Raw genomic sequence first — 72,089 nt, forward strand, 5'->3', positions numbered from 1 at the left:
CCTTATTCAAAGCCATCAACTGAATATCTATTTGGCGCCATGCACTGCATATATTTAAAAAATATTTGCATGCATTTTATTCAAGAGTTTAAGTCCCAGCCAAAGCAAGAATTTTAGACTTTTATTTATTAATGTGCCTGGTTTTGTTACAACCTAATAATCTGCCTCCTGGGAGCCTTTAAGTCCTGTGGTCTTATGGGGGTGTTGTAGGATGATTGGGGGATTGTCCTTTAATTAAATAAAAAGGCATGAATTTTTTGACACAGCGGTCATGTGAAAAAGGCAAGTTGTTCTCTAGTGCACAACAAAAAGATCGGAGCCCCTATTTCCAAGAAGTGTATTTTGTGGGGATGCAGGATTGGGGACCTACACTGTGCCTCCGCAGTCACTTGGTTTCCATGGTCGCTCTTACCTCTGGAGGCCGTTCTTGTTTTGGCATTGCCTTCTCCTATGCAGGGTGTTGCCTCTTGTCCTTTATTACCCCAGAATACTGCTGGTATGAGATTATTGTGTGAAGCTGACTTTTCAGAGGGCTGAGGCTACCCTTACTCTGATACCAGCTACAAGTTCAGAGGGTTTGCCAAACAACCCTCCAGTTTGATAATTTACCAGAAAGAGCCACAGAATTCACTGAAAGCCATACTTATGATTCATTACAGGAACAGGATATTGGTTAACATTAGCCAAGGAAGAGATGCCTTGGACAAAGCCCAGGAGGGGTCGAAATGTGGAGCTCCCATTCATCCTCTCTCGCTGGCATCATAGAGAGTATTACCTCCTCCTGACCACTGTTTGTGTCAGTATGCAGGGCATTGCTGGGCAGGGAAGCTCATTGAGCTTTTGGTGTCCAGAATTTTTATTGAGGCCTAATCACATACTATCTGCAAGGCTGATCTTCAGTCTCCAGACCTTCCCACAAGTTTTGGCTAGCATCTTTCATCCTCAGTTCCTCTGCAAGTGTGAAGTGATACAACATGGCTTAAAGCCTCCATCACAAATCACGTAATTAGACTCTCTGATTGCCAAAGTCCCCAGGCAAACAAAGATACTCCCCTTAGACTGGACACTCCAGGGGCCTAGCATCACCTTCTTGTACCTGAGGGCAAAAGCCAGAGCTTTTGTGTGTGTGTGTAAAGTTAATTCTTCACTAAACAATTATATTAACAAAAATTTTCTAGAAATTTATAGATCATTCTTAATCTCACTGACTAGGTCTTCTCTCCACCTCGTGGACCCTGAAAAACCTGAGACAGGTCTCAGTTAATTTAGAAAGTTTATTTTGCTAAGGTTGAGGACACGTACCTGTGACACAGCCTCAGGAGGTCCTGATGACATGTACCAAAGGTGGTAGGAGCACAGCTTGGTTTTATACATTTTAGGAAGTCATGAGACATCAATCACTATGTTTAAGATGTACATTGGTTCAGTTCAGAAAGGTGGGACAATTCAAGGCAAAGGCGGGGCAACTTGAAGTTGGGAGGGGGTTTCCAGGTCATAGGTAGATAAGAGACAAATTGTTGCTTTCTTTTGAGTTTCTAGTTAGCCTCTCCAAATGAGCCAGTCAGATATGCATTTATCTCAGTGAGCAGAGGGGTGACCTTGAATAGAATGGGAGGCAGGTTTGCCCTAAGCAGTTCCCAGCTTGACTTTTCCCTTCAACTTAGGGATTTTGGGGTCCCAAGATTTATTTTCCTTTCACAACCTCTTCATTTTCCATTATATTTTTTGAAGTTCCTTCTTTATCTAGACCCTCTGAATATCATCCTTTTACCTCATTCATGGATGCATATTCTTTCTTTTTTAGGCTGCCTTAGAAATGCAAAATTCCCCTCACTTTGCTATGCAGAGCAATCCATCTCTCTTGGATTTGCCCTAGTATAACCAGGAGCCCAGGAGGCCTCCCATTCCTTGTCTGCAAAAGCCTATCCATACCCATGAGGTATTTTCCTCAACAAAACAAAACAAAACAGGAAGCTATTCCTGACTCCACCTCTCCTTTAGAAGGCCAATCCTGAACAAAAGTAATCATCAACCATAAATTTATATACCCAGTGAAACTATCTTCACAAATGAAGGTAAAATAAAGACAATTTCAAGCACACAAAAAATGAGAGTTTTATTATCCAAAGTCTCTCACTAAAGGAAGTTCCAAAGGACATATTTTAGGAAGAAGGGAAATGGTTCCAGAAGAAACATCTGAGTTACAGGAGGAAAGTTGAATAGACAAACAAATAACAAACAGAAAGGTAAACATGGGTAATTAAAAAAAAATGCAACTGCAATTGGTTTTTGTTTAAAATAAGAACAATTTATTTTCCCCTTACAGGTACATTTATGATTATATTGCAGGTGTTAAAAGAAAAACCTTAGAATAATTAAATTTAGTAGAGTTTAATTGAGCAAAGAATGATTCACAAATCAGGCAGTGTCCCGAGCCAGAATAGGTTTAGTGTCACCTTGTGCTGGCTTGTGGTTGAAAAAGATTTATGGACAGAAAAAGGAAAGTGATATACAGAAGACAGAATGAGATACAGAAACAGCTGGCTTAGTTACAGCTCCACGTTTGCCTTATTTGTACACAGTCTGAACAGTTAGCTGCCTTTGATTGGTCCAAACTTGGTGATTGGCACAAGCATAGGTGACAGTCTGTGTACGCATCCAGTTAGATTACAGTTCACTATGTATGGAGAAACCTTTAGGCTGAACTTAAAATATGTAAGAAACCAGCTTTAGGCTAAACCTAATTTAACACAGGTAAATCTCAATTTAAATACTATTGGTAACCTTTTCTCATTATTGCCTGACAAATGATGTCCCTTTTCCTTTAGAAACATTTTCAAAGAACCCAATCCTTTTCTTTTAGTCGTCAAATCAAGTGTTTCTTAGTTTTCAACTGAGTAAGAAAACTTTTTCATTTATTATTTACTAGGGTCAGGAGCATTTAGTAGCAATGATAAAAGTGCGGATCAGAGACTACTTATATTGAACGGACGTGCTTTATAAGGTCTCTGTTCAACTGGGCATTCTGTTAAGTATTTCTAGTCAATGGATTCCTACGCGGACTGCTGAAACTTTAAGCTCTGGATGTGCAGTGCAGTTTAGTAAATGAACTAGAGCTCGGGTTCTATTTGGAACCCAGTTTTTTGGAGCTGAAGGGGCCCTTGGAACTCTTTAATCCCAGGTAGAAAAATGGAGACTCAGGAAAGCAGCACAGAGCATTTGTTATCTGAGATAAGAGAGATGGGGCCATTTGAGGGCTCTGACCAGGCCCCTGGCAGGCAAAGGGCTGCAGAGCGTTTCAAATTGGCAAAATTGACCTGTACTTCTCCATGTTGTGCTTCTCCTCAGAACTTTTGGGAAGCCGTGTGACTGTCATCATTCCAGCTAGAACACTTTCTTCCTCCAGAAAGTTTTGTGATCTGTTAACAATCATGTCTGGACCAAAGAATTTGGGGAAACTTGAAGCCAAAATAAATTTATCTAAGATTGTTGTTGTTTTTAAACAAGTGGCCAGCTTTGCAAATTTATGGATTAGTCCCCAAAGCTTGTGCTCTATAATTGACCCTTAACAGGTTAGCAGTAGAGGAGAAGAGAGACAAAGGCCACACTCTAGGGACTAAGAGCTATGAGAGTGTCGAGAGGTTGGGAGGGCTGTGTGTGTGTGTGTGTGTGTGTGTGTGTGTGTGTGTTTGTGTTGTTGGAGAAGGATGATCAGGTGTAGGAGAGAAGGGAGTAACTGCCACACTTGTGAATTTGGAAGCAATTTCAAAATCTCTATGTGGAGATTTTCTTTTGTTATATGGACAAACCTGGGGAAAGCCTCAAAAAGTTGAATGTCTTAGATCTCCACATTCTATTTTTTTTTTTTTTTCCAAGAGAATGCTTACTTAGTTGCGGGAAGCAGCCTCTAGGTGTGCAGGAGTGCAGATGCATGTCTTCCTTCTCTTCTAGTGGCTGGGACTCTTCCTGGGCTGGCATGGCAGCAACTGTGGGTGGGTGGTGCAAAATTTGTGCTGGTGTGGGAGGCTCTCATAAGTGACCCAGCCTCTGTCATTTCTGAGATGTTCATGTGGTGATGTGTCCTTTGCTCTAAAACAGTTGCTGTCATTTGTGATAGGTACACAGAAGTGTATGGACACAGGTGCAAATTCCCAGACCCTTACCTGTCACCAGGAGGCTGGTGGACTTTTCCAGGGTATTTGCCCCCTTTTCGTCTCCTGAATGACAATGTTGTGAATTGCGTGGGGGTTCAATGGAAGTGTTTTACTGACTGGGGATTTTTATTCTTGCTCATTATAATATTATCTTCTCTTTATTTCCTCATAAATACTTTAGGTTTCCTGTTGTAACTTTTGCTTTTCAATATCCATTTTATGTGGTGGTGATGATGATGATGACAATCATAGAAAACAGTTACATAGCCATCAAAATGTACCAGGCACTGCTCTAAACACTCACCTTATGTTAATACATGTAGGCCTATTATTATCCCCCTTTTATAAATATACATGTTCTTAGAACTTTTCCTTTTATTAAATTAGATTTTCATTCTTATGTTATCCAGTTTTATACCCAAAGTTTTAGTTCCTTTTAAATTTATCATTCTGAAATTTTTATTGCTAAAAATCATTTCTAAGTTCTATTGTCCAATATTTTCAATTCTTTTTCTTATTTTTGTATTCTACTTGCTTAATTACATTTAATAATTATTTTCTTTAATGCTGCCTTAGGGTTAACATTTTTCATTTTTTTTAATCCACTTTTAAAAAGTTCTTTTTTTCCTATATACAGGGGCTAGAGAAAAAGTTACACAATAGCATAGGGACGCATTCAGACAAATCCAAAGAGAGCCAATGGTATGGGGGGAGCAAAAGATAGGGTGAGGCCATCCTAGAGTAAAAGGGAACAAGAATTAACCACAAGCAACTTCGGAACCTGGATTAGATGCTGGTACAAAAACAAAACAAAACAAAACAAAACAAAACAAAACAAAACACAGCAAGCAAAGATATTCTTAGGACAATTGTGGGGATTTGAATATGAACTGGAATAATGGTTCACTTTCTTAGGTGTGGTAATGGTATCAGGGTTATGTAGGAGAATATCCTTATCCTTAGGCCATTCATGAGAGAGATGGAGAAAGTAAATGAGGTAAAATATTAACGATTATTGAATTGAAAGATATATAGGCATTGATTTCACTATTCAACTTTTTTGTTGGTTTGAACATTTTCATGGTAAAAGTTAGAAAATACAAAAAAAAAACACAAAAAGAAAACAATTTTTATCTTTATTATCTGTTTTTCAATTTTTGGTCTTAACTTGAGTATTATTTATATTATTATCTGTTTTTCTGTATTTTTGTTGTAACTTTTTAGTTCTTATTTTATATTTTTATTGTTTACTGCTTTATAAAATTTATGCGTTTACTATTTTATAAAACCAGGTAATGCCTCTGGTCCTGGATGCTGGCTGGGGAAAGGAACAGCCTGTATATATTGGCCAAGATGATGAGATTGAAGTTGCAGAGCTTGTGTTCTCTCTGGTCACCTGCCTAGCCCCCTTATCAGATACCTCACACCTTCACTGTTGGTTCCCAAATAACTCATATTAACATTAAACTCATAGTCCTCTCATAAATTACGTGATAATCTAAAATGGAGAGATTTGCCCTTTTCCATCTTGCCATTGAAATTCTCATGAAAAGAACAACAATAACAGAAATACCAAGTGCAATGGCAGGAGATCTGCAGGAGAAATTTCTAATGGCCCAGGACAGGTGTGGCTCTGAGGCAGGAAGACAACAGGAGATCCCCTCTCTCCACCCCTGCTGCAGAGAGGGGAATGGGGCTTAGTGGTTACCCCTAGGCCTAGATATGGTTTGTCAAAAAGAAGACAAAGCCACAAGCAGAACATAGTGCAATTTCCTAAAGTGTGAGTAGACTTGAGGGAAGTTACTTTTATATTAAAATAAACATGGGTATATTTTGGAATAGCCTGCAAAAGAGAGATGCCAAAGGAATTTTATGCTTATTGAAGGCTGTTTTGAGACATCCTCTAAGACTCCCAGGAGTATAAGTGGAAGAGTTTGTGAATCTCTGTATTATGATTAATTATGGGTTGGTTTGGCTAATGAAGGTTTTGTAGGGGGAATGTTTTTGTGGGCCAATATTGATTATATATATATATATATAGAGAGAGAGAGAGAGAGAGAGAGTATAGACAACTTTTTCTTCTTTGAATAGTAACCTACCGACCATTTGTATGTTGAAGTCCTATCCCCCAATACCTCAAAATGTGACTATATTTAGAGATAGGGCCTTTAAAAAGGTAATGAAGGGAAAAGGAGGTCATATGGGTGGGCCCTAATCCAATATGACTGAAGTCCTTACAGGAAGAGGAGATTAGGACACAGATATGCATGCATAAAGGAAAGACCACGTGAAGACATGCAGAGAAGTCAATCATCTGTAAGTCAAGGAGACAGGCTCAGAGGAAACCAACCCTGCCAGTCAACACCTTGATCTTGGACTTCCAGCCTCCAGAATTGCAAGAAAATACATTTCTGTTGTTTAAGTCACCCAGTTGTGATACTTTGTTAAGGGCAGCCCCAACAAACTGATATACTGCTAGAATGGTGCTTATCAATTTTGTTATTCTGTTAATTTGTTTCATTTACTTTCCAACACAGTTTTCTCCTTTCTCACTCACTGATATCCTGACGTTTGACTTCCTGATCAGAAATGGAAGTGATGGGGTTGGACGGCAGGTGTTGGAAACTCAAATGCCTTAGGGACCATGCATGTGGATGTGCAAATCCAGGATGTAGAATAAAGACGTGTGGTGGTTGCTGTCACAATGAAGGGTGCATTCCCACTTAAAGACATTCAGATTCCAATGCTTTAAAGCCCGGTGCCAGCCCAAATGAATAAGTAAGTCCTTACCTGGACTGTCTGGCAATTGCAATCCCTGCTCTAGTACAGCCTGGGCCTCATCCCCATGTTCCCTTGATTTATTACAAGAGGTCCATAAACACAGGTGCCAACCAAACCTTGTCTGTAGACTCTGTAATGCCACTCATATGCTCACCTCTTAGTAAATTAAATTGCAAACTCACTTGTTAAATTCAAATTAATTTCAGAACCTTCTTTATCGGATACTTTCTTCATCATGATGATATATGGGGTTTATCCAGATTTTTAAAAAAATTCACTTTTTGAATTATAAAAGTCATGCATACGTATATGTTTATTGTGAAAAGATACATTTCTTTTCCTCCTGTGGATCTTCCCCTCGGAATTCCAGTTCTAATTCTACTCGTTGTGTGAACCCCTGAACATGCACCCATGCCCATTCATTTTTCTGGGCCCCTCACAGCAGCTCTAGCACCTCCACCTAAAAGGATTGAAAGGGAAGATGAGACCCCATTGCAGAATATTTGAAGTGGTTACTCATCAGCCCTGTATATACATATGAAAATTCTCTGAGTTGTTACAGCAGCTGTTGCAACTGAAAATAATTCAGCAAACAGGATCATTTTCTGTGTAGTTTATGGGCTCGGGAACAGTCCAGAAGCTTTGGAATTTGAGTTACCGTCAGCCCGCTGCTCAGCCAATCTCCACATGTCACAGGCTGGTAATTTGATCTACAGCTCCCTTGAAGTGAGTTTGTACTGAACACAGAAAGCTCTTTTTTCCCCCTTTTTGCCAAACGCTAAATAGCCTTTTATGTGTGTCTTTTTTCCCCTTACACAATCACGATTTGATTCAACAAAAATATTACACACCTTCTTCCTGAGGATTTTGTGTCCTTTTCTTGGACTCGCAGCTACACATTTTGGGCAGCAAGTTCCCTTGTTCCCTCGGCAGCTGCCTGCGCGCAGTCCTCCGGAGAGCCTAGGCCTGGGAGAGACCGCCTTGGATTTAGCTGGGCCTAAGAAAACACAGGCACAGCAGTGAGAAAAATATTATCTTCCAATGCCCCTTCCTTTCAAGACTCAGGAAATCTGCTTCTTTTCAGTGCTCTTATCACTGCTGTGAAGTTTTGATTTTTCCAATCTCCAGTGGTGGTTTAAAAGGAGCTTAGAGCAGAAGCTGAAAGGGCCTCCTGTATTTAGAGAGCAGAAGCCCCACCTGCTGTCTCTGGGGCACCTCCCAGTGGCCAGGGCCAGGGGGTGTGTCTGATGATGGAGACAGTTGGAGCCACTTCAGCACTGGCACCGAGTTTATTCCATCTGCTTATATTTAGATTGTGGTGGGGAGGGCAGAATGCCTGATGATGCCGTCAGTTCACCACCATGCAACAGGTAGCCTGCTTTCCAGCTACTTTGCATGATATCCAGACTTTCTGGCATCAAGGCTTGGTGGCTTACAGGGCTTGAGGCAACACTACTCTGTAGCTTCCATTTTTTTTAGTGATTCCCTCACCCGTGGTGGATCTACCTAAGATCACAGTGGCCACGGTGGTATGCTATTTTGGGTTACTGAAAACTGAAACCTGTTTTTCGCTGAAGACAGTTTGCCTAACAGTTTAATAACCTTTATACTTAGAATATCAGGAGTCCTGTCTGTCTGATCAGCCAGTGGTACCATTAAGGAAAAATGAAAGATTGGTTTTCAGAGTCACTGAAGTTCTGGTGATATTTTAAATAAAAATTGAATACTTGGACATCTAAACTTATTTGATTGAAGCCTTGGGGTGCCTAAAGTCATTGTGGTTGAGATTATATCTGTTTATGGCTGAAAAAAATTATCAGAAGTGAAGTGTATAGAGTCTTATGTTGGGGACCTTGCTGTCCATCTCGGAGACCATCTGCAGAAAATCCCAACAGCTGCAGTTTACTTCTCATTTTTCAGAATAGAGATTGATTATGAAGGAGGCACAAAACAAACCAATAAACAAAAAAACCCAAATATTTGATTATGGCATTAACTTTATGGTCATTTCTAGAGGAGTGTGTGAGAGCCATTAACTAGGTTCTGATTCTTGGAGTAGATTAGACGTTGGCCTTGCACCCAGCTCCACGGAATGATGTCCCCAGAAGGCCTTGCTTGTGCCTGGACACTGATGTCTGAGGAGTACGCTTCCCTGAGCTTTCCATGGGTCAATCTTAGAGGGCAGGGCTCCATGATCCTGGCCTTGACTGAAGGGGGAAGGATAGATTGGAGGTTTTTCCAAAGACTCACTGGAATTTGGAGATAAAATATTTAATAGGTTGAAAGCCTTTACAAGGGAGAACTCTGGTCTCCCTGTGGACGATGACCAAATATGGTAAAAATGTTCCCATTTCTGGTGGATCAATCAGTCCTTAAATATTTCTAGAATAACTTCCATGGTTAAAATCTGGATCCAGATTTTCTAATGAGCAATTTGCAGAAAGAACCCACCTGCATCAAATGGCAAAGTCAGAACCACGTGCAAGAGTGAACTGCACAGCCCTTGCTTAGCAACATGCCGCTTGTAGCCCACTGGGGGTGGAGTGCCCTCCAATCTAGACTCTATACTAAGAAATTAGGTAATTCAATGGCAATAGTAATTTTAGCTGCAGTTTAAGGAACGTTTACAGCTTTGAAACAGGAAATGGAAAACAATAAGTAAGAAACTATAAAATAAATTGAGCACATAGCTTTCTGTTACATTTTATACCCAGTGGTACGGAAAGTTTACGTAAGGAAATGACAAGGCTTATTTAGGGGACCAGCAACTTCTGGAGTCTTTTATTGAAATGGAAATGGGAGCAATGTTGGATACTCTTAAGGCTATTTCTTTGTAAATTCCCAATTGGGAAGCTTTAATATGTGTCTAAAAGGATTTAAAGACATTTTTCTTTTAATATTTATATGCCATATTATAATAAGATGAATCTTTGCTGTGAATTTGAATCTGAATATTAATGTTGGCTGTATTTTATTGAGTGATTATAGTGAGCCAGGCTCTGTATTAAGCACTTGAAATGCCTGAGCTTATTTAATTTATTTAACATTATGATGTAGGTATTATTATTATCTCCATTTTACAGATGAGAAAACTGAAGATAAGAAAAATTATGCAGCTTGCCTAGAATATGGCTGCTAGCAAATGTTGTAAAGGAACTCAGATCTGCCCATTCCCAGAGCCTGAGGTCTTAATCTATTCTGCTGACTTAAATTCTGTATCATGAGTTTCACAACCTGAAGCTTGGGAACTCCTGTGGAGCCCTGGAGTGATGTTTAAGGAATACTTCAGTGAGCTGTACACACTACAACTCCCATATTGCATTTTAGTTTTTAAAAATAGTTTCTTTAAAATAAATGCAAGAGGGGTCTCTGAACAATATGCTCAGGTCTCCAAACTGGCTGAATTTACCATGGACTATTTTTCTAGCATTTGGATTTTAACAGAAGCAGAGCAAAGTTGGGATGACCACACCCTTCCTGGGCTTCAAGGACTTTAAAAATGTCCTGGCTGCACCAGAAGTTGGAGAGCTCTACATTTCAGCATTGGTGGTGTGTGTTGTCTGAATGAAATGGGTTAGGGGTAGTGGGGAGATAAGAGGATTTATAGCCTAAAGAAGGTCAGGGAATCCCGGTGGCCCACCTGCTTTAGAGTCTCAATTTTCTCAACTTTAAATGGAAATGATATCATTACCTATGTAATCTGAGTGTTGTTAAATGCATTAAATTAGGCAATACATGTGAATAAAGCTTATGAGTTATTATTTTGGAGGTATTTAATGTGTTCTCCCCTCCTTGACAGTGGGCTGATATTTTACCATCCTGTTTCTAAGGCCCTGTTAAAGTTGTTTTTCTGAGCGTGCTCTATCCATCAGGATCCTGGCAGGAAACAGATGGTGCACTCATGCTGGGAAGAGTTTAATAAAGGAACTGTTTACAAAAGTGTGCGCAGGATTTAGGAAAAGCAACAAGGGATGTTGCAGCGCCCCAGTAGAGGGCCATTACCAACACTAAGCCAGAAGGGTGGAAGGAAAGGAGTGTTTACCAGCACCTAGAGAGGTTTTTTGAGAGGGCTGCCTGATAGTAAATGTGGCCTTTGGTGGAGGAATGCAATCAACTCACAGAAACCTACCAGGGAGAGATCTTGGGGGAAAAATATCCTGACCTCACTTTCCTCCCTCCCTTTAATCTCCTGCGGGTATTCTCCACTGGTTGAATGCAAATGCAAGCCAGAGGAAAAGGGAACCCTTGACACAGTTTTCATATAGATTGGCCTCCAGGGCAGACAGCAGGTGAGAGTGGAGAGTGGGGCTGGGGGACAAAGAGCAGGTATGGAGCACAGCATGTGGCTCTCCACATGTTTACCAGTAACCTTCATCACTCTTGCCAGGTTGGACCGAGAATCAACTCAGCCCATAATTATGCTGTCGTGGTGCCTCTTCCTCCTTTTCTGTGTTTTTTCAATTTCCAGAAACTCATTCTTCACTTCCAAGCTGTCTTGTGTTCTTTTGCTCCTCTAAGTCTTCTTATTGTGGAAAAATGAACACAAAAAGTTAACTCACACACTTAAATGTCTTATGCCTAATTGTTACTTTAAAATGTGCATACTTATTTTCACTTCTGGGATGGCTAAATTGCTACCAGACTGACCACAGATAAACAATACAAACAACAACTATCTGAAGGTGAGTAACTGTAAGCAGATTATGGGGATTAGTTGGCACATGTGTGAAAGGATAAGACAAGGTGTGTCTTCCCCTATTTATGGTTTTTAGCTTAAAAGCAGGCCTTAGACAATGCCCATAGTCTTTCTGGCCTGACGAACTAGAAGAAAAAGTTGAGAGCAGCCAGAGCCAGAAGAAAGTGAGAGGAAACCTCTAAAAGAAGAGTGCCAGAGAGGGGAGCCCCAAATTCCATGCATCAGGTGCCCAGCTTTCTGGCTGAGTCCCAAACTTTGTGTGCATGTGGCACACTGCAAGCAGCTCAGTAAAGGGTCAATGACCTAACTGAGATAAGAGCTACTGCCCAAAAGACAGAGTTTGCAGTTTTGCCAAAACAAAAACATCACACTCGTTGGGAGAAGTCTAACAGAAATGCAGAATCTCCCTAACAAAACATTCCCAGTGTCCAGGAAAGCATCCAGAATTACCCAACATACAAAGAGCAGGAACCAGATTCCTGACCTATTCTGAAGAGAAAATATAATCAATGAGGATCAATCTTGAGATGACCTAGATATTGGAATTAATAGATGTAGATTTTAAAGCAACTGTTACTACAGTAATTAAAGGAACATTTATATTTTTATGTGCTTGTAGTAGAAAAGAAGAAAAGTCTAAATTAATGACCTAAGGCTACCTTAAAAAGCCAAAAGATTAGAATAAGTTAAATCCCAATGCAGTAGAAGAGTAGAACTAATTAAGGTAGGAAAAGATATCAACAAAATATAAAACAACATTAGAGGAACTATATTGGTTATAAGAAATGCAGTTTAAGTATAAAGACACAGGTAGGAGTAAAATTGATTCTTGAAAAGATCAAGAAAATTGATAGAACCATAGCTAGACTGATCAAGAGAAAAAGAACACAAATGATCAATATCAGGAATGAAAAAGGGGATATAACTACAGATCCTGCAGACATATAATAAGATGATATGTTGACTACCCTTTTTGCCTGCTGATTCCTGGACACTAGGAGTCCAACGTGCCTTGTGAACAATCATAAATTATAGTTCAGTGGGACACTTGCTGTGTCCTCTGGCAAAAATGTGCCCTTCTAGGGTCAAAGCCTACAGAACCCAGAATTATGGGGGCAGGAAGGACAGAAATCCCCTAGTGTGTCACTGGGAGTGATGACAAGTGTGATCCTTCCTATTTCCACCCCTTGGTTACATGTTCAGTACATTGGAACATATTCAGAGCTTTTTGGGTGTAAAGATTTGGGTACAGGAATACTGTCATTGAGAGCAGTGCTCCAAAATTCCTTCCATAAATACTGAGCTGTCTCCATCACCGTGGCCAGATTTTCATATTTTTTTCACCCCTGGCCATGTAACACACCTCACAGCAGACCCTTTGCTTGAACAGCTTATCTGTTTGCTTCCTACCACTTCTGCAGGAGAAAAATGGAGTGGAATGGGGGAAAGAACCTAGTTCTTTCTGCAGGAGAGATAGTTAATGCTTATGGTGTGCATTTTTATATGCCCCAATCTCCCTAGCAGTTAGTTCAGGGCCATGTGATTTGTTCTGGCCAATGGGTGTGAGCAGATCTTCTGAGTTGAGGCAGTGAAGAGCCAATGTGGTTCCTCTGTGGCTCTCTTTTTTGGGTATGGCAACCTTGGAGGCCGTGTGTTCCAGATGGTGTAGCTGTGAGTTTCAGGAGCACTGCCCAACAAACAGCAACTTTATGTCCTGTCAAAGCAACCTTTATCCTGCTAAGCCTCTGAGATTCCTGGTTTGCTTGTTGTGGTAGCAAGTGCTAATTACCTTGATTAATAAATCTATTCTCTCCACACCCATCAATCAATAAAAAATTCAGAACCCTGATAATAATGTTTTCACAGTTGGTCAGCTAAGAGTTTCTTGTAGATTGCTATGCACTTAGCATTTTGCTGGGTGTTTTGTTATCAGTGCCCACTCTGAGTGGGTGGAGCCCCCTTTCCTGGTGGGTTATGGACTCCCTTGTATCAGCAGATGAATAGAGGTTAAGAAGCATCACGAGTCAGCTTTATTTAGTTCTTATCTGGACATGGACAAGGTTACAGTCTACCCAGATATGCAGAGAGTATTCAGTGCTACATATTCAAGCTCCTTTCCTGGATAAATTTCTGTTGGTTGCTCCCATTCCTATAACTGGAACATCACCTGTTAATTTCTTAATGTATGTGCACACAACAGATTCTTACTATGTATTCTCTGTCTAGCCAGGAGCATTACAACTGCTTCCACCACACCACCTCATTTGGCTATCATCTGAGTCTTGGGGTTAATTTCTGAGCAATTAGTGCTGCTGTGGTCATTGGGGTTTTTTTTGTTTTGTTTTGTTTTTTTTAGGCTCAATCTTATCAGATTGGATGCCTCTTGCTTTCAACCCACACTTTGTTGCCTCACCCTTATGACTCCTCTATTTCCCTCTTCATCCTTTTATTAAACAAAACTTATTAACTCTGTAATCAGACCAGCAGCATTGTGCAATAGGCACAAATGTTAGGTGCCTTACACATGCAGTTTTGTGCCCAACTTTGGCAGCAGTTGTTTTTATTCTGTCTTCACAGATGAGGAAATGGAGGCCCAGTGAAGACACAGGAGAAGTATTAGTGACCTGCTACTTTTAGATATAATCTGTATAGAGAAATAATATGGATATAAAAGAAGTTGCTAAAAATAATCGTAATATCTGTATATTGTAAACCAGCAGTCCCCAATGTTTTTGGCACCGAGGACAGGTTTTGTGGAAGACAATTCTTCCACAGACCAGAGGCAGTCGGGAGATGGTTTCAGGATGATTCAAGCACATTATATTAATTTTGCAATTTATTTCTATTATTATTACATTGTAATATGTAATGAAATAATTTTACAACTCACCATAATGTAGAATCAGTGGAAGCCCTGAGCTTGTTTTCCTACAAGCTCATACGGGACTCCATATGAGGTTGATGGGAGACAGTGACAGATCATCAGGCAGGCATTAGATTCTAATAAGGAGCATGCAACCTAGATTCCTCCCATGTGCAGTTCACAATAGGGTTTGCGTTCTTGTGAGGCTCCAATGCCGCCGCTGATCTGACAGGAGGCGGAGCTCAGGCAGTAATGTGAGCAGTGGGGAGCAGCTGTAAATATGATGAAGCTTCCCTTGCTCACCCACCGCTCACCTCCTGCTGTGTGGCTTGGTTCCTAACAGGCCATGAACCAGTTTTGGTCCACATGGCCCAGGGGCTGGGGATCCCTGTTGTAAACTACTTAACATTGCTAAGAAAAACTAAAGAAGATATAAATAAATGGAACAATATGCTGAATTCTTGGAATGAAAGAATCAATATTGTTAGTTGTCTCCAAATTGATGTATAAATTCAAAGCATTCCCAGTGAAAATCCCAGAAGGCTTTTTTTTTCTTTTATCTTTTTTTTTTTTTTTGGTAGAAGTTGATAAGATGATTCTAAAATTTATATAGAAATGCAAAGGACTTAGAATAGCCAAGATAATTTTGAAAAACAACAGAGTTGGGGGACTCATACTACCTAATTTTGAGACATAAAACTATTGAAATCAAGGTAGTGTGGTAATGGTATCAAGATGGACAATATATAAGTAGATATAATGGAAACACACATCTCATGTATCTGGTGAATTGACTTTTATAAAGGTTTAAAGGCACTTCAACAAAGAAAGCATAGCCTTCTTAACAATTGATCATCCATTCATAAAAACAGGAAAAAAAAAAGCAGAAAACTCCTTTGATTCAAACCTTGCAACATATCCAAATCCAAAAGAGATCATAGGCCTACTTTCAAGATCTAAAAATATAAAATTTCTAGAAGGAAACAGAAGAGAACATCTTTGTGACAAGGTATTAGGAAAAATGTTTATAAATCCCATACCAAAAGAATAAACCATAAAAGAAAAAAATATAAATAGGGCTTCATTCAAATTAAGAACCTCTACTCTTTGCAAGAAACTTAAGAAAATGAAGAATATCTACCTATTGGAAGAAAATATTTTCAAATCACATATCTAATAAGACTTGCATACAGAATATATAAAGAATTCCCTTAACACAGTAATAAGAGAACAAATAAACCAGTAAAATAGGGCAAAATATTAGAACAGGTACTTTACCAGAAAGGACATATAGATGGCAGATAAATGCATTAAAAATGTTCAATATCATTATTCCTTAGGGGCAGATTAAAACCACACTGAGATAGCACTACACATCTGTTAGAATAAAGACTGACCATGGCAAGTCGAGGGCAGGAAGCAACTGGAACTCTCATGTACTGCTGATGGATGTGTAAAATGGTACAATCATTCTAGAAAATAGCTAGTTTCTATTATATGTCAGCTTAAAAGCTAAACATATAGATAGCAAATAACCCAGTCATTTTACAGGTATTTACTGAAGAGCAATCAAAGTATGTGTCTATACAAGGATTGAACATGATTATTCATAGAAGCTTTATGGTAATAGTCAAAAACTAGAAACAACCCATATGTCCATCAGTGTCCATCAATAGATGAATGGATAAATAGACTGTGGTATAGCTATACAATGGGATACTTATCAATAAAATAAATGAACTATTAGCACATGCAACACGAGTGAAATTCAATGTAATTATACTGATAGAAGCAGATAAAAATGACATACTGTATGATTTTATTTATACACGAATCTAGAAAATTCAGACATTTATAGTGACAGAAAGCAGATAAGTAGTTGCCTGGGGATAGGGGGAGTGGAGAGTAGTTGAAGAAAAGGATTTCAAAGGGGCTAGAAAAACGTCTTGGGATGATGGATATGTTCATAATCTTGATTGTGGTGACAGTTTTACAGGTATATGTATGATGTCAAATTTATCAGATTGTACTTATATAAAATAAGTAAATTATTTTATATCATTTACACCTCAATAAAGGTGCTAATAGCAAGTAAATAGGGGATATTTATTGAAAGGCAGGTGATGATAGGGTAAAACAATTTAGCTCTGAAGCCAGGATGCCTGGGTTACTAATTTTTTCTTCTCCTCACTGGTTGTATCACTTTGGACTGGTTGACTCTTCTGGGCCTCTTTTTCTATGTCTAAAATGGAGAAAACTATTCCAACTTCTGTGGGTTCTTGTGAGCATTAAGTTGGTTTATTAATATAAAGCACTTATGGTACTCCCTGGTATGTAAGAAGTATTTAACAAATGTTAAGAAATTATTATGCACTGGGCACCATGTGAAGTGTTTTATGAGAATTATCTCATTTAAACTTCACAGTCTCTGAAACAAGTAACAATCCTTATCCTTTGTACCAATATCTAAGTGAAAAGGAGAAAACCAAGCTGCAAAGAGGAGGTTTAACTTATCCCAGATTGGTTACACAGGAGGCAAGAAGCAGAAGCCAGATTTGAGTAAAGGCAGTCAAACTTCAGAACCCACACTTTTAATCCTGTGAATAAGTGCTAACAGGTGGGGCACTGACTCAAGTGCTAATAAGAAAGTTGTCTAGACAGTGCCCGTGTTTTCAGAGCATTTCATTCTCTGAGCCTTGTGAAACTATTGAAGACCAACATGTTTGGGCAGCTTTCTGAGAGTGCCTCTTATGATTACTCCTGGCAATCATCTTAGTGCTCATCAAACCTATTTCTTCTTCCTGGGCACAGGGTCAAACTATTTCACAGCCTTCTTGTATCTGGTGAGGTCATGTTGAGAGGTGACAGCGTGCTGGCAGTCCTCACAACCCTCGCTCGCTCTTGGCGTCTCCTCTGCCTGGGCTCCCACTTTGGCGGCACTTGAGGAGCCCTTCAGCCCACCGCTGCACTGTGAGAGCCCCTTTCTGGGCTGGCCAAGGCCAGATCCGGCTCCCTCAGCTTGCAGGGAGGTGTGGAGAGAGAGGCGCGAGCGGGAACTGGGGCTGCGCGCGGCGCTTGCGGGCCAGCTGGAGTTCCGGGTGGGCGTGGGCTTGGCGGGCCCCGCACTGGGAGCAGCCGGCTGGCCCTGCCGGTCCCGGGCAATGAGGGGCTTAGCTCCCGGGCCAGCGGCTGCGGAGGGTGTACTGGGTCCCCCAGCAGTGCCAGCCCACCGGCGCTGCTCTCGATTTCTCACCGGGCCTTAGCTGCCTTCCCGCGGGGCAGGGCTGGGGACCTGCAGCCCGTCATGCCTGAGCCTCCCACCCACTCCATGGGCTCCTGTGCGGCCTCCCCGATGAGCACCGCCCCCTGCTCCAGGGCGGCCAGTCCCATCGACCACCCAAGGGCTGAGGAGTGCGGGTGCACGGCGCGGGACTGGCAGGCAGCTTCACCTGCAGCCCCAGTGCAGGATCCACTGGGTGAAGCCAGCTGGGCGCCTGAGTCTGGTGGGGACGTGGAGAACCTTTATGTCTAGCTCAGGGATTGTAAATACACCAGTTGGCACTCTGTATCTAGCTCAAGGTTTGTAAACACACCAGTCAGCACTCTGTGTCTAGCTCAGGGTTTGTGAATGCACCAATCTACACTCTGTATCTAGCTAATCTGGTGGGGACTGGAGAACCTTTGTGTCTAGCTCAGGGATTGTAAACGCACCAATCAGCACCCTGTCAAAACAGACCACTCGGCTCTACCAATCAGCAGGATGTGGGTGGGGCCAGATAAGAGAATAAAAGCAGGCTGCCCGAGCTAGCAGTGGCAACCCGCTCGGGTCCCGTTCCACACTATGGAAGCTTTGTTCTTTCGCTCTTTGCGATAAATCTTGCTACTGCTCACTATTTGGGCCCAAGCTGCTTTTACGAGCTGTAACTTACCATGAAGGTCTGCAGCTTCACTCCTGAAGCCAGCAAGACCACAAGCCCACGGGGAGGAAAGAACAACTCTAGATGCGCGGCCCTAAGAGCCGTAACACTCACCTCGAAGGTCCGCAGCTTCACTCCTGAGCCAGCGAGACCACGAACCCACCAGAAGGAAGAAACTCCAAACACATCCGAACATCAGAAGGAACAAACTCCAGACGCGCCATCTTAAGAGCTGTAACACTCACCGTGAGGGTTCACGGCTTCATTCTTGAAGTCAGTGAGACCAAGAACCCACCAATTCCGGACACTGTGTGACTAGTTCTTGCCAATGCAATGTGAGCAAAGCAGTGTGTCATTTCTAGGCCAAGGCAGGTAAGAATGGATGGGCTTTCTCCTTTCTCTGCTTTCCCTACCCATTTCTGCTGGTTTGTGTTTAAGATGGAGGAGCCACAGCATGGGAGAAGCCTGCTTCCTGAAAGACCACCTGGAGAAGAGCCCCTATTGCTGACCTGTGCAGAACCATACTTTAGGTGTTAAGTCACTGAGATTCTGAGATTATTTATTAAAACAAGTAACATGACATTGCCAATGTGCTACTCTTATGCCAGTATGTCACTCTTATGCCAATACGTTACTCTTATGAAATATTACCTTTGCTGAAACATTCCATCTCTAAGAATTTCTAAAATATGGGTCAAATACGTAGACGGACTCTTTTGCTAGGAGATGGACCACAGAGTTTTGTAGTAGAAGTTTAAGTAATAGGAAATAATATATAATTAGTAGGAGATAACATATGAATGACACATGGAATAAGAGTTTCAATATTTATTTATCTGAGATGGAGTCTTGCTCTGTCGCAAGTTGGAGTGCAGTGGTGTGATCTCAACTCACTGCAACCTCTGCCTCCCGGGTTCAAGTGCTTCCCTTGCCTCAGCCTCCTGAGTAGCTGAGATTACTACATGTGTGCGCCACCATGCCTGGCTAATTTTTGTATTTTTAGTAGAGACGGAGTTTCACCATGTTGATCAGGCCGGTCTCAAATTCCTGACCTTGTGATCCGCCTGCCTCGGCCTCCCAAAGTGTTTCAATATTTAAATTCCTTCCAAGTTACAATATTTAAATATCCTTCATCTCACTCATGGAGCCTGAGCGGTGACCAGTGTTCTTCATTCCAGCCTTTGCTCTGTGTGCATCCTGTTTCTTGGGGCTTTAGTTGTGGGCATCAGCTCTTGGCTTTCCAAGATCCACAAGAAATTGAATAATCTCTGGCCATCTCAGATGTATAATTATCTCCTTGGGTTGTTTTAAAACCTACCCCTCACATCTCAAAAACCTATTCAATGGGACAGGTTGCCACCATCTGTTTTTCAACTGCCATTTTTTTTTCTTTCTTGCTCGTTGGAAGGTTTGTCTTCTAATTATTTTATCAGCTTCCCCATATGTGATGTGTCTTCTTTCATACTGTGCCCTGTCTGTACTATGACAATTCATGGTCTGCAGACAGCGCTCTGGTTCCTGGCCCACGGCTGGGTTGCAGCTCCGTCAGTCTCCCGGCACCAGAGTCTTCTCTTGGGTTTCTGGGGTTCCAAGTGAGAGACAGAAAAAGAACACTCAGCACCCTGGTTTGGGGACCATCTGTGACAGCCTGAACACATAGCATTATTTTTATGTTTTCCCTCTTTTCTAGTTCTGTATTGGAAAAAAAAAAAAAAGAAAAGGCCAGAGACAGTAGCCTTTGTATTACTGGAGTTCAAGAGGTTTAGGGAGAGGACAGCTGTTCACAATGCTGGATAGTGAGGACCTCATGTCATCGTCATGGAAGGGGGCTTGATTCTAGTCATCTGGTTCTGAGCACCTGCTGTTTTGGCAGAAGGTGATTGATCACTTAGCACAGCACTTCAGAGGCTATCCAGAGGCTATCCAGAGGGGAATATGATCCTATAGCCCTATGCTCCCATTTTACTGATGAGGAAACTGAACCCTAGAGTCAAATTGAGAGTTCCTCAAAGATAGTCAACAGACCGAAGCCAGTCTGAGAACCACTTACTCCTGGTGGTTGGAATATAGAAAGTGACAGTAAGTTTTAAAAAACTTTTATGGTAATTTGACAGAGAAATTTTAAGTCATCTAGGCCTATATTTCATATGTCTTTAAAAGTCCAGGTGTGTTGTCATTTGTTTTATTTTCTATAATAAACTTTATTTTGGGAACAGTTTTAGATTTACAGAAACATTGAGAAGATAGTACAGAGAGTTTGCACATACTCTGCAGTATCTTATAGATAGTGTAAGACAGTAAAATTAATATATTACATTAGCTACAATTAGTGAACCAATACTGATACGTTATGATTCATTGAAATTCATACTTTATTCAGATATTCTTAGTTTTTAACCTAATGTCCTTTTTCTCTTTCAGAATCCTATCCAGCGATACCGTATTACCACTAATCATCATGTCTCTTCTTGATTGTGACAATTTCTCAGACTTTTCTTGGTTTCCATGACTTTGAAAGATTTGAAAATTATCGGGCAGGTGTTTTGTAGGATGTCCTTCAATTGGGATTTGCCTTTCTCATGATTAAACTGGGCTTATGGGTTTGGGGGAGGAAGACCAAAGAGCTGAAGTGCCATTTTCACCACATCATATCAAGGCTACATACTTTGCACAGGACTTATCACTGTTGTTGATGTTGACCTTGGTCGTCTGGCAGAGGCAGTCTTTGCCAGTTTTCTTTACTGTAAAGTTATCTTCTTCCCTGCCCCTACTTTCATACTATGCTCTTTTGAAGGCAGTTACTATGTGTAGGCCACACTTAGGGAGTGTGGAGTTGTAGTTTATTTTAGTGTACTTGACAAGAAATTGGTTTGTGATATATTGAAAGTGAAAATGGTCCTCCAACACTGCTCATTTGAGAAGCACTGCTCTAAAAACCCTGTGTAAGGGCACACAGAAGAAATGCTGGGACAGAGCCCAAGGCATCTTGGCTTCAGTCCCAGGTCCTGTCATTCCCCAGAGCCTAACTTGTGCATCCATCTAACTGTGGGGCCAATTTGGCTGGCTCTGTAACACCACAGACTACCCCCTAACTTTCCATGAATCTTAAGGAGTGCTTCAAGTCTTGGTGGACGTTTCTGGAATACTAGTTTCCTCAAACCTTGATGCATTCATTTGTCAGAGTTACTGTTTTAGGTCAGGTTCAATGGCAAATAGGTTCTGAGATGGAGATTTGTACACAGAAAATTCTTTTGGTGGGTGATAGGAGAAGGACAGGTCAGAAGGAGAAGTCAAACGTCAATGCAGTCCAAATAAAAGCCCCTGCCAATCTTACGGGGAACTTTGGACCTGGGATGGCCGTTCAGAGTTGCTCTGAAATTAAGCAGAAAGATCAGCTTTGACTGCCCCCACCCCACCCCACCAAACCCACCCAACACATACACATTGACCAGGTACTGGATTGGATACTGTCTGTCTTTGGGAGGGAGGTGTCACTGGGAAACGTGGCTCCCTTAGCCCATGAACATAACTTAAAAAGGAACTCAGCTAAGCCACCAGAAGTCAACACTCCTGGCAGCTGGGGGATGAATACTTAGGACCTGATGAGAGATCCGGATGGCACCCTGCAGCACTTGCCACAGATACGATTACTGTTTTTAATTCGTTTGCCTTTGTGTTGTGTCTAGATTCCAAGAACCAGGAGGTTGTTTGCTGTACTCTCCCTTGTACAGTTAGCTGTCTCTAGTGCCTGAATGCACTAATTGTCCTTTGGGTATGGATGAGGTAATGAAGGAAAGGGATGCTGGGAAGAGAGGCCACATGAGAAGGTTAGTGTGGGTGTAAGACATAATGCAGAGGATCTGTATTTGTGCCATCTGCCTGCTTCTATGATTCATCTGGGTCTGTGCACCCTTGTAATCAGCAGGCTGCAGCAAACTAAGTGTTGCTTGCTAAAGAAAAATGAAAGCTGGAACTTCAGCAGGGAAGAAAGTATATGCCCCACCGTGATGAGTACAAACACACAGCATCAGGGAAGCCACACAGAATGAAGCTCTGAGAAGACTGTTAGCGTTTTCCCTCCACGCCCCAGGGGAAAAGGTGCAAGTAACAGAATTATTCCAATTGGTCAAGAATTCATCTTTCCTGTCACTTGTCTCTTGTGGGAGTTCAAACTTGCTGAGTCCCACCCATTTTGATTGAGAGTGAAAAGAAAGACATTTTAATTTAAGAGCAGAAGATGGAACTTGAGGGCAGAACGAATTTGGCAAATGTAAATTCTTATCCAAAAAGCATGCTTCCTGTACTTGGCACCTTGTTTCCCCGATTCTGCCTGATGTCCATCTCTTTTTCTCATTGCAGTTTGAATTCAGGCATGTGTCTTTCCTCTCAGCTTCACCATGCATAAGGGGATACTTGGCACGAATGAGCTCATCCTGGCTGATAGGAAAATCTTATAATTAGGCAAAGAAACTCGAACTGAAGCCCTTTTCCCTCCATGAGCATCTTTCACTAACTGGCCTAGGAGTTGGTGCCTACCATTTGGATTGTATGTAGCTATGGGGCAGGAAAGGGTTAAAGGATTTAGAAAGAATTGAAATAAAAACGAAAATTTTTTCCCTATTAAGATAGCAGAAGTTCGAATGTGAATCACTGTTTTGCATAATAAGCATGGCCATATAATAATAGCTAACATTGTTGAGTTCTTTCTTAGTGCTGGGCACTGTGCTAAGCACTTTATAGGGGTTATCTCATTTTATGTTCATCATGACTCAGTAATGTGGATATTATTACAACCCCTCAAGACAGATGATGAAACTAAGACTTGGAGAGGTTAGGCAAGTTGCCTAAGTGTGGAGATAAAATTCAAATCTAGGTACCAATGTTTTTGAACCACTCCTGTACTGCTTCAGTAGCTATGGGATGGGGATGGGAGAGTAGTTTGAATGGGAAAATCGGAAGTGTCCTCACATAGGCCTCTTACGGAAAAGCCCTTCTGAAAAGCATCCTACTGTAAGTTTCCTTCTTGTAGCTTAGACCATTTTCTTTTGTGCTAACAAGAGAGACCAAAGGGACGGTTGAGATCTGAAACTTAAGTCAGAACCTTAAGATTGAATTTGGGACCTCTGATATTGACTCGGAGTCTGTGGCATGAAGATGATGACCAAGGCCGTAGATTTGGATAAGATTGTTCCAAGAGGAAACGTGCAAAAAGGAGGTCAAAGAGTTCAGGCTGGATTTTTGGGAAGCCAACATTTAAATTAGGACATGTAGAGGAAAATAAGCCAACAGGAAGGTCCAGAAAGAAGAGTTAATCGTTCTGTGGTAATCCAGGAGAGGGAGGTGTGTCGCTATCCAGAGGCAATGAGGCAAAACTGTCAGCTTGGATGACATCTTGTCTTCTAAGACAGGGGAGGTGGAAAGAAAGATCAGAAGAAAGGTGACTACATTAGAAGGTGGAGAGGAAGCAGAGTTAAGGAAGTCCACGCCAGGGCCTCTATAATCTTAAGGAAGTAGAATGTTCATTTCTTTGGGGTTTTCACACTCAATTCCTTCCTTCCCCAAGTATGCCCCAGGTGGCACTCAAGCAGGAGTACCTCAACCCAAGAGTAATCCAGCTGTTGACCTTGACAAAATCGTGTTGGCTTGACAGAGAGAAAGATGTGTCTGTGCCTTTGCTGGGAAGCTGGTAATAGAGACCATGGCTGCACGACTGCCAGCTCTCATGTGGCTCGGTTGACAGGGGTTTCACCCTCTGATGAACTTCTCCAAACTTTCTTGGAAAACCAGCTGGGCAGGTTTACCTTTTGTCTACTGCCTTGGATGGATCTCATTTCTATCCTAGTTTGGGGTTAAGTATTTTCTGGCTGCCTCCTGCCTTTGGAGCATCCAGAGACAGGTGACATGTGGACACTGCTCACTCCTTTTTCTACTGGGAACTTTGGGCTGAGGCCAACTCTTGTGAGTGCTAAAGTGCTTGGGGGTTGGCAAATTCAAGGTAAACACTGCCTGACGTCAGACTCCTGTGAGATATCCTACATCCAGACTCCCAGAGTGGGAGCTTGCAGCCTGGCAGGTCTTCCTTTCCTTCAGTGCTTTGGTGCCTGCCTCATTTATGTGACTGTTAGTTGAATATTTTGTACTTTGAAAATATATGAAACCCATTAGTCAGTGGAGTAGGATTTTAGCACTCCAATTTCTCATTTTATGGACAGAGACTGAGGTTCAGAAAGGATTGACTTGTCCAAAGTCACATGGCTGGTTTGAATCCAGGTCTTCTGGTTCCTAGTCCATAGCTCTTCTCATTTTTATCATGCAATAAAAGGTAGCTCATCACAGAAATGTAAAGAGAAAGAATGGCGACCTCTCTGCTTTCCCACAATTCTTACCAGTTTTGTATCTCTTGCTCCCAGTTAGACAGGTTGTAATTGACTTTGTCTCTTCATGGAAGGGTACCCGTAGCTCACACCCATAGCTAAAACCAACTCAATCCCCTGAATCATTTCTATTTACAATCTATTTCCTAGATTTAAAAAATTAGTGAACAAATCTCTTCTTTCTGCAGATAGGAATATACCCTTAGGGCAACAATCCTGGAGAAATTTGACTTAAATTTAAACCAGATTACAAAACACTGGGGACAGGCATTGGTGGAGGTGGGATGAGATTATCATAGCAGCTCAGCGATGAGTGTTTAGCATAGTCTATTCTAAGTTTATAACAACGCTGGGCATTGTTCTATTTTACTGTACAGGAAACTGGGTCACAAAGAAGTTAAGTAATTAACCCAGGTCCCTAGGGTTAATTATGTTAATTAAGTGTCAGTGCTGGATTTCAAATGTTCATTTAACTGGCTCTGATGGCTGTGCTCTTTCTACTACCCAGTGGTTCTCTAACTTGATGTATAAAAATTTTCTGAGAAGATTATTTAAAAAGTAGTTTCCACCCAATCCAAGGATTCCGATTCAGCAGGGCTGAGGTAGATTGGAGAATCTATATTTTAAAAAATGCCCTCAGTGGTTCTGGCATAAAGTGTTGGGAATTCCTGGAGGAAAAAAACAGAGAGGTGGGGGGCAGTGGGTGCAGATGGCAGCTTCCCCTCTTTGACAGCTTGGGGCTAGGCCAGACACTCTCCAAGTCTCACAGCCTCCCTAGACCTGGTCAGGTGTCCTCTGATTGCAAAGGGTGGGAGGCCTCGGCAAGCTGTGCTGGAGGAACTCGCATTAAGACAAGGCTCCCCAGCGTGGAAATCCCAAGTTCACCCAGCAGTTTCAAAGTTAGGGATGTAGTTCCTTCTCTGTTGTTTTCCTTTCCAAAGAAAGACTCATTTCCAACCATACTCTAAGCCCAGAGGTGGACTTTTCCTTGTCTCTATTCTTAGTGTTGGCACAAGTGGCTGGCCCAGGGAAGTGCCCAGTGTTCATTGAATCATGAATGGTGGAGGGCATACTCAGGCGTTCAGTCCTGGTGAGTTAGGTTCAAGGGCTTCCCTTTCTAAGTGTCTCCTGTTTGAGAGTTACACTCTGTGTGGGGGCTACCCTCTGGAATGTAGCTCTAAGGAACACATAGCTGAGGGTCCCAAAGTAGGCAGTTTTCTAAGGGGCATAGAGATGAGTGTGTGTGATAGTTTTTATCCTCCCTGATATTTTACAAATTGAATCTCATTTACTTGTGGGAAAATACTATAGAGATTAAATTTCTAATCTAGCCGGCCTGTAATTATTTCTTCTCTTTAGCCAATCACTGATACTTCAGGCGGCTCCTTCCCAATCCAGAGTCAGCAGCAAGTATCATCAACTCGCCTTCTAATATTTCTCCTGGATAATAAGGCAAACAATCAGGAGATTCCAAGAGCCTGAACCCTAATCAAAGAATCTGGTCTTTTGGTTCCTCGATATCATCACATGCCCTAGGGCTCTAATTTTCCATGCCTACAAACCTCAAAACTCAAGTAAAGGCCTCTGATGATTTTCCATAATGTGATTCCATGTGTTACAGTATTCCCTGCTCAGCTCCCACCTCCAAATGTACACTACGTTTAAAGTAAGCCAACATGCACAGAGAGACAAGATAACTCACCATCTTGATAGTCGAAACTTTATCATTTACCTGAGTTTCCTCCTTCTCACCCATGTCATCCAGAAAACTGAAAATGGTCCAGGCACAAATTAATGAAACAGGTGGATGGGAGGCATGAGGTGGTCATGGTGGCTGTGGTGACCTGGCGGGGGTATGCGCTCCCCAAAGGAGGCAGGTTCCATTTAGACACATCCAGTTTATTCCAGGTGATAACATAGGCAAAGGGCTGGCAAGTGTTCTCATTCTTCAGGAGAAGCTGCAAATATGAATGAGATCTCCAGATTTAAAAGATGTTGGTGTTATAGACCGCCTATCTTTCCTTCCTTCCTTCCTTCCTTCCTTCCTTCCTTCCTTCCTTCTTTCCTTCCTCCCTTCCCTTCCCTTCCCTTTCCTTTCCTGCCTCCCTCCCTCATCCCCTCCTCTTTCACTCCTTATTTCCTCGTTCTACAAATATTGTTTATGTACTCCCCAAAATTCATATATTGAGGCCCTAACCCCTCTACCATGTGATGATAATGGAGATGGGATCTTTGAGAGGTAATGATGGTTACATCAGATCATGCAGGTTGGGCCCTTATGGTGGGATTAGTGGCCTTATAAGAGGAAGAGAGAGAGATCTTTTGCTCGCCTCGCATACATTCACTGAGGAAAGGCCATGTGAGGACATAGTGAGAAGTTGGCGACTACAGCGCAGGAGTGAGCCCTCACCAGGACCTGAATTCACTGGCACCTTGATCTTGGACTTTTCAGCCTTAAAAACACATTTCTGTTGCTTAAGCCACCTGGTCTATTGTATTTTATTAGAGCAGCTCGAGAAGACTAACACAGTTGATCATGAGTGCTGGACAACAAATTATATCCTTAGATCAGATGATTGCTGACCATTTGCCTGCTTTGTTGTAAAAAGGGCATTAAAAAATGAAATTAGGGATGGACGAGTGGGTACAAAAGGGAGAAGGAATTAACACAATTTTGAGGTATCAGCAGGTAGGTAGGGCTGGTTGGTTGTTTTCTAAACAGCTGTGCTCGAAGTAATATTTTAGCAAGATAGGGGCTTTGGAGCCTGCTTGGGAAGGCTCAGTTTCCTTCCTTCCCTTGCCTTCCCTTCCTTTCCCTTTCCCTTTCCCTTTCCCTTCCCCTTTCCCTTCCTTCCTTTCCTTTCCTTTCTTTCTTTCCTCCCTCCTTCTTTCCCCCCTCTCTCTCACTCCTTATTTCCTTGTCCTACAAATATTTATGGTGCACTCCCTCCCTAAGCACCTCCACCCCCCCAACCCCTGACCAACTGCACTAGGCCCCTGAGAACACAAAGGAGCAAATGACTTGGTCTTTGTGTTTCAGGAGCTTTAGGCTCCCTAGAGCTCTGATTTGTCTAAGTGGAGCTGTGAAAGGAGGGCAAGTTTTCCGGGCCATCATTTCTGCACCCTTGTCCCCTGGGAGTTGACATAGAACTAGTGGCTGCTCTGATTCAGAGTCACGTGAGAGGAGGTGCTTGAATGCTGCTCTCCTGTATCAACATCCCCCTCCTAATTTAGATCAGAATTGATTCTTTGGTTGTGGGCAGCATGGCAGAGGGGAGAAGGTTCAGAGAGGCTGCATTGCTCAATCGCTTTCCTTCGGGCAGGTTGGATTGTGATTGCCATGAAGTGAAAATATCCATAACCCTGAGTGGTCATGGGTTTGAGCATGTGTAGCCACTGCTCCTATAACTTGGCTGCTGGAGGCTGGTGGTAACCAGGACAAAGAGAGAAGAGACTCTTATGTTAGAGAAATGTAGTGTTTATAATAAAATAAACCTTATAGCATTTCTAAAAAAAGTATTCAGGCAAGTAAATGACAGTCAGTAAACCATCTGCTAGTGAGGTCCACACAAAGCCCATTCATGTATTTACTCAGTAACCTATCATTGTGGAGGGCATTGGATTAGGAGCTGTGGATATTGGTGATTAAGCTGCAGGTCTTGCTTGGTCTGGAAATTGAAAAACTGATTTTTCCCAACACTGTATCTGCATATCTTGGCTTCATGAAGATAAGGACCCGTGGCTGCAAAGGTCTAGGGGGTAGAGCAGAGGGCTTCTGGCATTTAATCTCTGTTAAAAATACTTTTCAAAATCATTTTACCAGCATATCAAAGCTGTAAAATATATTAAGTTAAATAAGAAAAAAAAATCAGAGATGTAACTGTTAAAATCTAGAGTATTTTAGTTGAAAGACTGGGACATGAAAAGTAAATTTTCAACTTGAGAACACTTTGTCTCAGGGAGGTTTTAAAAAAAAACACCTTAAAAATAACAAGAGCTTCAAAGCAAGTGTTTTTATCACTGGCAAAGCAGGTGGTCCCACATTTATTGTATGCAGGGCTCAGGGAAGCTTAAACTTAAAATTTTTAACGATTTTTAAAAGTTCAGCTAAAAGACATTATTCTGGGATAGAAAAAAGTCTATTTATTCCACTCTAGGTACTCCGAAGCAGGGTATGGATTCTGCTTTCATCTTCCAATGCAAGCCTGTTTCCACAGGGTTGAGATCTGGCATGGACAATTTCAGCCTGAAACGATTACTTTTGGAAATTTGCAGTGAGTGGAAACAGTCATGTAGAGCTGTGGATCTTGCTACCTGGATCAATAACTTCTTCTAGTTAAGCTTCTTGCCAAGGAAAAGCAAGGAATATCGAATTTCATAGACCTAATGAACCACTGGAAACTGCTTGCACCCATGTGTGCAAGGATCGCTTTTTATGATTTATACAAACCAAAGCACTCATTGGAATAAGAATAATAGCTAACGTTTATTTATCATTTATTATCCTGGCCACGGTGCCAAGTATTTATATACAGTGAGTTATTTAATCCCTGCAACAACCCATGGGTAGGTACTATTATTTTTCCTTCTTTATAGGTAAGAACATTGAGGCACAAAAATGCTAAATTACAGAGTGGGATCAATGTGTTGCTCGCTTAGAAAATGAGTCAAGTTCAATATGTGTGAGTAAATGTGAACATTCCCACTTCCTTGTCACTTGGTTTTCTTTCTCAAGTTTGGTGTGTTTGCTCTGTGTTCACAGGATATTGTTAATTTCTTAGTCCTTTGAAGAAAAATCAAATTTTTTCTTAAGAAGAGACTTTTGAAACTCAGAATATGAATTCAAGAAGCAAAAAAGAAAATAGAATTTCACAAATGGGATACCAATAGCTTGGAAAAATCCATTGCTTTTGCAGGGTTTGTTATTGAGGGAACCCTGCCTTTCCCAGCATCCTTGACATTTCTTCCTCAAATAAAAGGTAATAAAATGCAACCAACTGACTCATTTTCTAAGTGAATGACATATTTACTCTGCTCTTTAAGTTTAAACTCTTAGCAATTCCCCAATCCTTAGTTCCCATGAAATGTAATGTTCTCTTCCTAAAATGTTTGGCCAAGTTGGGGAAGGTGGGCATGGCAGTGTGAGCCTGTAGCCAGGTTCCAAGGTTCGCTTGAGGTCAGGAGGTTGAGACTAGCCTGGGCAATATGGCAAGACTCTGTCTCCACAAAAAAATAAAAATAAAAATAAAAAATAAATAAATAAAAAATAAAATATTAAATGTTTGGTCTTCTACAACCTGGCTTTCCACTTCTCATTCCCAATCATGCTCTGGGACCACCTCTCTCCTGTGCTGAGGAAGGCTAAGGAAGCACTGTGTTCAAAGAACACAGTGCTCAATCCATCCTGCATTGATGCCTTTGCTATGACAGTTTCCCCTGGTCTCTTCCTCCTCTGAGTCTAGCTCGAGGGCCACTTCCGAACAGCTGCAGAGTTGAGCTGCTCCTCGGTACACTTCACTGTTGAACCAACCTGGGCCACAGGTGTTGCAGTGAGGTTGTCTTCAGAGCCTCACCCTACAGGAAGAAAGTCTGTGAAGTTTCTGGCCCTGGCACAAAGCTGCAGAATCTTGGTGAATCAAACAACTTCTCCAAGCCTCAAAGAAGGCACTTTAAAAATTGTGAAGCACTAATTGAAGGAGAGGAGAGCGTCAAGGATTCCGTCCTCCACTTACTAGTAGCTGTCTTATTCATTTGGGACTGCCGACCCCCAGATAGCCTTCATCCCTGGAAATGTGCCTGAGATGCATGTCTCTTCACATGCTTGGGCCTTCCAGAATGTACCAAAAGCCAGGGTTAAACAATGTCAGCTGGATGAACACATTTCAGTGGCAAAGGCTGTTGGAAACTACCACTGTGTTACGTTTCACTTTAAACTCCTCCCCTTGAAGTGAAGCTAAGTCAGGCCAGAGAATTGAATGGATTTGCCCTTGGCCACAGTATGAGGTGGTGGAGTAAGCGGAAGGAGAATGTGGTATGTGTTACAGGCTGTCAGTATTTGCCAGACTATGGTCTTTTAAAAAATATATACATACATTGGACAAAGAGTTTGGCATTATAAAAAGAATCTTTTAAGTACCACAGTCTTTTATCCAGAACATTATTAAGAACTTTTTATTAAAAATTAAGATGCCTCAGAAACCATATAAAATTTTAACAGGCTCTACCTTTCCACTTCACCTTTTCCAGGGCACCTCAGGAGAGGTGGTAGAATTCTCAAACATTTGGAGAGCTCTGCGAGGAACATTCTACTTTGCCAATTTGTCCCTGTATTGGCCCAGGGCAGCCATTTACCACCTTGTTTTTGGTTATTTCAGCTGCTGCTAGGCGTTCTCCTTCAAACACACCTGCATTGCTGTGAGGACACTGCCCCACAGGCGGAACACGATGTGTTTCTCAGAGCTGCGGACTGTGGGCTGTAGGCTCCCACAGCCCCGTGTGTGTGAGCCCGTTGGCGCTCACCAAGCTCTTCTGAAGTTCTCTGGTTTCCTCTGACTTCTCTTCTGGATGGGAACTTAGGTACGGGACCAGTCCCATATATATTCATCAGTGCAGGTCCCTTTGTTCAACTCAAATGAGCACCACATGGGGTTCCTTCTTTCTGTGGGCCTCAATCCCTTCTGTGCTTGTCTTTTAAACTAATCTGCTCACATGGGGAGAGTCTTTTAAAATTTTTCCTGAATGTACCTCTTTTTATCTTCAAGAGACCCTTTGCCATTCTAGGGTGCTGTAATTTGACAAATAAATCCTTGTCCCACTTTCCCCTGCCCTGGTTTCTTACCTAGATCCTGGCCTTTCGTTCACCTGCCGTCTTTCAGAGTGGAGAGTACTCACCCTTCAGTCTCCTATTCACTGCAGTCCCCCAAATTCCCTTCTCTTGGGTGGTCTCCTTTATCACTTTCATATTTCTCTAATTCTAATAGCAAGACTTCAGGCCCAGCTTGAGAAAGCATGCATTTTCCTCCTTCATGTTCGTACAGTCCATTGGACATCCTTACCATCAGCTCTTGTTGGTTGAAAGATCTGAAAACTTTCAACTGGCCATTTCCTGAGGTTCTCTTTTTTGTTCATGGAGAAGCAACTGGAGCCCTTCAGTCTGGGCACAGTCAGGAATTTTCTGGATTGCTGCCATTATTCTTTTATTCAGTAAACATTTGCTGAGTCCCTTCCATATAAAAGTCAGTATCCCAGGGGCTGGGGATACAAGAACATGACCAAGGCTCTGCCTAAAGGGGCTTGCAGGCTGGTGCGGGAGACACAGTGACACATGTTGCCTTCTATTGGATACCAGTGCAATAGGTTGGAGTGGGAGCAGGATGTATGGGATGCTCTGCCCCATGCCAGAGGATGGACCACCTCATTCAGCAAGGGAAGGGGTGTCAGGGAAAGCTGTCACCAAAAAGCCCTAGTTGAACTGAGCTGCGAAGCACAATGAGTCATTCACCAGGCAAAGTCAGCCAGGGCATTCCTGGTGGAGGCAGCCACACAGGCAAAGGTTCAGAAGTGTGCAACGGGGTTGACTATGTCCATTCTTTTTATGAATGTTGTCAAAGCTTCAGTAATCTTGCCCCTGTGCGTTTCTTGTCTGCCCTGCAGGCAGAATGAACTGTGAGTGGGTTATCAGGAAAGGTCAAAGACTGCATGGCTGGTGTGAGGGGCTGCGGGGCTGGGCCAGGGAAGGGGGAGGGAAGGGTGAGTCACTTGAAAGTTTTGTGTGCTGAGACATGGCTCTTAAAGGAGTTCTGGGGTTTTTGCAGAGGAGAAAGTGCTTAAAGGCAGATTATGCAGCCAACAGTGAGCCAGTAAATGGTTTCACTGGGGCCTATAATGGGACATTTTGGCAGCCTTCTTTATTGGGTTTGGGGCTCTCTGGCTATCAGATACCTTTCTGTTCTCTCCTTGTGAATGCCCATGAGGGGTTTAGGGTAAAAATGTGGAGCTTTTAAGCATCTTAATGTGATTTCAATTGCATTTTAATTTTTAATAAAATGTTGAATAAAGTTCTGCTCAAAGAGCCACAGGGATGAGAAGATTCTACTTAATAGGGAGCGCAGTATTTTCATACTGGGAGATAGATGGGTTTAACAAGACCCTGGTACATCTCTTTCAAGTAAGTGCAATAAATGGTTCTGTTGGAATGGGAAAGAAGGGAGGTGCATACATACATGCATATATCTTATTTTTCTGTATAGCCAGTAATTCCACTCTTTGGAAGTAACCGCCGAGCTTTTGGCATCTTTGACTAATACCCTCCTCATATGATAGCTACACTGCTCCAAAGACGGTACAGACATCTGAGCCAAACATTTTTTCTGTTTCGTTTGCAAGAAATGGAACTGACAGATATACCTGTCTATTTTGTTTCCAAGAAAATGTCTTGTTAGAAATGTGTGAAAATGTATTATATGACAGTTGCTGAAAATGTTTCAGATGCAGCAATAAACTGATTGTGGTTTTTGGACCAGATGTGCACCATGTTTAGAATTTATTGTACTTCTCTGTATTCTAGCCCAGTGCTTAACTAAATAGAGAGAAGTGCTTTGCTTTTCAGTGAGACTTCTTATGTGGATGAATGGCATTTTCCTCCATTTCATGATGGGAAATTATAGGAATCATGCAAATTGGAAATAGTCACTCACCTCACACCCATTGTGTAGCTGAGAAGACTCAAACTAAGGGCCTGTTGTCTTTGTCCTGACTCCTGAGGTTAAGGAGAAGACGTAGCCTGCAAACGTCTATAGCTTAACTGTGCCGCATTTTCTGACTCACTTAGAAACTAAAGAAATGCACTTAATGTCGATTGTAGTATTTTAAATCCCTGCCTTTTGATCTGATGCATTGTAGAACCTAGTCAGAACTCGGTTAGTTAAAAAGGCAGGAGACTTTTTCATGCATACCCCTGTGGGACTCCAGGCAGCCTTTGCCAAAGGTGTTAGACATTTGTTTTTCTATGTGTGCTCAGTAAAATAGGCTTCTAAGCATAGAAATGATCTGCGTGTTGTGATTGATCTGCTTTTTTTACGCTATCTCATGTTCCATTTCACTTCTAGAGGCACATTGATTTGAATAGTTAAAGATTTGTCTCATTTCCTTGCCAAGGAGGATTATGTTTCCAGCTTTTTGTTAATTCTGGGCATTTCAACCATTGCTTCTGATAACATCCTGCTTTACTGTGCTAGGCATTCCTAGGACCCAGGACTGGGGTAAGACATGGTCCTGCTGTCAGGGAAGCAGTAAGATAGTTCATGAAGGGCATGAAGTCCAGGTGCTTCACATGGGAGACCTCGTTTAATGCTCATAGAAACGTTAGATTTTGCAAGGGGTGAGGGTGTTAATTTCTTTATTTAAAACAAAATAAAACTGAGCATCTTGTAGCTCAGAGGTGAGGATCCAGAACTAATAGCTGCTTGACTACAGAGCTCATGCCCTCCCCTCCAGCTCACTGCTTGACTGGTTGCATAGTCAAGACATAACAATGAACATAAGGCTAGAAATGTTTGGAATAAAGGCTAACAGGCACTAGAGCATTAAAATACATTGTGTGTTAGAGAAGGGTCATTGTGTACATGTAGTCAGTGAAGGAAGGCTTTATGGAGGAGAACTGAGCTGTGTTTGGAAGCCTGAAGATGAGGATAGAAATCACAGGCATGAAGCCACCAAGGAGGACAAGCTTGCAGGGTTGACAAGCTACACCAGATTGCCAGGGGGCCGACCTGGAGAGTCGGGGAGAGGGGAATAGGAAAGAAGGGGAAGGTGGAGGGCAGGCTGTTTAGAGCTCCATGAGAAACTCTGTGTGTGTGTGTGTGTGTGTCACATGTATGTCAGAGGAGGGCTTACAATGTGGAGGAAACATACCATTTAACTAAAAATCAAAATCTTTGGGGGACATACGATGCTGAAATTTCCCATTGTAGCCAGAAAAAGTGGTGTTTTAATAATGAGAATGTCATGTTTCTTTTCCTATGAGGGGATAAAATAAGTCAACCTCTTTGCTGAGTTGAAAGTGGCTGAGTTGTTGGCAAAGTGAACGAATTCCCTTTGAGTCTCCGTGATAAAAGGAGGCAACAGGGGAGGGGAGATGGGGCAGGTAGAGGAGGACCAGTGTGCAGACCACCACAGCCCCACCGTTTGTCTGATTATCTGAAAGTGCTTGGAAACTAGGAAGCAGATAAAAACTTATTAAAGAAAAGAAAATCCAGAGGAAAAACCTGGGGAGCCCAGGGAGCATGCAGGGTGGCTCTAAACTGGGATTTGGGATGGGGTTATCTTTTTTCCCAGAGTACAGCTTTTCAAACGTTTCCAACAATATTCACTTATGCTACCAGGGACAGTAGCGTAAAGTATGAAGGGATGAAATATAGTTTCCTTGCTTTTTTCCTTTTTGCTTATAGGGAGATAGCTAGCAACATTTAATACAATTTAAAAAACACATTGTAGAAATTAACGACGTGATTTTGTAATGGAGCAGAAAAAGAAAACCTCTAAGATGGAGTGAGCGACTTAGGGATCCCTATGTAGTCATCACAGATGCCTGTCTATTGATAGGAATCCTGTTTCAAACATGGAATTTAAATTTAAGAGAAAGGTGCACACCAAATTGATGCCTGGTTTTTCTGGTGGCTTGAAAGAAAGTAATGGAGTTTTTAAAAATGTGTGAACAATTGATGTGAAATGCTCAATGTGTATACAATAATTTATGTGGCAGGCAATGCACTGCATGCTGGAGCTAAAAGAGAAAGGCCGGGGGCTTTCCATCTATTGAGGGAGGCAGAGAAAAGAGTGATACAAAGGGATTGGTGCTACAATATGCAACAAGAGGTGGGAATGTTAAAAAGGATTGATTTACTAAGACTGGAAAAATCAGGGAAGGCATTATGGAGAAGATGACATTTGAGTGGGTTTTGCAGTATAGATAAGAGTTCAGATGGAGGAGAGAGAAGTGAAATAAAGGAGAATGGCAAGGGGCATTGTAAGTGGAAAGACATACAAGGAAAAACTTAAAGCATGTTAAAGTTTACCTTCTACTTGGGGAAAAAAACCACAGGTCCCCTTTTGAGATTCCCTAAAACTAATATTTCCCTAAACTAGATTGGGAAATACCACTGTCACTTTGAAGAACCACTGAGGTTTTTTTTTTTTTTTTTTTTTGCTAGGAGGGCGGTTTAATCTGGACTGAATTGGAGGAAAGGAACTGGCACCAGAGTGGAGGCTGGAAGGATGGTGGAACTGACACTGGGACAGAACACAGAAAACAGAATCTAATGCTAGTAAGTTCTTTGTTATAGAACTTAACTTTGTGTTGTAACCCCTGTCTCCTCCACTGGCCTACAATGCAAGTTTCTTGCCTTAGTCATCTTTGCATCTCTGTGCCCAACACAGTAGGTGTATTAGTCCATTTTCATGCTGCTGATAAAGAAAAACCCAAGGCTGTGAAATTTACAAAAGAAAGAGTTTTATTGGACTTACAGTTCCATGTGGCTGGGGAGGCCTCACAATCATGGTGGAAGGTGAAAGGCACATCTCACATGGCAGCAGACAAGAGAAGAACTTGTACAGGGAAACACCTCTTTTAAAACTATCAGATCTCATGAGACTTATTCACTATCACAAGAACAGCACACTGGGTCCCTCCCACAACACGTGGGAATTCAAGATGAGATGTGGCTGGGGACACAGCCAAATCATATCAGTAGGTTCTTAATAAATCTCTGTTGAATGAATCAAGGGAAGAATGAGCTATTGTAGTTGTTTGGTTAAGAGATTCCGACGTAGGTATAAGCCTCTGTGGGAATCTTGGAAAATGTAAGACTCTTTGGGGTTAGAAAATAAGAAAAAGTAAATATCTCAATCAGGTTTAGACACAGCTTTCACTTTTGATATTGACTCTGATAAAGCAGTATGATTAATTTCTTTGTTAAAGTGCTATTTCATGAGGATGTGTTTTCTATAAATCACCGATAAATTCTTTTGTCCACATTGAAATCTTATTCATATGAGATAGTGAAATATATAAGGAAAATTACTACTTAATATATTTAAAAAGATGGAGAAGTGAATTAGGGATAATAAATTATGAGCCTTTTGGTGTGGACTGACAGTTATTTTAGCAAGTAAAGGAAACATTTTCTTAATGCTCATCACAATAGATGTGAGACAAAAAGAAGACAAATCTCCATTTACAATTTATTTTGCTCCAAGACTTCACAATGCAAGATTTACTCTAAAGGCACAACTTAAAGAAAGCTAGATGAATGTTTCAGCTTGCATTATTATCATTATCACATTTAAAATGGCAGAAGCATAGTGCCATCAACTCTGCCTTTGAAAGATAGAGGTACCCCCACTTTAGCTTGGCCAATATCATCTAGACAAAATAGACAGCGAGACCAAAACCCGTGGCCAAAACCAAGCTTTGTGAGGCTAAAGCATCCCAGAGCAGTGTGTTGGGACAGTGTTTTGAAATATCAACTGAGTATTTTTCTAGTATTTACTGGGGTCCCTTGGTTCTTCTTCCATTCAGTAAACTAGGTCAGTCTGGCTTCATTGTCTTAGGGAAGGTCTGTCATAGAGCAAGTGTAGAAAAAGAAGTCAGATATTGCCTTTTGAGTTCCAAAAGCTAGGTCCCTCTGGAAAGTGAAGAACCTAGTACAGATGAGCTAAAATACCTGAGCTGTGAGGGCCAGTTATCCACCCCAAAGCAGGTAAAGATTCCTTGGGGTCAAGAAGCATCAGGGAGTTGTGGGGACATATTTGGAAGTTTCTATGTGTATCATCTCTGAGAAAGAGGACTGGTGCCCAGTCCCTACCCAGACTGAACCCTGGGAAGTACAATTCCAGAACCCCCAATAGAATTGTGGGAGCTGTGTTTACCCAGGGCCTGGGCCTCAGTTTCTGGGTAGTGCTCAAAGAAGACATGGTTGTATGGCAATGAAGGGCCTTCAATAGCACCAGTTTCCATGGGAAGAATGATTCTTTGAGCCAAGTAGATGGATTTTTGAATGGCCCCACAGTTTCTCACACCCCAGCATGGTGTGGAGCAGTGAGTGAATTACTGGGCACCAGAGAGGAGTGCAAGGAGAAAGAAGAGCAGAGGCAAAGGTGGGAATGTGGGCTGGGCAGCAGTGAACTTACTGCATGGTAGCCAGGACCAGGTGGGCCCTGGGGCATCAAAGCAGATGCCGCTGTGCTTGGCTCAAGATGACTGAGGACCCAATGTCCACCACCCCATCCCTGCCTGCTCAGCCCTGCTCAACCCCTAGAATCCCCATGTGACTGAGATTAGGCTTCTGCTACCTTGTCACAGGCATGGGCCCTCAAAATAGAAATTCAGCTGTGGTATGGAAAAATAAAGTTACATTTCTTGCACACATGAATCTGGGGACTGAGATTCAAGCCTGCTCTTTGTATAATAAAGAAAAGTTCCATTTGATGAAATCTGATTAAGAATGGACACTTCTCTGTCCTGCAAAGATCAGCATGCCCTTAACCTCTGGCAAATACAAAGATGGGTTTGTTGAAAAAATACACAAAAATCTCTCAGAAACCAAGCAGAAGAGTAAAACAGGATCTGAGGGGATTCTTGGAAAGTTAAAAATGAACTTCGTTCTCTGTTGTAACGGGCTATGTGGGCTCTTTGGTTTTTCCCTGTGTGCCTTGCCTGTCCCTCTTCATTCCTAGAGTCTTCTGCCACTCCAGCCTGCACAGAGACCGTGATGGCCTTCCCCCAGCCTCACACCTGTTCAGTTCTAGCAGTGACCTCACGGATAGAGGAGACTCTTTTGTGTCTCTCAGGTCCGTGTCCACATAGCAAGAATCTGATTGGCTCCCTGTGGTCAAGTGTGTACTCCTGGTCCAGTCACTGGCTGGAGTGTTTTGGTGCCGAGTCACAAACCACATTCCGAGCAGTCAGGGCAGGGCTGCCATGTTGCACAACTGCAGGGTGTGCCTGCCAAACAATACTCTGGGAGCGGCTCCCCTGGATATGTTTGGTGCTTATCCTGCATGGTGAGAGGCAGTGGTCCTGAGTAAAAGTCCTGCTCTCCTGGTTAGCAAATGTAATAAAATGGCGGAACATAGTGTTGTCGCTGTTTGAATTGAGTGAATATCTTCCTAACATATGTTGAGTGGCCATATGAATGCATGGAGCAGGACTAGGAGAGCTGACCTTGGCATACAGAATATTCATGGTGAGCAGATGAGGCTGCCTACTCAGGTGGTTCACTGTTTAGCACTGTGGTTTGGAGAGCAAGCTTTGATGTTCAACACACCTGTGTTCACATCCCAACTCTGTTTATAAAAATGTGACGTTGGTCAAGTTACTTGATTTCTCTGTCTCAGTGTCTTTATCAATAAAGTGGGAATGAAAATTACTACAGGAATGCTCATAAAGATTAAAGGAGTCATTTAAAGAACTTAGGCCAGTGTCTGATGCTTCATAAGTGCCCAGTAAGTGTCAGATGTGACTTATGTCATTATTATCACTAATAATTCTATTACTAGTGAATTATTTCACTAATTTTTCCCACTAATTTATCTCACTAATTATTTCACTAATTAATTTTAATTCTTAGTGAAATAATTCACTAATTCACTAATATATCACTGATACTAGAATTATTAGAATTATAGTGAAATAGAATTATTAGTGATATATTAATATAATAGATTAGTAATATATTAATATAATAGAATTATTAGTGATATATTAATAATGTAATTATTAGTGATATGTTACTGAGTTATTAGTGAACAATTATTAGTGACTTAGTGATTATTAGTGAATTATTAGTAATATTTTAGTGAATATTAGTGAATTGTAATAGAATTAATAATAATTCTATTATTAGTGATATAAGCCATATGCATTTTACAGTCTTAAAATGTTAATGACCCATTATATGAAAAGCATTTATTTATCTGCATTCAAGATACATGTTTGGTTAAGGTCCTTGTAATTAAAATAAAAATCAGAATCACCATATTATACCAACATTGATACAAGTAATAATTAACAACAACAATGATGATGATGATGATTAAAAACCTGGATAAAATTTTGTCTCAGGCTTAGTGTGGTTTGGGTATGCATGTACTTATCATATTTCATTCTGATTTTATTTTAAAAATTTTGTCTTTACTTTTTTTCTTAGCATCTTGACCCTTTTGTGACATCTAGCAGGATGTATTTTTTTTTCAAGATGCATGTTTCACAAACAAAATATATGTTTATATCTGACTGTACCCAAGCTGCTAATTATGGGCATCTCTTTCTATAGCTCACTATTAATCACTCATGTCTTTGGGGTTATATAGAAAACAATTTATGTTACAAAATCAAATCTTCCCTTAAAAATGTTTGCCCTGGAAGTGAGGCGGGAGGAAATCACAAACTGTTATTATTTTCCCTTAGATGGATCTAAATATTAACATTCCCTTAGCTTTAAAGATTATTTTTATGCCGCTCCTTTATAAACAATTGAAGTTCACTAACTCTTCTGTTGTCTCGGGTTCTGTCTACAGCATACCCAAACAACTCAGCTAAAAAAATGGGCAATCAGTTCAACAGGTTATTTGGCATTATGTGTAGAAAATAAAAATGTTTGAATAGCTTAAAACATTTTAAAAAGCATAGCATATAGCAAACCAAATTGAATGTTTAAACATAGGCTAAGGATCTCTCACACAGAGGAGGGAGTTGCCATTTTTAGCTCTCATTGCAACTGTATTAACTACCTAACTACCAGGGCAACAATAGCAGCCACAGTGGCAGTAGTAGTTACAGCAGGAGGAGGAGGAGGGAGAATAAGCTATTAATAGTATGAACAGCAGTAGTAGTTGTAGTGATTGTTGTAATAGTAACAGTTAACACCACATGTACACATTGTTTTAGGTACTTCATGTACAGTAACTCATTTAATCTTTACAGCAACCTTAAGAGATAGTACTATTATTTCTCCATTTTACAGAAAAGGAGATTAAAATTCCAAGAGGTAAAGTCACTAGTGGAGGAACCAAGATTTGGAAAACAGTAATAATGGCTGACATAGATCAAATATTCATGCTTCTCAGCTACTGACATGATTACCCCATTGAACCCTCACAGTGAGCCCAGGAGGTGGATTTCTTCTTATCCTCATTTAACACAGAAGGAAACTGAAGCTTGGATGTCCGCCCGATGAAATGTCAGACAGGGTCTGAAACCAGGGGTCCAAAGCCAGAAGTCCAGTCTTGCTTTCAGTTTGATTGTGTCTTGCAGATTCTGCTTGGAATGGTTTGTTGAGGGAAGAGAACTCCTCTAAGTAGAAGCTGTTGCCTTGAGGGGGGATCTGGGTACCCACCTCTCCCTGAGGAGCGTTCTCCTACTGCCTGTCTTACAAAGAGGGTGCTTTTCTTCTGAACCACCCCGAAAGACTCCCACATTGGAGGGTGAGGCAGTGGGGTGAGACAAGTGAGGCACTTGTCCTGGGCATTGCATTTCAGGGGACACTAAATATGCAGTAATCAATATAAATAATGTTTTATTTACTTATTTATACATTTTTGAGTCAGGGTCTTTGTCACCCAGGCTAGAGTGCAGTGGCACAATCATAGCTCACTGCAGCCTCAAACTCCTGGGCTCAAATGATCCTCCTACCTCAGCCTCTCAAGTATTTGGGACCACAGGTGTGCACCACCTGCTGGGCTAAGGGATAAGTAATATTTTAATGCAACATTTATAAATAGGTAAATATTAAACACTTAAAGTACATTTTTTAAAAATCAAAACAAATACCAAAAATATCCACACCTGAACAAGATCTCCACATTGAACATAAAGACAGGATCAGTTTGGTCCTGGGTCTCTGGACTCCTGGATGGAGACCAGGTGGGCAGGTGAGCCTGGTGCTGTCCTCACCCCACAGGGCTTTCTTGGGTCTCGAGCAACATTTGGGCTCCTCTGTGCAACTGTCTACACCACTGCTCACCCAGGCCTCCATCACAGTCACCATGATGATGAGCAGTGCTTCTTTAGGCATCATGTCACCAAAACAATATTTCATCATGCAGTGCTATTTTTAAAAAGTGAGGATGGCATTTTCCAATGATATGTTAGAAGAGTTACACCTCTTCCCTCTCCACCTTTTCTCTCCAGAACCCAACCAACGAAGTTGTTTAAAAAAGAAACAGTCAATGCCTTTTCCACTTTTAGATCTGCATATTGGGCCACTCTTGGTTTCTTTTTTCTTATTTACTACTTGAGGGTGTCAATTTAAGAAAACTCAGCTCTCCTACCAGCAAGTCAGCTGGGACACATGTGTTCTGTTCATCTCTTCCAAAGGCACTGTGGAATTGTCCAGTCCCAGAGGCCTTGGGCTTTGAGGACGCAGCCCAGCAGTCGTGGTGCTGAATATGAATATAGTGGCTTCCCAACCCAAAAGACATTTCATTTATTATTTTAAAAATATTTTCTTTGGGCTCTTTTAATCCTCAGGGATATTGGTTTGATGAATAGCAAATAAATTCCCTAACCAGACTGTTGTTATAAATATCCGTGGCATTAATTCAAACCATTTGCATTGGAAACTTTTTTTTTCCCCTGGAGGAAAAGGGGTGGCTGATTTAACCTCAACATTTGGGACACGTTTTTCCCTAAAATAACTACAACATCCATCATTTTTTTTTCCTGCTGGTGTGTCAATTTTTTAATGAGAGGCTGGGTCCCTTTAGTACCTTTGGTCTCCATAGTAACAATTTCATGTGTTTATTCTGGCTTACTGAAATAAAACACTGAGGAAAAGGTCAGTGATTCATTTTTGATTGGGGGTTACTCTAATTAGAGGATGATTATTTAAAATTTGATCTCTAACACAAAGATACTATGTGTTTAAAAATAAGACCATGGCAAGCATTTTAAATGACAAATGATGAAACATTTAGACAGTGAGAGTCTTCCCAACTATGGGTCTTTCTTCACAGGTGCAGGTGTTTTCAAGATTATTATTGTTTTCATCCGTATTTAACCGACCTTGACTTCTTGCCATTCCCTCTCTGGTAGCAGGATCTGAGTAATGCATTAAGTAATGGATTAAAGTGTCTGGAATGACTAATGCAGTTTTAGGAGTCAATTTAGACCTATGGTATATGCATCTGAGATGAGCTGAATCAATACAATAAAGTCCTCTCAGATGGCCACTGAGTGGCCAGGGGAGGCATAAACCTTGCCTAGGTACAGTTTTTCTGTCCCCTCGGTCACTGCAGGTTTTGGATCTGTAGGAAGGCAGAATGGGGCACGCAGTGCTTTGTGATTGTTGCCTTGGGTTGCCATTGTCATTGTTTAACTTAACATGTGTCACGCCTTTCTTTTCTCATCTGTGAAATGGCAATAACAGCGGAAGCTGCATCGTAAGGTGTTTGAGGGGATTAAATACAATAATCATGCATGCACAGGGCTTAGCAAAAACTAGACCCTACTTAGGAAATACCGCAGCAGTGTTGGCTGTTATAATTATTCTTTTACTTTCATTATTTGATTGGCACTTTGGCCTTTGGACTGAGTTCCTTTGTTCTCAAGGGAATTGCTTAAAACGAAGGTAAGACTCTGGCAAGTGAAGTTTCCACTGCAGAGAGTGAGAAATCAGTTTGAGTAGGTGTGGATGTGGCACTCTGCAGGGAACATTCTGTGGGGAATACTGTCCTCCATTAGGGCTCCATGAGGCTTTGCTGTATCATGGCTGAGAGCTGAGGGCTGCTTTGTCCTCTAGAACCCAGGCTCCCATGGAATGGCTCACAGGACAAAGGGCAGAGCTCAGGTAGTGGTCCTCAGGCCCTATCTGGTTGAATCTCCATCAAGCACATTTCTTTAAAATACAAAGAGATGCAAACTTGGCTGGCAGAACTGGAAGACAGCCACACCCGTGTGAGCCCATATTGTGGCCTAACAGGATGACTCCATGAGACACGGTGAAACCAGGTTGACCTTATGAGTGCAAATTGTGTGGGCTTGCAGAGAAAAGCTGAAAAGTTTAGATAAAATTCTGGGAATTTGAATGATGTGTTTTTCTAGTTACTCTTGAAAATCAGTCTCTTTGATGGGTCCTAGTAAATTTTAGACCTCAGAAGCCAGGCCTTAATTAAGGAACTTCACCTGTCCACTTAATTAACAACTATTCATGGCTCTGTGTCAAGCACGTGCTTAGTCAGCTGGGACACTGTGATTCTCCTTTTTTGGAGCTTACATTTTAGGTGGGAGACAGAGACAGTAAATGAATGATAAAAGGAAGAAAATTACTGTAAAATATTACAAGCTATGAAGGAATAACGTGCTAGAGAACATTTGTCAGACTCTTGATCTTTCTGTGTTGCAGCTAAGGATGGAAATAATGTTCTGTGGTAAAGATTGTGGAGTGAATCCTTCTCATTAAGTGTTGATACCAGCTTGGCCTTTCCTCTTAGGTTGTACAATTGGACTGAGCAAAGTGCTTGCTATTGCTGTTCTTATTTTAGTTGTGAATAACGATGTTGCTAGGGCCTAAGTCTCTTCTAGCTGTTATAATTACTATTTTTATTCTCATTGTCAGAAAACACAACTTTGCAAACTGATTTACTCACAGACTGCTTTCTCCTTGCCCCCGGTTAAGTATCTCGTGAATTTTGTGTTTCCCAGAACACATTTTGGGAAACAGTGTTTCAGAAAATGCAATTCCGATGGGCCTGTGTTATGAATTTCCAAAGAGTAGTAAGTATGTCTTCAAAGAGAAATATTCCAGATGAGATATCTGCACTTGTTGGCTAACCTAGGTTTTTGAATGCCTGATTAAGGTCACCTATTTTTGGCCCATCATCTACCCCCATTAGTCAATGTTGTTGCAAACTAAAAATAGTCCCTCAAAACAAAACAAAACAAAACAAAAACAACAGATATTTAAGGGCAAACAGATAAATTCCATTGTACAGTTTAATGTAAAATAAATAAATATAAGGTAGCCTTGTTTCTAAAGTTTGCAAAAGGATAAAATGATACAGAAATTCCTTTGGGGAAATACTGTGCATTTCAAGACATGCTGTTTCTCTTTTCCATCCTTAGACTATTTTAGTTCTTAAAAGATTTGCAAATTAAATTCTTTGCTTAAAGTATTTTTAAAATATTATAATAGGTGTAAAGAGAATTGATTGGTACATCCACTGGGCTCTCTGGGATGTGGGGGTGCTGTCAGAGGCTGCTGGCTATGTCCCAGGGTAATTGAATGCCAATTGAGGAGACTTGAATTGAAGCTAACTCCACCACTTTCTAGCTTTTAGCAAGCCTCTTAAACTCTCTAGGTCTTTTTTTTTTTTCTTCTAGAATGAGGACAATAGCACCCATGTTACTGGGATGTTGAGAAGATTAAAGTGAGATGTTATGTGAAAGTACCTTGCAAACTATCAAGTCTGAAATTATAATCCGGTTTAGTCTGTGCACTTGGTTGTCATTGCATTGTATTGGGAGAAGACTGTTATTGGACTTGGGCTGGGTGATTAAGTCCCGAATTTTGAGAACAGGGGACGAAGCATCTCTGAAATAGAACAGAAGAAGGAAAGAGGAATGGAACTGCATGAGTATTAGTGTGGGAAGGGAAGTGGATATTCACAAGAAGTAAGGCAATTCAGGGAACATGCATTTTCATTGAGCTTAGAGACAGAACAGAATATGTACTCACTAGCATATTTTTTTCAAACATGTACTGAAGTAGGGTGACATTAGGTGAGTAATGTTAGGGTAAATACAGTAATTCCATTATCCCTGAAAAACATGTTAAAAAGAAACATAGTTCCATTTTCAGTAATGCGGACAAACAAGATAACCTGAAGCCCTCCTGCTAAAAACACTTGGAAATGCCAGCTAGACCATAACAGACATTTTTTTAAAGTGCATAGTTGAGCCTCAAGAAAGTAAAAGAAATACCCAGGGATACAAAATAGAGAGGAATCTGAAAATTAGAGTAGTGACAGGTAGGTGTTGTTTTGGCTGCCTTTTATTTTCAGTAATTAGAGAGTTTGGGTTTAATAGCCTTGCAGGTTCTTAGACAAGGCATGAGGCTGTCAAGAGGTGAGTTGTTGGACCTGAGATCCCTCCCTGTACATGCCTAAAGGTGACACCCGCGAATCCTGTTCTCAACTACCTGATTGCTTTGAGTCTCTCTTTCCTTTCACCCATTCTGCAACTTATTCAACAAATATTCATTCAGTATTTTCTCTGTGGCCAGCACTGCTCTAGGTTTTGTCAAAGGGGGATTCTGATCATTCATACCTCACTCTGTATAAGTCAAGGTATGATTGCTTAACAAAGTGTTTTGAAGACTAGATTTCTATACAAACCTGTTACAGTCCTATAAGAGATGCATGGATAAAGTGCTGATCTCAGCCCTGCTGCTCTTTGGTGAGACCCTCAGCCACTTCTTTAACCTCTCCAGCAGGAGCTGGCTTGGCTTCAGGATATAGGGTACATCCTTCTTACTCCTAGGAAATACTTGTTTTCAATCCCCCTGGGTCTCAGCATGTGCCTTCTCATTCCTGAGGGCAGCAGCCTTTATAAGAGAGCGTGTGAAGCCTTGGAGACCCATGCCAAGAGGGTGGGCTTTCACCAGAGGTCGGCTCCTGGGCTCCCAGTCACCTCATATCTTCATTTCCTCAGGAACTGTCCCCACCACCACTGGCTAAGGGGTCTGATGGATATCATGGAGAGCCCTCAGAGATGTGAGGTTGTTTTTCAGATCCTAGAATTGGAGATAGAAGGAAGACAAGAGAAGACCAATGAGTAGGACCTGAGAAATTCAAGGGTAGAGGGTAAGGAGAACTCTGAGAGCCAGAGTATTGGCACCACCATCCTTGTGCAAAGGTTGATCATCACCAGGTTAATCCTTTTGAAGAGAAAGGCACAATGCAGAGGAGCCCTCCCCCTCCCACTGCTGAAAGTCTGGCAATGTCAGATACAGTCCAGTTGTTATAATTTGGGGTGCTGTAGGGCTGGCTGGGATCTCAAGTGCCTGCTTTGAGACAGAGTAATGAAACACGAACTTGGGGGAGTTACTCTCTGAACCTCCCATGGGGGATGGAGTTTCTCTCATAGAGGCCTTGCTGCTAGAGTCTCAGGCCTGTAAGAAGAAATTCTAGTTTTTGAGTAATTTAAGTGGTAACTTTAAGTTCACTGAGAGTTGCACTGAAGGCCAACTTTTTCCTCTAGTGTAATTATTCAAGAGCAACCATTTGTTGGCAAAAAAAAAAAAAAAAAAAAAAGAAAAAGAAAAAAAAAGTGTAAAGGCCTGGGCTGCAGTAGTTGGAGCCCATCTGTCTACGGCCTTTTTTCAAAGCTTGGGAAAACTGAACTTGTGGATAGGCTTAGCTGGAGTTTGGGTCATTGGGGAACCATGGTTGACAACTATTTACTGTTCAGTCAAGAATATGTTTTCAGGTCATTTGTTCAGCTCTGTGGTTCCCCTTTGGGGCATGGGCTACTTAAAATTTTGTAGAAAAATAAATCCATCTCCCTTTAAAGACTGGCCTCCTTGTTTTTGTTAGAAGCCAGCATAGATTTTGACGCCAGACAAATATGTATCTGTACGTTTGGGCATTGCAACTTACTAGTTGTATGAACTGAACTATATCTCTTAAATTCTCTTAATTTCCTTACCCTTAAGATGGGGATGCTTGGCTTGTTCCAACAGAAATTGGGTGTGTTGGGATTTTGGTAACTTCTATTTTGTGTGTGTGTGTGCTTCCCAGGACACTTTAATACAAAGTACAAAATCAGGCTTACTCTTAGCTCCTTGTTAATCTCTTCTGGCATGCAAACAGAGAGGTGAAGTTCAAGGGTAGGGGTGTATAGTAAGTAGACAAGGACCCTCAAGCCTAGCTATGGAACTGGGGGAAGCTGCCATACAGAGCAGCAGTTTCCTCTTGGAAATCCATACTCAGGACTTATCTCAGAGGCATTGTCCACAGATAATGCTCATAACAACTAAAAACTAGCAAAGCAACAAGAAGTATAATATAAATTTGGTTTGACATTGTTAAATGGCACTTGGCAGAGTCAGTTCTACAAATCACTAGGTAAAGCAATGTTCAATACAAGTTTGGAGTAAATGAATACTCACTATGCAGAGCGAAAGATTCATTTATATATTCATTCATTGAGTAATTAGATATTTACTGAGCCACTGCCAGGTGCCAAGCCCAGCTCTCAATACAGGGTGTGTGTTAGTTAAGACCACAGAGAGCTGCCCTCCCAGGGCACAGTTCCAGTCAGGGAAACAGACAAATTAAGAAATAAAAATGTGACATAATAAGTAGTGATAAGATATTTGAAAAAAAAAAAAGTGAAGCAGGGGAGGGGATTAGGGAGTTGTTTTTTTTCAACAGAGAGGCCAAGGAAGGCCTCTCTGAGGAGATGATGTTTGATCAGAGACCTGGATCAAGTGAAGAAATGACCAACTCATGGGGAGATCAGAGGGGAGCAACACCAATAGCCATAAACCAGGATTGTCCCAGGAAAACTAACACCTGTGGTTACCCTATAGACCAAGGTGAGGACTTTGGATTTTATTCTAAGCATGAGGAGAAGCTTCAGGGAGGGACGTGATCTAATTTGTGTTTTAAAAAGACCTCTCTGGAAGGTAGACAGCAGACACAGGGAAACCAGTGAAGAGGCCATCACAGAAGCCCAGGTGAGAGATAACAGCTCAGCTTCACATTGGGTTTGGCTTACATCTTTTTTTTTTTTTTTTTTTTGAGGCAGAGTCTCACTCTGTCACCCATGCTGGAGTGCAGTCGTGTGATCTTGGCTCACTGCAAGCTCCGCCTTCTGGGTTCACGCCTCAGCCTCCTGCGTAGGAGTAGCTGGGACTACAGTGCCCACCACCACGCCCGGCTAATTTTTTTGTTTCTGTATTTTAAGTAGAGACGGGGTTTCACTGTGTTAGCCAGGATGGTCTCGATCTCCTGACCTCGTGATCTGCCCCCGTCAGCCTCCCAAAGTGCTGGAATTACAGGCGTGAGCCACCACGCCTGGCAGGCTTACATCATTTTTATTAGACTCTACACAGAACTCATCCTGAGGCTCGGCCCTCTCATTCTTTCCCAAAGCAGAATTATTTGCTCTCAATATTAAAGAAAATTAGAGGATCATTGATTCCAAGGACGGTACTGGGCCAGTGGAGGATGTGGGTTTCCCTGCAGTGTCTCACTGCCTTACCTCCCTTCTCCTCCCTGAGCAGCATAAACGTCTCAACCCCTCTTCATGCTCTTCATTGTCATTGTAGGTTATTGGTTCCAGAATGGAATGTCCTCTCCTTTTCTCTTTCTGTTTGAAAATCAAAAATTCCTTTTGTCTTCCAAAGTAATTTTGAGCATGCAGCAATTGTATCTCTAAACAGCCCCATCAGGGACATTCTGTATTTTGTTGGAGTTGATCCAAAGGTCCTGATAGATGAACTTCGAATTGTCTTTTAATGGTCCTCAGAAAAGTTTTATTAGGTACATGGTGGACCTGGGGAAACTTGTTGGGACTTGTAGGTTATATAATTCTTTTAGCTTCATTGCTAGAATGCTTGGGACTTTTAACCATGACTTCATTGCTCTTTAATATGGGTTTCATGCATCTGGTTGCTTGGCTGTTTTCAGAAAGTAGGGGTAACAGTCCCATCAATGTATCATCTTTTCCATGATTAGAAAAGAAACCTGAGAATGCTTTCCTAGCAAGTATGTAGACACAGTTTCCTCCAACACCTGTTCTTTCAAGTCATGAGACATTTGAAAATAACCACACAAGTTCCTGCATCTGAGCCTGTCTTTTGAATATCTGTTTGAGCAACATGAAGTTTTGCTAGTGTGAACTAATGTCAGCATGCACCCTCCTCCCCACTGCCTGTGGATTCAAGTATGGCAAATGCCTGTTGATTTGGAATGACCAGGAGATGGCTTATTTTGGTTCTGTATCATTAATCAACAGATGTGTAAACAGATTTTTAAAAGTAAAATGCCGAATGTCACATTGCTATTACATTAAGGAGCTAGGATTCTGACTCCCTTTTCTAAACATTCATCCACACTGTGATGCTTTGGAAAATTTAAAAATTATGCAACAATTCACTCTCATTGTGAAAAAAATGAGAAAACATAGATGAAAAAAAGAAATGAACCTCAAAAATTCCACTATTCAGCGATAACCACTGTTAACATTTTCAGGCACTTCTTTTCAGTTTTTTTTCTACAAAATGTAATTGCAAATGCATTTTCAAAGATACTGCTTTACAATTTCCTTTTTCCCTTTAATAATAGTTTGGGTTTTGTTCATGTTCTTCTAAATCAGAACATAGATCCGCATTATCATTTTAAAAACTTGCATTGTTTTCCATTCCAGGATGCTAGTACTATTTATTAAATATTTCATTATTTTTTTCTCCTCCTGAGCTTGACTACTGTATTAGTCTGTTCTCATGTTGCTAATAAAGACATACTTGAGACTGGGTAATTTATAAAGGAAAGAGGTTTAATTGACTCACAGTTCCACACAACTGGGGAGGCCTCACAATCATGGTGGAAGGCAAGGAGGAGCAAGCAGGCAAGAGAGAGCTTACGTGGATGGCAGCAGGCAAGAGAAAGCTTGTGTAGGGGAACTCCTCTTCATAAAACCATCAGATCTCCTGTGACTTATTCACTATCAGGAGAACAGCACAGGAAAGACCTGCCCTCATGATTCAATTACCTCCCACTGGGTCCCTCCCATGACACGTGGGAATTATGGGAGCTACAATTCAAGATGAAATTTGGGTGGGGACACAGCCAAACCATATCAACTACCAATTGATTAACCAAATCCCTCAGTTTTAGAACATTTATTGAATGTTAATAATATTTCAAGTTTGCGCTATGCACTTTACATATGTTATTTCATTTAGGTAACTTGCTTACAATTTCTTGATATTACTGACTATCCTTATTCTCTGTATACATTTCTGTAGGATTCTACACTGATTATTTAAGGGCTTTTCATAAATATTGCCAGAGTATGCTCCAGAAAGGTTCTAACAATTTACATTCACAAAGCACAAAGCATCCAGAGTGTTTAATTCTCTACATCCACACAATCAATGGGTATTATCAACTTTTAAAATCTTTTCTAATCTTCCAAGGAAAAATGGTAACTCATTCTTTCACCTAGGAATTCTTTGATTACTAGAGAAGCAGAATTTTGTCTCTTGATGTATTCATATTTTTCTCTAAAATATTTTAAATCCTATATATTTGAACATATTAAAAAGTATATTTTGGCCAGATGTGGTGGCTCACGCCTGTAATCCCAGCACTTTGGGAGGCCGAAGTGGGCAGATCACGAGGTCAGGAGATCAAGACCATCCTGGCTAACACGGTGAAACCCTGTCTCTACTAAAAATACAAAAAATTAGCCGGGTGTGGTGGCGGGTGCCTGTAGTCCCAGCTACTCAGGAGGCTGAGGCAGGAGAATGGCGTGAACTCAGGAGGCAGTGCTTGCAGTGAGCCGAGATTGTGCCACTGTACTCCAGCCTGGGCGACAGAGCAAGACTCCGTCTCAAAAAAAAAAAAAGTATATTTTAATTATATGTACTCACATGTACGTAATTTCATCAATGCATGCCTTTAAAATCATGAAGTTCTCTTTTTATTGCAATTTTTTTGTTTGCTTTATCCTCTTCTTCTTTCCTTTTACATCATCCTTTCTGTCCCTTAAACAGCCTTTAAAACAACATTGAATGCATCTTTCCATATTTTTATATGTCCTTATATAATCCTTATATAATGTATGACATACATGCATACACATACACTATATTATATACACATGTATATGTATATATATATACAGTTTGTTTTATAGATTTTTTTAAAAAGTGGGATCATATATTACATATTTTTCTGCATCCTGCTTTTCTCACTCAACAGTACCTCATTTGAAAACCCTCCAAGTTGTTTGATGGAGTTAAAATTTATCATTTTCAGCGACTGAAATTTTTTAAAGCCATGCTCATATTGATAGGCATTGCTTGTGTTTCTGGTTCTTCTTTTTCTTCTACCACTACTAACAATGCTACAGTTAATATCTTTTGACATATGTCTTTACAAAGAAATTGATTTTATGGAACACACAGGAATGTTATTGGTAAGTGGCCTAAGTGTGGATACGTGTTTTACCCCTAAGAAATGATGCCAGATTGCTTTGCCCGAAGGTCCAAACACGTCCCTTCCCAGGAGCAATCTCAGAGAGTACCCATTTCATTATGTCCAGCCAGCAATAGCTGTTATGGCATTTCAAATTATCAGTCTAATGGCTGTAGTGATAATCATATTGTTACTGTAACTTTCATATCCATTTTATTGGGTTACATTTTTCTTATATATTTGTAAGAGATTTTTGCATACTATAAATAAACTTTTATTTTGTTTTATTTTATTTTTGAGATGGAGTTTCGCTCTTGTTGCCCAGGCTGGAGTACAATGGCATGATCTTGGCTCACTGCAACCTCTGCCTCCTGGGTTCAAGTGATTCTCCTGCCTCAACCTCCTGAGTAGCTGGGATTACAGGTGCCCGCCACCACACCTGGCCAATTTTTGTAAGTTTAGTAGAGACGGGGTTTCACCATGTTGGTCAGGCTGGTCTTGAACTCCTGACCTCAGGTGATTCGCCCACCTCAGCCTCCCAAAGTGCTGGGATTACAGGCGTGAGCCACCATGCCTGGCTGAAAAACTGCTAATTTTTAAAAATATTTATTTTGAATTCAGAAATTAGAACAAATTTTAAAATTAATTTTACAATTTTTTACTACAATTTTTGATTTTTTTTCTGTGCATGCAGGTATACAATCATGTAACCACCAAAAAGAGTTTTTTTCTCATCTTTTCCAATACTTGTGCCAGTTGTTTTCATGTTATGTATACTATAATACCTATAATAGTGTTAAAATAATGTGAAACAGATAATCTTTATCTAGCTATGATTTTAAAATTTGTTGCTAGCTTTTAGGAAATTTCTTTGTTGAATTTAAGTGGTTTCTTTCTAGCCCTATTTTAGTTAGGACTGACTACTGAATTTCGTCAAATGCCTTTTAAGTATTTATTGATAGGACATGTGTTTTATCTTTTACTTTTTTGCTGCACTTAATTCAATGGATATATTAATTTCCTGATGTTAACCAACCGATTGTTCCTGAAAGAGACTCAACTTAGTCTTTTGATATATTGAGAGACTCTCTTTGCTAATACTTATTTAGAATTTTTGCTTTTATAGTTATAAGTCAGATTTATTTCGTTTCCTATTTTGCTTCTATTTTTATTGAGTTTGGACATTGGATTTTAAAATTCTGTTCCAATGGTCTATGTAGCTGTTTTAATACCAGTATCATACTACTTTGGTTACTATGCTTTTGTAATATATTTTGAAATCAGAAAGTATTGATGTTTCCAGCTTTGTTCTTCTTGATCAAGATTACTTTGGTTATATATTTCTTGGATAAAGAAAATGTGGCACATACACAACACAGAATACTATGCAGCCATAAAAAAGGATGAGTTAATGTCCTTTGCAGGGACATGGATGAAGCTGGAAACCATCATTCTCAGCAAACTATCACAAGAACAGAAAACCAAACACTGTATGTTCTCACTCATAAGTGGGAGTTGAATAATGAGAACACATGGACACAGGGAGGAGAACATCACACACCAGGGCCTGTTTGGGGGTTGGGGGCTAGGGGAGGGAGAACATTAGGAGAAACACATAATGTCGGTGATGGGTTGATGGGTGCAGCAAACCACCATAGCACATGTATACCTATGTAACAAAACTGCACATTCTGCACATGTACCCCAGAACTTAAAGTATAATAATAAAAACAAATAGTATATGTAATAGGGTCTTTTGTGATTTTAGGATTGTTTTTTCTTTTTCTGTAAAGAATGCCATGCATTGAATTTACGGATCACTTTGGACATTTTTACAACATAAATTCTTCCAACCTATGAACAGGGGTTGTCTTTCCATTGGTCTATGTCTTTAATTTTATGCATTAAAGTTTTACAGTTTTCAGTGTACAGATCTTAACCTCTTTGGTTAAGTTTATTCCTAAGTATTTTTTTTTTTTGCTATTGTAAATGGGATTGTTTTCTTAATTTCCTTTTTGAATAGTTCATCGTTAGTGTATAGAAATATCATCTATTTTTTGTGTGTTGTTTTTGTGTACAAATCTTAACCTCTTTGGTTAAGTTTATTCCTAAGTATTTTTTTTTTTGCTATTGTAAATGGGATTGTTTTCTTAATTTCCTTTTTGAATAGTTCATCGTTAGTGTATAGAAATATCATCTATTTTTTGTGTGTTGTTTTTGAATCCTGCAACTTTACTGAATTTGTTTATCAGTTCTTTCTGTGGAGTCTTTAGGATTTACTTTATATAAGATCATGTAATCTGCAAACATAGGCAATTGTACTTATTTCTTTGTGATTTGGTTGCCCATTACTTTTTTTTTTTTTTTTTGTCTAGTTGCTCTGGCTGTATCAAATAAAAGTGTCAAGAGTGAGCATCCTTGCCTTGTGCTGAATCACAAAGGAATACCTTTCAGTTTTTCTCCATTGATTATGATAGCAGTGGGCTTTTCGCAGTGGGCTTTATTGTGTTGAGGTAAGTTCCTTCTGTACCTATTTTGTTGAGTTTTTATCATGAATGATGTTGATTTGGTCAAATGCTTTTTCTGCATCTGTTGAAATGGTCATATGGTTTTTGTCTTTCATTCTGTTAATATGATGTAGCACATTGATTGATTTGCATATATTAAACCAGCCTTGCATCCCAGGAATAAATTCCAGTTGTTCATGGTGTATAATCTTTTTGATGTGTTGTTGAAAACAGTTTGCTAATATTTTATTAAAATTTTTGCATCCATCAGAGATATCAGCCTTAGTTTTCTTTTCTTATGGTATATTTGTTTGGCTTTGGTATTAAGGTGATGCTGGCCTCGTAAAATGTGTTTGGAAGTATTCCCTCTAGTTACATTTTTTGGAAAAGTTTAAGAAGGAATGGTATTAATTCTTCTTTGAATGTTTGGTAGAACTCAGCTGTGAGGCCATCTGGTCCTGAGCTTTTCTTTGTTGGGAGGTTTTAAGTTACTGCTTCAATCTCTTTATCTGTTATGGGTTTGTTCAGGCTTTTTCTTTCTCCCTGATTCAATCTTTGTGGTTTGTATTTTCCTAAGAATTTATCCATTTCCTCTAGGTTATCCAATTTGTTCATATATAATTGTTTATAATAGTCCCTTATGATCCTTTTAATTTCTTAGGTATCTGTTGTAATGTCTCCACTTTAATTTCTGATTTTATTTATTTAATTCTTCTTTCTTTTTTATAGTTAGTCTGACTAAGGGTTTGTCAATTTTACCTTTTCAAAAAATCAACTCGTGTTGATTTTCTCTATGATTTTTCTATTCTCTATTTGATTTATTTCTGCTCTAATCTTTATTGTTTCCTTCTGTCTGCTAATTTTGATATTGCCATTATATATCAATTTGGGGAGAACAATTTTGAGTCTTCCAAACTAGTTTGGTATATATCTCTAATTGTGTAAATATTCTTTAATTTTTCTCAGTAATATTTTATATTTTTCTGTTTATAGATCTTGCAATCTTTTGTTTAATTTATCCCTAAGAATATCTTTATGCAATTACAAATATTTTAACATTTCAACTTCCAAATGTTCATTGCTTGTGTATGAAATAAAAATGGACTTTTTGCAAATTAATTTTTATCCTACAATCTTAAGTTTATTAGTTCTAGTAGCTTTTTTTGTAGATCTGCTGGATTTTCTACATAGATGATCATGTCATCAGTGAATAACAATAGGTTTACTTCTCACTTTCAAATCTGGATGTCTTTTTGGAGAGAGTTAGTATAGAATTGATTTTATATTTTCTTAAATGTTGGTAGAATTGGCCAGTAAAAGCATCTGGGCCAGAAGTTTTCTTTGGGAAGGTTTTTATCTATAAATTCACCTTTTGATATAGATATAGGACTAATGAGGTTACCTATTTTTTTCTTGAGTGAGCTTTGATAATTTGTATATTTCAAGAAATTTGTCCATTTTTTTCCTTATGTTGTTGAAATTATTGACATAAAATTGCTCATAGTATTCCCTTATTATCATTTTAATAACTGTCAAATTTGTAGCGATGTTATTTTTCTTGTTCCCAATATTGTTAATTTGTTAAAGTGTGATTTCTATAAATGGCATGTCATTAGGTTGTGCTCTTTAATCCAGCCTGACAGTCTCTGCTTTTTAATTAGGATGTTTAGACCATTTACTTTTAATGTTATTACTGATATGTTTAGGTTTCTTTAAAATTATTTTATATTTTTAGAGACAGGGTCTTTCTCCATTGACCAGGCTGGAGTGCAGTGAAATGATAATAGCTCACTGCAGCCTCGAACTCCTGGCTCAAGCAATCTTCCCATCTCAGCCTCCCTGATAGCTGGAATAACAGGCATGAACCACCATGCCTAGCTAGGTTTTTAAAAAAAAGTTGTAGAGATGGGACCTTGCTATGTTGACCAGGTTGGTCTCAAACTCCTAGCCAAGAGTGATCCTCCCACCTTGGCCTCCTGAACTGCTGGGATTACAGATGTAAGCATGGTGACTGGCAGATATGGTAAGATTTATATCTATGTTTCTGTTTGTTTATCTATTTTTTATTCCACCTTTGCTTGTTTTAATTATTAAGATATTTTTGGGCACTGAAAGTCTTATTCATGTAAAATCAGAACTTCAATTTTATATTGAATCCAAAATTTCTTCCCTGACCATGTGCAGATGATCAGTGGCTCAAGGACCCTTTCCTTCTCCTAGATCTTTTATTTTTCTTCCCCCACTTTTTCCAATGCTCAGGCTTCTCCAGGGTTTGGATTGGGAGAAGCTTGATCAGAGTGAAGAAGGCCATGACTCTTTTTATTCAACAGTAGCAAGAGCAACCCAAAATCTTTGTTTTTACATTATTTATGGAAGTTTCAAGTGTTTCGCTGATTGAAAGCTTTAGCTATTAAAAAGAAGACCCTGGTATTAGTCTCTTTACAACTGTTGCAAGCCTGTTGAATTTGAATGCTAAGAGACAATGTGTGTTAGAGCTTGGTGTACAGTTGCTTACCTTAAATAGATTAGGCATTAGTAATTTAATTCTTCACTGAGTTTTACCATTCTAAACTAAGATACAATGTTGTTAAGGTAATGAGAGCTATAGTAACACAGCAAGAAAAAGAAAACTTAATAAAAGTTTTTATTTTTATTTTTTTGGAGGCAGGGCCTTGCTCTGTCACCCAGACTGGAGTGCAGTGGTACCATCTTGGCTCACTGCAACCTCTGTCTTCCAGGCTCAGGCAATCCTCCCACCTCAGCCTCCTGAGTAGCTGGGACTATAGGCACATGCCACTATGCCCAGCTAATTTTTATATTTTTTATAGAGACAGGGTTTTGCCATATTGCCCAGGTTGGTCTCAAACTCCTGGGCTCAAGCTATCTGCCCACCTCAGCCTCCCAAAGGGCTGGAATTATAAGCATGAGCCACCATGCCTAGCCAATAAAATTATGTTAACATCTATGTAATGTCCAATATTGGTTCTCTTTCAATGGCAATTCTCTTCCAAGTAGTCATTTATGGCTCCTTATTGGGCTTCTTCCATCTGTGGCTCTGCCATTTTTGACCTAGGGCTTCTAAGGTTGCCACACCCATCTACATCAAGCTGACATTGCTCCAGAAATTTTTTATAGGCTAAGTCCTGGGGATGGTATACATCACTTCTGTTCATATTTCATTGGCTGGCCTTCAGTTATGGCTGACTTCAAGGGAGGCTGGGAAACTGGGGCAAGAACAGAAAATGCTTGGTGAACAGCTAGCTAGTTTCTGTGTAGGAGTGTTTTTTGTTATAAGGATTTTACAGATTTAAATTGAAATTTAAAAGTCCCTGAACATGGTTTTTCATCTCTGTCTTCTGTGGTAGTATGTTGACATCATATGGCCAGGTCACTCACCACCCCCTCCCCCCACCATCCCCAAGGAAACTCAGTCTCAATAAGGACATTTCTTGGGGAGGGGGAAGGTAGCTCATCACCCTAACACCAAAGCTCTCAGAAGTTAGTTGCAAAGCTTGAATTTTTAAGAAAATGTAAAGGGACTACAGCTTTATAATGAGCATTTTAAACAGAAAAGAACAGATTTAATAGAACTCTTATTGAAGTCAAGCAGCGATATCTTCATACTTCATGCTGAGAATTTTTTTCTTTTTCTTTAACTCTTGAATGTCTTTTTAATGATTTTTAACAATTTAAATGTAGAAACTTATGTTCTATTTTCTAGAGTTTTGATTTTAGACAAAAAGGCATTTGTATAAAGAATCCTTTAGATTGTTTATACATAGCTCTATGTTTAGTATTTTTCTTACAAATCTCAATCCCGTGGAGTCATGGGGCACTCAGAGGCCAGGGACTCAAGTTCACCATTAGTTTAATGGTTTTGACCTCTGCTCTAAAGTGGATTTGTACAGAGAGTCATGCCTTGCATGTCCCAGAGTCATTAGCTTGGCATGAAATGGTTCTACTGCTTATGTTGCAGTATAATTGTTTCTGAGTTGGGCTTCTATAAAATGATTATGTCTACTCGAAGACCTGAAGAATTTAACAGCAGTCTGCTCATGGGGTGTCAGTATTTGAGGGCTGGCAACTGGATAATCTTATGTGTAAGATAGAACCTAACTTTCTCTACTCATTTAGTTACCTAGGGTACTGGCTCACTTAAAGATTTGAGAGGCATCTCTTTTCAAGGTTAGTATTTCCCACCATGGCTATGGAAACAGTTCTCTATGTTGGCCAAGCCAGCTCTGAGCAATCTTCTGGGAACCTAATATTGTTTATTATTGAATATTTTGTTCATTAATTTGGGGTCCTAAGTATGTCTCAGCTTTTTGATATAATGTCTCCAATAGTGATATTTATTTTAACTCATATGCTAGAAGCCAAAGCTTCATTAATTTGACAATGATTTGCTACATGGTTAACAGGCCAGGTGTCTAGAATAAAAAATCTGCATCAAATAACTTTTGAATGACAAGGTGACCATATTCTGGTCAAAGGGAAGACTTAAATTGAATAAATAAATGTTGTAGTATATTAGAAAGTGGTAAATGCCATGAAGGAAATAAATGGGAGTAGGAAGTTTAAGGGTTGGTAGATATTGCAATATTAAATATGGTAGTCAGGGAGGATGTTATTGATTATGTGACATTTGAACAAAAACTTAAAGGAGCTGAGGAAAGAGCATTCCAGGCAGAAATGAGAGCAAGGATGAGGCCTTTTAAGCTGACTTATTTGAGGAACAGCAAAGAGGCCAACTTGTGTTACTAGTGATAGAGAATGAGGGGATCCTGATAGGAGATGCGGCCAGAGAAGCTGAGTTCTGGGGTGGGAATAGGGTGAGGGGAGCAGAAGAGAGTAAGTCCTGACTAGGAGCAACACCTGAATTTTGTGGCATCCTGGAGGCCAAGCAGAGAAAATGTGTGGAGGAGGGAGTGATGGACTATGCCAAAAGATGCTGGTGGGTCACAAGAGGCGCAGTCTGAGAACTGACCACTGGGTTTAGATTTGCATTGAGTAAGTGTAGTGGGATCAAGAGTGAATGGGAGGAGAGAAAGTAAAGATTATTTTTTTAAGAGAAGTTTTGCTGCAATAAGGTGGTACAAATCAGAAGCAAAGTTGAGAGAGCTCTTTTACTTTTAACAAGGGAGAAATCGTGATGTTTGTATGCTGATGAGAATAATCCAGGGGAGAGGGAAAAATTGATAACAGGAGTGAGAGGAGAGAATTGATGAAGGTTAGAGAGGAGGGATCTGATGCATGAGAAGAGAGATTGGCCTTAAATACAAGCACGGCCAGTGTATCCATGAGGAGGGCAAATCAATGGGCATGGACGCTGGTAGATGGGTAAGTATAGAGATGGGACCATGTGGACTCTTCTAATTGCTAATAGGTGGGTAAATATAGAGATAGGAGCATGTGGACTCTTCTAAAGCTTTCTTAGCACAACAAGGAGCAAGAGCATCATCTGGGAGCAGGAATGAGAGAGGACTTTGAGGAGAGAGGAGAAGTAATTGTGAGAGAAGGGAAATGAATGGGGCAAGGAGTGTTATTGTGATTGCTCAGCAGCATTTTGGTGGTCTTGTCTACGAAGGACTTAAAGACAGGTAAGAATTGAGGTGTGAGAGGTAACCAGGGGTCAGATGTACTAGAGCCTTGTGGGCTGTGGTCATGACTTTGGATTTCATTCTGAGTGAGATGGGCAGCTGTTGGAGAATTTGAGCAGTGGAGTGGCACTATCTGACTTAGGTTCTAAAAGGATCACTTTGACCACTCTGTGCAGAATATTTTGCAGGAGCAGAAGCAGGACCAAAACTAGTTCAGCAGTCTAAGAGAAAGATGATGGTGGCTCCAGCTAAGGTGCAAGTGGTGAAGGGGAGAAAAAGAGCTGGATTTGAGATAAATTTTGAAGGCAGAGCTGACAGGAATTGTCAATTAAAAGAAGAGTGTGAGAAAGAGGCATTAAGGATGAGTTTAAGATCTAATCTTGAGCAATGCATAAATACTAGTGCTAATTAGATATCAGATTTCTCAGTCCCCAGTACACCTATAAGATTGGCACAAACTGAGCTGGCATTCTTAGCCATGTAGCAAAATGATCCCCATGTAGACTGAGGCAGTAGTCTCCTTCAGGTTAATGTTGCTAATAGCCTCATATTTGAGACACAAAGGAAGCAGGTTTTGGCATGAACACGGTATGCAGGAGGTTTAAGATGTGCAGTTTTTCAAAGTATTTTAGCATATTTTCTTTTAATTTTATAATTCCAAGATATATTAAGTAGATACCAATTTAACCTACCTTCTGGAAATTTCTTCTTTCAAAAAATGACAGAATTTAGTTAATAGTCTGGCACTCGTTAGAGTTTTCCCAACAATAAATCAAAGTGTATTTATTTTAATGGGAAGTTCTGCTCTGTCCATTCAGTATTTTAATGTTTTCACTTTTTCCTTCTTTAAAACTTAAAACTATAAAAGTCTGAAAAATGAATATGCCATCAACTTTAAAAATAAAGATGACACTTTGCTCCTTCCTTCTTAAAGAACAGCTTGTCTCAATTTTCCCAATCTCTGTTTTCTTGAAATTTTACTTTCTGACTGGGCCAATCTGGCTACATATCCTCTTGCTACTTCATTCTCTTTTATCAGCAAACTTTCAGGATCACTAAACAATAAGTAGTGTCTTTGCTTCCGTCCCCTTACACTTAGAGACTTTCAGAGTTTCTGTAATAGCTCGCTACACAGAGAAAGGCAAACAAAAGGATGCTAGAACATTTTCCCAAAAAGTGCAGTTTAGTTCTGTTCTTCATTGTGTTTGCAAATGATTGCACTGGGACTGAGGGAGGAAATGAATGTATTGCATAGGAATCTTTGTTCTGTGGTTTGGGGAGATCAAGACCAATACTACCTGGATATTTTATTAACATCTTCAATTTGTTTCTTTGAGTCTTCTTCCCTCTCAGCAGAATGAATGATTAATTTCAGGTAAAAAGAAGCAAGGTTTTTATTGCCTTTCCCCATAATCTGACTTTCAGGGTGGACTTGATGGCTCCAATTATTGGTGCTTTAAATTGTAAACAGTTGTCAGGTTTGTGGATAGGCGGATCAGGAACAGCCACTTGTTATTTCAGAGATAAAGGCAATGTAGTGCAAAAGCTGAGAGCTTGGGATCTGGAGTCTGATAGATTCTAGGGTCACGGCTCTCTAGCTGGCTAGGCCACTTACAATTTCTCTGGGGCTCAATTTACTCATCTGGAAAATAGGGATGATAATGTTTATTTCGTAGAGTTGTTAAGATTAAAATAAGTGATGTATCTTAAGCAATTACCACAGTGCCCTGCACATAATAAACACTCAATAATTGGTAGCTATTTTTACTTTTTATTTTATATATTTGTAATATAAGGAGTATGATTTTAATAATTGCATTATTACATATTATATGTATTGGTGTATATATGTCTTATTATATTAAATATACATATATACGTGCATGTGTATATATATTTATATATGATTGAGATTAAAAAAAATAGTGTTTTACTTTCTCTAAGCACCCCCAAAGGATTACACCAGTGATTCTCAAAATACAGTCTCCAGACCAATGGCATCAGCATCACCTGGAAACTTATCAGAAATTCAACTCTTGTAACCCCATTTCAGACCAACTGAATTAGAAACTTTAGGGGTGGGGTTTCATAATCTGCATTTTAATGAGTCTTTCTAGTAACCCTGATGCACTGTGAAGCTTGAGAAACACTAGAAGAGGCTATGTTCTCATCCCAGAATAATGACTTTCAAACTAAAACATCCTTGTGGTTAGGTGGCTCACTCCTATAATCCCAACACTTTGGGAGGCCACGGTAGGGGGATCACTTGAGGCCTGGAATTCAAGACCCAGTTGGGTAATATAGCAAGATCCTGTTTCTACAAAAAATTTTAAAAATTAGAGAAGCATGGTGGCTCATGCCTGTAGACCCAACTACTTGGGAGTATGAGGCGGGAGCATCACTGAACCCCGGGAGTTGAAGGCTGCAGTGAGTTATGATTGAGCCACTGTACTTGAGCCTGGGGGTGACAGGGCAAGACCCATTCTTGCTTTAGTTACTGTCTTGTTTCATGTAGTAAATTCTAAGCAACCTGTAAATGCTGAAGTGAAATCAAATGGTAATATTAAAAACACAAACTCTTTGTTTAATAAATGTCTACTGAGTGCTTACTAGGTGCAAGGCATTGTGTTAAGATGCTTTAATGCACACCTAGTATCATTGTGTTTGGCACAGTGTCTCTCCATTCTTTTCTGTTTGCTTGTCAATCTTTCTGTACACTGCTTTACTCACTACTGCCTTATAGTAGCTTTGGTATGTGATGGAACCAGTTCCTTTTCTTTAATCTCCTTGGCCACTTTTGATCATTTATTCATCTGAATAAAATTCAGATTAAGCCTGTTAATTTTCATGACAAGCTATAATATTCACTGCGAATGTTTTGTAGATCAGTTTAGGGAAAATACAAATTTGTAGATCAGTTTAGGGAAAAATTGATATCTTCATGATATTTTCATGATATTTTAAGCCTTCTGGTAAATGAATGTGATGTATCTTTCCATTTACTTGAGTATTCCTTTACATTTTTCATTAAAGGCATATAATTTCATACTTTCAAGTAATATAGTACTTTAGATTTATTCCCAAGAACCTTACAGATTTAAAAAATTCCATTTATTATTGAGTAGATATTTTAATTTGTCATTCACTTTCTAATTGTTTGTTTCTTGCGTATGGAAATGTCATCGATCTATTTTTTATTAATTGATCCTGTACTCTGCAATTTTACAGAATTCTCTTATTAGTTCTAAAAGTTTGTAATTTTCAAAATATTTTCTGTGGACAATAAGTTCTACAATTAATGACAGTTTTGAATCGCTCTTTATTTTTCTCTTATTGTTATTTCTTGTCTTATTGAGTTGGGAAAGACCTCCAGTTAGAAGTTGAACAGTTTTGTAAATAACAGGTGTCTTCATTGTGTTTCTGACTTTAAAGCAGATGCTTCCATCATTGATAGTGAAGTAGGAGGTTTACTTTATATATATATACTTTTCCTAGTTAAAAGAAGTTTCTTTCCTCTTCCTAGTTGGTTAAAACTCTGTATTATAAGAGAATGTTGAGCTTTTTATCACATAATATGGTATTATTTGAGATTTTTTCTGTATAAATACAGTATTTACATTTATAGGTTTTATATCTATTAAATTATCCTTACACTCCTATTTAAAACTTGCTTGACTGCTAATATTATATGTAAGATTTTACCATCTATGCTTATACAAGTGATTGAGCTTATAATTTCACTTTCTCTTGCTGTTTTTTGTTCAGTTTTGATATTAAAATTTTGCTGGCCTCATGAAAGGAAGTAGAGAACTTTCCTATCTTTTGGTCTCTGCAATAGTTTGAAAAAGAAAAAGGCTATTTAATTCTTAAAGGTCTGGTAAAATATGCCTATAAGCCTGTCTGGTCTTCATGCTTTGGTGCTTCTTTATGGGCAAGGTGATTTTTTTGTTTGTTTCTTTCTTTCTTAAATTACTGAGTCACTTTCCCTTTAGGTTTTCTACTTCTTCTTGAGTTAGTTTTGGGAAATTGTAATATTTTTCCAGGAAACTTTCCATGATCTTTAAGTTCTTGCATATTTACTGGCAAGTTTGTTAATGGTATTCTCTTACAGTTTGCCAAATATTTACTGCTACAATGTGAATGTTTGTGTCCAAAACTCCTATGTTGAAACCAAATCCACAGTGCTATAGAATAAGAAGTGGGGCCTTTAGGAGGTGATTAGGTCACTAGGGCAGAATCCTCCTGAATGGAATTAGTGCTCTTATAAAAGAGATGGAAGGGAGCTTCTTAGCCCTTCTACCATATGAGGGCACAGCAAGAAGATGCCATATGTAAAGCAGAAAGCAGCCTTTACCAGACACTAAATCTGCAGGCACCTTGATGCTGGACTTCCCAGTCTCCAGAACTGTAAGCAACAAATTTTTGTTTATAAATTGCCCAGTTTATGGTATTTTGTCACAGCAGCCTGAATAGACTAAAACATTTACTATATCTATACTTAGTCTCTCTTCATTTCTAATATTGTTTATTTTGCATACACACTCTCTCTTTTCTTCTACTCTCTTTTACCAAAGACTTATCTATTCAAAGAAAGAGCAATTTTGTTGATACTGTCTTTTCTTTCTCTTCTGTTTAATTAATTTCCTCTTTTACCACGTTTTATTCCTTTTACCTCCTCTGAGTTTCTTTTTTTTTTTTTTTTTTTTTTTTGAGACAGGGTCTCATTCTATCACCCAGGCTGGAGTGCAGTGATGCAATTACAGCTCACTGCAGCCTTGACCTCCTTGGGCTCAGATGATCCTCCCACCTCAGCCTCCAGAGTAACTGGGATTACAGGTGTACATCACCGTGCCTGGCTAATTTTTGTATGTTTTGTAGAGATGAGCTTTTGCCATGTTGCCCAGGCTGGTCTCAAACTCCAGGGGTTAAGTGATCTGCCCACCTTGGCTTCCCAAAGTGCTGGGATTACAAGTGTTAGCCAACACACACAGCCCTTACTCTGTAGTTTTTAAAATAATGTTTTGAGTTAAATGTAGTAATTAATAATTTACAAATTTCTGTTCCTAATCTGATATTAAGTCTATACCTTTTCCTGTTTAGCTGCACATGAATACAAATGCTTCCATTGTTTAATTATAAATATTTTATATTTCTTATTACAATTCTTCTTTGACCCTTGAATTATCTGGAAGTATTTTTTAGTTTTTAAATATACGAATTAAAAATTTTAATTGATTCCTTATTTTCTTGGAGACTGTTGTCTATATGATGTCATTTGTTTGGCATTTGTTGAGACCACTTTAATTTACTTCAAAGATATTTAAAAAATTATTTTGTGTGTAGTTAAAATGAATGACATTCTGTATGTGATACACATTCTTATATTGAGCTTGTTTATTCTATTGTTTGAATCTTTTATATCTTTACTTATTTCCTCCTCATTTGTTTTGGGAACATTAAAATCTTTCACTATAGTTGTAATGTGTCAGGTTCTCTTTATAACTCATCAATTTACGATTTATATATTTTCAAGTTATCTTCTTAAAAGAATATAACCAAGTGTATATACAGATGGGTATAACAGTAGATCATAAGGATTTGGGGGATGTCAAATACCAGAGATAAAGACAAAGAAGAGCTGGAGAAGAAAGGCTTTTTTGCAAACTCTAAGCTGAAAGTGGAGACAAAAGAAGTGCCAGGTATGTCTGCCAACTCCGTGGTAGACAGACTCACACTGCGGGCTGTATGCTGGATAAGGAATGAATGCAGAAGACGGGGTCCAAGATGAAGTCAGCTGGATGTAACTCACAGCTGACTGCTTTGAATTGCTGCCATACCTGTGTGTTTGTTTGAAAGTGGCTAGACTTGAGGTTGCTACCTGACACTTAGTCCTGGCAGGAAATAATTCTTTTTTTGGACTAAAACATATCAGAGCAACTTCTAACATTTAATTAATCTCCACCCACACTTTTATTTTGGAAGGATGTTTCTGACTCTTGTATACTTCTTTTTCCAATCTAAGAATCACATTTCATATTGCCCCTTTTGCTTTATGGAGGCATGAATTATTCCAATTGTCTTACTTAACTGGCTTTTATTGTCTGGAGGAAACTTTAGTGAGTTCAATTTACCTGGTAGCCTATTTTGTTTCTGGTAGACTTCACCACTGAGCAGAAATACTCCTATTACAGCACTTAGTTTATCTGTAGATGAAAACCTTTGAGTTTTAAATAAAACACTCAGCTAGAGGGGTCAGGTTTGGCTCTGTTTCTCTTCATAGGTGCTTCTAAAAACATTTGCCAAGTCTGAAGTCCTGGACTTAGATATCTTGGAGGAACACTAAGGGTAGAGATGCTTTTCATTGAATGTGAAAAATAGTATTTTTGCTGAAGACTATTTTGTTCAGTTGCTGCAAAGTAATTTATCTTGGGGAGCAGAGACCAAGTCTGAGAGTTGGAGACATTCAAGACCAAAAGGAAGCTAGAGGCTTTTTTTTAAAAAAAAAAAAGACCGTATATTTGTAAGCAATCAACAAAAGAGAATTTTTGATGAAAATTATTCTTTAACCCTGACAGTGACATTTTCTTCAGTAAAAGATGCATCTGTCTCATAAACATAAAAAATATATAAACCCTCTTCTCTCATTCTTTCATTACTTTCAGGTCTCTTGATTTTGGGTGAAGAAAGTAAGCAAAGTTTATGGTGAGGTTTATTTTAGTAAATTACTCAGATGATTCAAGGTTCTAACCTTCCCCAGCTCCATGCAAACATTTATCTCTTTTATTTAGTTTATGCAAATTAAAGGGACCCCTGGGGATGTGTGCTGAATACTCTATATAATTGCACAGTTTTAAATTTCAGTTTCCTAGTATAGATCTGGTATCTAAGATGGTGTGACATTTTTAGTTTCCAAAAACCTTACAACAAGGTTCACAAATTCTGAAGTTGAGTCTTAGTGTTTTCCTCTTGGGTCATTTTACACAATTAAATTATACTGCTTCAAGTTCTGCATGATAATTCCCACACCAGATCTCTTCCATGAATATCCACTCCTTTTTCACATTCAAAAATGTAGAATCAAAATAGCCAAATTAAGCAGCAGATAATCTGAAAATTAATTGTTTCAGGGGAGGAAAGAACAAGAGTCCGATTAGCATTCATTTAAAAGAAAACACTTCATTGAGGTATAATTGACATGTGAAAAGCTTGTAGTCCTAGCACTCCGGGAGGCCGAGGTGGGAAGATCACTTGAGGCCAGGAGTTTAAGACCAGCCTGGGCAACATAGCGAGGCCCCATCTCAAATAATAAATTTTTTTTTAAAAGCTGTATATATTTGATGTGTACAATTCGATAAGCCTGGGCATAAGTATACATTCATGAAATCATCCTCACCATCATGGCCATGGACATATTCATCACCTCCCAAAGTCTCCTCCTGTCCCTTTATGTTTATCATCATTATCTTTTGGTAAGAATGCCTAACATAGGATCTAGCCTCTTAGAAAGTTTTAAGTATATGATGTAGCATTGTTAGCCATAGGTACTATGTTGTATAGTAATCTCCAAACTTATTGCATAACTGAAATTTTGTACGCTCTGACCATCCCTTCCCCATTTCCCCCCACTCTCTGGCTCTTGGCAACCACTACTTTACTCTCTGCTTCTGTAAGTTTGAATATTTCACATTCCACATATAAGTGAGATCATACAGTATTTGTCTGTGTTTGGCTATGTCATTTATCATAATGTCCTTCAGGTTCATCCATGTTGTCCCAAGGGCAGAATTACTTTTTTTTTTTTTTTTTAGGCTGAATACCATTCCATTATATGTATATATCACATTTTCTTTATCCACTCATTTGTCAGTAGATATTTAGGTTGATTCCATATTTTGGCTATTGTGACTAATGCTGCAATGAGAATGAGAGTGCTAATAGCTCTTCAAGATTCTGATTTCAATTCCTTTGGATAAATATCCAGAAGTGGGATTGCTGGATCATATAGTAGTTCTATTTTTCATTTTTTGAAGAACCTCCATATGAAGCAGGATATTTCCCTGACCCGTTTGTGGGACTCAGAAAGGGAGTGCCTTGTCTACTCAGCCTGCCTGCTTTCAGCTCCTCAAGAAAGGGAGCATGCAAACAAATGAGGAGGGAACTGGAGTGCACAAGTGCTGGAACTGGCTGACCATTTCCGTACTGGCGGGAACAAGCTCCACTCACTGGGATCAGCTGCAATCCACCCCTCGGAGGGCTGGATTCTTCTCTGAAGTTACACCGTCAAGCTGTCCCTCTGAAGTCAAGCTACTTCTCTCTGATGTCCAGCCACAGTCGTTCCATTGTCCAGCTGCTTCTTCTCTCTGCCAGCTGAGTCTGGGGTCTTTATAAGCATAGGATGGGGTGGGGTGGGGCCATGGGTGGTTTAGGAAAAGGCAACATTCAAGCAGGAAAACAGGGATGTACATTCTCACTTTAGGCTGCGGGTTTCAGGCTTTTTGCTCTTGGCCCAGTCCTTTAAAAAACTTTTTGCACTTTGGTTTCCTCATCTATAAGATGGACAGAAACACCCACTTCATAGGTTTGCTGTAGTTATTAAGAGGGTAATAACTATAGAAGTGGAGAATGGTAGGTGGCAGCTATTACTGAATTAACGAGTCAGATGTTTTGCTATGAGAAGGTCCTGTTTTTTTTAATATGCTATAGACTTTCAATAAATGAAAATTTTTATTATTTCCTAAGAAATGCACACTGATAGTAAAAAAAAATGTAGGAACTCAAACAAACAAAACACCTTTAATTCTATAACTGAGAGAGAACTTAACTGAGATTTTTGTCTATTCTCTATATTTTTCTATGTATACACATATTATTTAAAATGGAATGCTGTATATTGTTGTTCTGTAAGTGCCTTTTTATTCAGTAATGTTTACATTTTCTATTTTGCCATAGTGTTGCTATTATGCTTGCAAATGGATGCTTATGCCCACAGATGCTTGAAACCATTAGAAATAAACCAGGTCCTTGGCATAGGGTTTTGAATGACTCAAGGATTTGCTGTTGTATAGATGATAATTTGCTGTTTCTTTGTGGATAAGGCTTATTCTTCTTATGTTACACAGAGTGGAATAAGGACAGTGATGCAAAAAAGAGCCATTCTCGGAGGGAGTCAGTCAGGGGCAAGCTCAGCGTGTCAGGAGACACCAGGGAGGCCCAGGTGGGAACCTCTCATGCTTGCACTGCGAAGGGGAGCCAATGCCAAATGGAGTCCTGGGGCCAGGACAGAAGTGAACCCTAGACTTGTGAGAGCTGAATATTCAAATGGATGACGGCTGGACCCCATATAAAAATAGAACTCTGACCCACAGCCTGCAGCAACCTGCCTAAAAAACCAATCCTCTTATCTACAGTGAAAAGCCCAGGTAGCCAGCCTGCTAGAAGTCAGACTTGCAGGAAACCAGATTGTTATCTTTAGTCATGATCCAAGAAGCTAAACAATAACTTCTATAACAATCAGCCCCAAATGGCCAGGATGTGATTAATAATTGGCAGCTTCCCTAATTTTTATCCTGACTTCCAACTTGGACCCATCAGAGAAAGCCAACTATGCCCCCTAACCAATCCCATAGAATGCCAGGCTTCTGGTTAGCTCACCTACAGCTTCCTCAGGCACAGCCCCAGGTATGGCCTGATTGGAGCCTGTCAGCATAAGGAAGTGGGAATGGACTCTCCCTTTTTTCCACTCTAAATCTTTCTCACTCTCCTGCCCTCTTTTGAGTCTCTGCCAAAATGTAAATGATGGCAGCTGACTCCCTTGTTATGGCAAGCTCTGAATAAACAGCCTTTGCTTTTCTCATCTGGTTGGTCTTAATTTATGTCCATACTTGCTTAAAGCCCAGGTAGAATGGCTCATGTGTAGCCATTGTCAGACAGGGCCCTTTGTTTTTAATGGAACTTGACTTGGTCTCTTTGTGAGGTGCAGGCACTGGACGGCAAGGATCATAACTTACTCATCTCAGTAATCTAAGTGTCCAGCACTTGCCTTGCTCATAGTAAAGATTGTTGAAATGAGCTGGAAAGAAGTCTTATGCACAAAGTTTAGGCCTTTTCTTGTCCAATATGGAACCAGGAAAGCCCAATGTGACTAGTGTGTCTTGTTTCAATAGAAGGAAATGTCACCACGAATTCCAGTGTAAATGCAAAACAAACTGGAATTGACTTGCGGGTAGGGGAGCTTAGCAATCTGCATTTCGCTAACTCTCTAGAGAACCCCTTTAAAATCTTTTTGGCAAAACTTTCCCTTTTTTTGTTTAACACCTCCCTCTAATCTAAACCCATGTGGATTTTGAGGGAAATTTAATTAAAAATGATTTTTTTCTTTTGCTAAATAGAAGCAGGTACGATTCAGACAGTGAAGGAAATCATGACTGGGTTGTTTTTGCTTGTTTGTCATCCTGTTTCCCAGGAAGATAATGGAAATGATATGTGGCCAGTTAATCATCAGTGAGGTGGAGTTTCCATGAGGCTTCTGCAGGGATGTAACTACACCAGAACCTTCACCAGAAGCCCCATTCCTCAATTACGGGCTATTTCAGTTCTAGGTTCCTCACTGCGGAACAGAAATATCTGCCCAGAGTTAGCATTAGGACCTAGCAAACTACGCCTGGTCCATAGATTGCCCTGACCTAGTGTGTTCTTTCAGAGGATTGTCCACATTCAAACACTGAAGGAATTTTATTTTGTAGCTAAGACTTCTTAATGTGTGGGAACAAAGTTCAAAGTTGGGTAGCTCTGGAGGAATTCGTTCTCAGAACTCCCACGCAGATTGCAGAGCTGTAATGGTATTATTTATTGTGCCAAGCATCTTTTCAGAACCTGCCACTAGACTGTAAGCTCCACAAGGGCAGGGACTATGCTGTTTTATTTATTTCTGTGTTTCCTGCACCCAGCATAGAGTAGCACAATAGAATTTTGTTCAGGTTGGGCGCAGTGGCTCATGCCTATAATCTCAACACTTTGGGAGGCTGAGGCTGGAGGATCTTGAGCCCAGGAGTTCAAGACCAGCCTGGGCAACATAGTGAGACCATGTCTCTACTAAAACAAACAAAAAAGTAATTGAGTGCAGTGGTGCATGCCTGTAGTTCCAGCTACTTGGGAGGCTGAGGTGAACGGATCACTTGAGCCCGGGTGTTCAAGCTTGCAGTTAGCTATGATCATACCATTGTACTCCAGCCTGGGCAACAGAGCAAAACCTCATCGCAAAAAAAAAAAAAAAAAAAAAAAAAAAAAAGAGTTTTGTTCAATGTGTGGTGGGAACTTGTAATTCAGAGTCACATGACGGAAGGTACAAACACAGCATTATAGTAATGAGACTGAAAGCAAGACTGTATTGTGAAATACATAAAAACATCAACACTACAGCAACTGTCCTTGCAGGGAGAAGGCTATTTTGACTAGGTATTTATTAACAAATAGATGATTTTGTACTATCCTCTCTAATAGAGCCCTTGATGAGCCAGGAAGTCCTGCCCAATGAGTAATCTGATTGTCTCATTGGAAGAGAAGTTACCCTATATTGGCTTGTGAATAGGGCGTATAGTAAAGCCACATAATGAACTCAGACCCCCAGTGGGAGGAAAATGATCCCATGTCCCCTGATGGACGGAAGGGGAAGAATAATGCTTTTTCTTAAATTTTGCTGCCTGATTACTATACAGGGGAAGTTCACTCAACTTGGTTGTAACCTACCCTCCTGAGAAGCCTAATGTAAACAGCTCCACCAACTATGTGCCATCTATTTGTACAACCAAACCCTTGCTATATTTGTCACCTTAGTTTTCCCATATGCCTTCCGGGTGTCTTGGTGGGTGGTGGGGAGAAGGGATTGCAAAGATGAGTCTTTTAGTCAAGAACTTATGTGATGGGCATGAAGGGTTGTCATTCAACATCCATTTCAACCTTCTTCTGCTGGGCCTTTCTATAATGCAGAGGTTTAA

General features: G+C 40.1%; 1 long non-coding RNA gene across 1 annotated transcript; it reads left to right on the forward strand.

Annotated features, from left to right (window-relative positions):
- The first annotated feature begins 18,325 nt into the window (after positions 1 to 18,325).
- LOC109029345 (uncharacterized) lies at positions 18,326 to 54,766 on the forward strand. The gene is made up of 3 exons (XR_008670851.2): positions 18,326 to 18,783; positions 35,996 to 36,109; positions 54,365 to 54,766. It is a non-coding gene; the product is annotated as an uncharacterized lncRNA (long non-coding RNA).
- Positions 54,767 to 72,089: the final 17,323 nt, after the last annotated feature.

The sequence above is a fragment of the Gorilla gorilla genome, chromosome 14, assembly GCF_029281585.2.
Source record: "Gorilla gorilla gorilla isolate KB3781 chromosome 14, NHGRI_mGorGor1-v2.1_pri, whole genome shotgun sequence".
Lineage (NCBI taxonomy): Eukaryota > Metazoa > Chordata > Mammalia > Primates > Hominidae > Gorilla > Gorilla gorilla.